Here is a 72,089-nt window from a genome sequence, read left to right as displayed (position 1 = left end):
GCATTATCATTAGTTGCCTTGGACTTGCAGGCACAAACTTGACTTTTTTGTCTGTTTGCTTACTTGGGAAATAGGATTAAAACCAAGTTTATATAAAATTACTTGGTATCTTGAATGTATAAAATTAATATATATATATTATAGTGATAGGAAATTAACAGAAAACAGGCATAATTTTTTTATGTTCAGTTTTAATTATTTATACTTTTAATTCTTCAATTTTAAATCTCATTGTTTGGTGTCCTTAAATTGAACCTAATTTTTCGGGGCCCCAGCTAGAGCCTCGTGCACCTACGTTCGGCAATGGTAGTGAGAAAACGCGTAAGCGTAAAATAGATATACAAACATATCCTACGATGAGTTTTGCAATGCTTAATGATAAATGTAATTATTGTGTGATAATAATATCAATGCCATTGCATGTCTATTCGGGTTATGCTCTCCTCTTGAATGCAGAAGGGTCAGGAAACATTTGTGTCAATTTAGTAAATGCAGATGTCGGCAATATTCTAATTGATAAAACAGAAAGAATTTCAACGTTTGGTTCAAAATGTTAAATACTTATATAATTATTTTAACTGCGATTAAAGCAATGAGAAGTGTCCTGATAAAAATTAAATAAATTCATTCATTCATAAATTAAAATATCATTGTTGTGGTTATTTTACAAATATACTGACGAAGTAACAAGGCAATATTCATATTAATTTGCAAAGACTGCTAATAGTTAGTCTACTCCAAATCAAGAAGCTGTGTGTTGTAGGTCAAGGAAAACGGTGCCCATGACTTGCTACCTCCACTTTACTAATAGAATCACTATCGTCAAGGTCTCGAAGAAACATCTAGAAAGAAAAACTAATCTGTGAAATCCCACATTTGCTTTAAGCGTGGGTTACATTGCCTTTGATGAAAATATGTCTTTCTAGAACGTCAATGAGGTAAAGTGAGGTTATAAATAAATATAAAAAAAAATAAATAAAAACACTCATGCACTTAACTGACAAGAAATCTTGCACCTGAATGTAATATAATGCACGGTAACAATATTAATTAATAGATTTTAAGTACATTTTCTTTAATAAGTAATTACGAACTGGTGATTATTTTCGTAATAAATATGGCAAAAGTTAATTTATGTTTCACTTTTTGTTATATCATTAGTATTATAGAAGAGCTTAGTTTAAGTTAAAATATTTCATTATATCAAATCATTTAATAATAATAATAATAATAATAATAATAATAATAATAATAATAATAAGACGAAATAAGACTCTTCTATTATTAGAGAAGAGTCTTATTTCGTGGTCCAGTTTGATGTTTGTTGGGTATTTTCCCAGCATTAGTAACACGCTGCAAGATTTCTTTCGGCTGGATTGGAATTATATCCGATGCAAGTATGGCTATGAGACCAGTGTATTCATCATCATCATTCATCATCATTAGTCATTTTCTGTCCATTGCTGAAAGAGGGCCTCCCCCAAAATCCTATCTTGAGCTCTTCTATGCCACTGAGTTCCAGCTATCTCTTTAATCTCATCATCCCACCGTCTCTTTGGTCTTCCTGTAGCATTCTTTCAATTTCTGTGATACCATTCGTATATATCCATTTTGAGTGTTACTTCTTTCATTATGACCTACTCATTATCTTTTGGATCTTCTAACACGTTCATTCCCAATCACGCGATATCGCGTGTTGAGACTTCTCACCGGGCGGTCGATCACGCGTTATCGCGTGGACGTCGCGAACTAAATAAAAAATTAAAAAAAATTGGCCACCACACGAAATTCCAATTTTCAGCTTGGCAATGAACGTGTTAATGGCTGTTATAATAATGTCTCTTACCCTAGTTTGAGCTCTCGTCCAAGTATTACGCTTTCTGTCTTGAATGATAGTACCGAGCAATGGTCTTTCCATTTTCTTCTGGGTAGTCCTCAACTTGTGAGCCAATTTTTTATAGTCCACGTTTTGTAATATTGAAAGTCCACGTTTCACTTCCATATGTGTCAAGATCGGAAGTGCACAACTGTCTAATATTCTTTTAAGGCAGATTGGGGTGTCTCCTTTGAATTGTTTTATGATATTCGACAAAAGTTATCCAACCAAGTTGAAATTTCTTCTTCACAGCCTCTCCTACTGTGACCTTTTGTCCTAAGTAAACATACAAGGATGCTACATCAAATTTCCAGTGTTCAGTACTGAACTTTTGGTTATGTACTTATGCATTTTTTTTTGTTTTGTCTGTTTATATTTAATTCATTCTTTTTGCTTTCTTTATTAACTTCATTGATCATTTGTTGAACAATGCAGAGTTTCACAAAAGAATACTGTCATCAGCAAATCGCAGATTAGTTCTCTCTCTCTCTCTCTCTCTCTCTCTCTCTCTCTCTTTCTCATTTACTGCAATTCCTTTATTTTACCAATCCAGATTTTTTGATTTTTAGGGCTTCTAAAATAGCTGACGTTGAGATGGAATCAAATACTTTTTCAAAATCAATAAATGCCAGACCTAAATAATTTTTGGTATTCATTTGTCTTTTCAATGCTTTGTCTTATTACATAATTATAAATATATATATGATCCATATGCTGTAATTTTTTTCCTGGAGGTTTGCAAAAAATGTAACTTGTTTTGTATTCTGTTGCTAATGATTTTTGCAATAAATTTGTATATTGTTGAAAGGAGATTGATAGGGCAGTAATTCTTAATATCCTCTCTGCCTGCTTTAAAAAAAAAAAAAAAAAAACTATAATAAGGATAGCATCATTCCAACTCTTTGGTATTCTCTTCTGTCTTAGGCAAGATGAATAAAATTTCCTTAACACAGTTATAACCGGTTCACCACCTGCGTTCAGAACTTTATCGATATCTCATCTTTGCCTGGTATTATCCCACAACTCATGCTATCTATTACATACTGAACTTCTTTTAAAATATCAGGACATATATCTTCCTCTTCCATTTGGGATATTATATTTTTGTTTTCAAATTAGTTTAAGTCTTGGGAATCATCATATAATTTGGCATAGAATGATTATATTGTTCTTACGATCTGTTCTTTGTCTTTAATTAGAACTCCAGTTTCATCTTTAAGGGCTATTAATTTATTTTGACCTATGGACAACTCTCTTCTCACATCACTAGACTCATATTGTTTTCTATTGTAATTCTGACTTTCCTTGTTCTGAAGTTTTTAATTTCTTGTGTCATCCTTTTTACACAATTCCGAGAATTCCATTCTACTTATGCTGTCGGAACCTCGTTTTATTTCTTTTCTCTTTCTGAGAAGGTTTGGGGTTCTTCTGATAACGTTCTTTCATCGCTCTTTCTGTTAATTCCACTGATCTCTCTAAATAATGCCTAGCATTATTTAATAGGGGTTTCTGTTATTACTTGATTGTTTTTATCCAAGTCTTCATTTATATCAATATTCTAAAACTTTCTTCTATTTTTTTTTTTTTTTGGAAGAACGCCTTTATCCAGATTTGATAAAATAATAGAGAGAGAAAGAGAAAGAGAAAAATCTTTTACTTTTAATCAGTTTCTGTCTTTTCCATCTTTTGTTGATAATAATATTCGATCTTACTAATCTGTGCAATATGAGTAGTATTTAAATACTGTAATTTCTATACTACTCGTGCTGAAAATATTTATTATATCTGCGTCTTGGGCAATATATTTTTTGTTGATTAAAAATAATTTCTTTCATTAAACACTTCGCCATGTTAATTTCCGATTCTTCCCTTTTTTTTTTTTTTAAGAATGTATTCATTACAAAGAGGCATAACAGCAGTGTATTGTATCAGCTAATTGCGTGTATTTTCCTGCCGGTTTGTCTGTTTACTGAAAAAAATCCTGCCACCACCTTATCAGGCCATCTAACTGATCTATACTTTAAAAGTTTTATCAAGTACGGTATGCGAGTCAAAAGGTGAAAATCTCAAAATGTTAGTAAAAGCTTGAGGCATCATTTTTAAGTGGTAGATGAATTTAATTAACCTGCCTGAGAACGCACATTCTTGTTAATTGGAGGCACAAAGTGGCTTAAAAGACTACTATGCTGGATCTCAGGAGGGGGATTTTCTGCATGCTCTCTTGTTATTCAGGAGACTGTAGAAAAATAAATTCTCACCTCCCCACTAGAAAAACAGATAAATAAACAAATAAACAAACAAGGCATCCATTATCATCATAAGATGAGCTAAACATATGCTTCAAGAATGTCTGTATAAACGTTCCTAGAAAAGAACAGAGGAGAAAAATTTGAAATAACTTTTTAGACATTTTAACTAGCAAAACAGACTAACTCTCCACTCAGTAATTCAACTGATCAAGCATTACAAATTTAATATTTTCAGAATAACAAAGCAAAAACATTATTATTATTATTATTATTATTATTATTATTATTATTATTATTATTATTATTATTATTATTATTATTATTATTATTATTATCCACATAATTGATACACAGTCAAAACAAGATATCATTTAAACAACAATTTGACTGGTGATACAGAACAATTCAGATTCTACCCATGAATCTAAGAATAGTCCGTTAGGTAGCGTCATAAAATATGTACTGTTCCAAGTAATGCTGTTTTTTGTAGGTCATATGGCAGGGGTGTTCAACCCGTCGATCGCGGAGCGATTTTTGGTCGATTTCTTGTGTATTCCTCCTTACTTACAAATTTAATTAAAACTGAAAACATAATATTTTATTTATCATTATTTTGTATTATTTTTAATTCGCTTTAAGTGTATTGCTATTGTTTATTTATTTTTCGTTAAAATTGTCAAATCAGTAATTTTCTTATAAGTCCGGGTAAATGAATTAATTTGGATCAGTGGAAGTCAAACAGCGAGCCAAACATTGTTTGTCTCGGTATAGTTTGTATTAGATGTTTTTGTAAATAACTCTTTTGAAGCTAACTGTGTATACTGCTTTAATAAGAATATGTTAGAGTGTTAAAAACAAAAGCAATGTTTTTGTCGGCGAAGCTGTACATGGCGACATTAGAAAGTGGGGTTGTCAAACTTCATGCGAGGTCTCAGAGGAGGTCTAATAAAAAGGGACTGAAGCAAGCAGAAGGGGTCCCGGTTCCAGAATTGCTGTCAGAGAGGAGGCCGCCCTGTCCAGAGTCGCCGTCAGAGGGACTGCTCGGATCCACGTTGCTTGAGAGAGGAGTTTCCCACTTCCAGAAAGGAGCTTCTCGGTTCGAGACGTCGCTAGAGAGAGAGAGAGAGAGACTACTTCTAGGCCGCAGACAAGGTTTTAAATTGCCGAAAGGAAGAGTTCCAATTGCCGGAGAAAAGTTTCCATGCCAGGTTAATGTCAAACATTCACCAGTGTGTTGCGTTTTCATTACAATTTGATGAATCAAACTACTTCACTGATATTGCTCAGTTAATGGTATTTCAAGATTATTCAAGTGAAGAAGAACTTTTGAAAATTATACCATTATTGGGAAGGACTAGGGGAGAAGACATTTTTTCGGCATTTGATGAATTTGTGAAACAACACAAACTTCCGCTTTTTAAACTTGTGTCTATTACTACTGATGGTGCTCCTGCAATGATAGGTAATAAATCAGGCTTCATTTCATTATGTAAAAATGATGACAAATATCCAGATTTTTTAACATACCACTGTATTATTTATCAACAAGTACTGTGTAGTAAAAGATTAAGCACAAAAGATATTTTGGATATTACATTTAAAATTGTAAATTCTGTTCGAGGAAAATCCCTGCAACGGCGGTTATTTAAATTACAGGCAGATGATGATAGGGAACGTCTGTTGTACAATAATGTTCGCTGGCTCAGCAGAAGTCAATTTTTAGAAAGATTTCTTGTATTAATTAACGATATAAAATTTTTCTTGATGATAAAGGAGATATTTATCCACAATTGAGTGATAAAAGATGGTTGTTACACTTATCATTTTTAGTAGATTTCTGTACGAAATTAAGCAATTTAAATTTAGAGTTACAAGGTAGAGATAAAAATTTAATTGACATGTTAAGTTCAATAAAAACTTTCCAACAATACTTACTTTTATTAAAGAAAATATAAATGACAGCGACTTTAGACATCTCCCATATTTATTAAAATATTTTGAACAAAATCAAGAAATGCTTCGCTATGATTTAAAAGAATTTATTCGTGAAATAGAATTAGTTAAGGAAGAAATAAATTCAAGATTTAAAGATTTTAATAAAACTGAAATGATTGTATCTTTTATCAATAATCCATTTCAAGAAAACTTGAACATCACAGAAATTTCAAATAAAATTAGTGGCTGTTTGATATAAACCAAGCTGAAGTAGAACTTGAGATAATAAACATTCAGAATAGTTTACATTTGAAATCAATAAACATTCAGAATAGTTTACATTTGAAATCAATAAACAATGAAGTCATTTGGAAGTATGCACATGAAAAATTCTCAATATTAACTGATATTGCGCGAAAAATTCTGTCGTGTCTCGGATCGACATACTTGTCAGAATCCGCTTTTTCAAATATGACCGTCATAAAAAATCAATTAAGAAACCAAATTACAAATGATCATTTGGATTATTATCTGCGATTGGCCACTTCTTCATATCAACTTGAATATGAAAATATTGCGAGGTCCAAACAATGCCAAATTTCACATTAACTTTTTTTTTTTTTTCATCAACCAGCATTTCATGTAACTTGTAAATTTGTAATCAATCTATTGTTTTTTCTAACTTTGGTTTTCGAAAATAGAGAAATAAATATTTTATTCCAATGTATATATATATATATATATATATATTATTTTTTTGTTGTTGTTGTATTAAAATATTTGTTGTATTAAAATAATTAAAAGTGATAAATAATTTTTTAAATACACAAATAAAGTTTTTAGTTGTGTATTTTTTTTAATTGTTTATTTGTGCGTAATCAGATATCAGGTTGGGGGAACGTGATCTATATAAGAGAGTAGATCGCCGAATAACTTTTTATAGAAAAGTAGCTCGCGTAGTAAAAAAGGTTGAACACCACTGTCATATGGGGTCACTTCCTTGATATTTAATTGCTGTAAATAGTTGGAGAGCTTCTTTGAAATTACACTAAGTTCACCGATAACTATTTGGATGATTTTGGTGTGTTTAAGCCACAGTCGGCCAACTTCGATCGCCAGATCTCGATATTTAATAATTTTTTCCAGTTCTTTGTTGTTAATGTTGTTATCACTGGGTACTGCGATATCAATAATCCAAACCTGTCGATGTTCGATAATTGTGATGTCAGGTCTATTGTGTTCCAAATGCCAATTAGTTTGTATTCTAAAGTCCCACAGAATTTTTGCTGTTTCGTTTTCCAGTACTGTCTCTATTTTATGCTGCTACTAGTGTTTAGTGTTGCAAAATGAAAATTACTAAAAACAGCTATCTTAAAAAAAAGAGCTAAAAAGGAGTTAAAAATAAAAATTTGAAGCTAAAATTTTAAAAGTGGTAGCTGATAATTTTAAGTTACTTTCTTTATTTAAGTTAAAGTGATACTGTATATAAGTGGCTAAATACATCTTCCATGTGGTCTTCTGCTTTTAATTCACCTGCGTTTTCACTTAGGTTTTCAGCTTTATTTTATGGCCAACATTCCAATATTACTCAGTGTAAATGATAGTCTGTACAGCACTTGTTTACGCCTGATGCCATACTTGACTGACAAAATAGCTGTCAGCATTGGCGATTCCATCTTGTTTCTTAATTTAGTTTTAACTACATTCATGGAACTAGATATTCGTTCAATTTCCGCATTAGAATTTGGCAGTATTAATAAATTTATTGCACACTGAGTAATTTCTTTAAATGGATTCATTCCAGATGCATCTTTATATTCTCGTACTTCAGTCCAGAATAGCTCAGTGTTTTCTATATTTGTCTATTTATTTAAGTGTATAGTATTGTACTGGTATTCAGCAGCAGCAACATCTTTTTCTGTTTTCAGCATTATTTCTAAGATGGGAGTAACCGGTTCTTTTATATGTTTTAGGATATTGTCAACAGAAAAAGAAGACATCATCCTTAAAATACTCAAGTTTTCAGGCAACCTTTGCTTAAGCAAAGGTTGCCCGAGACCAAGAAGAAACTGTCTTGCTCTACTTCTAAGATTTCTCTCATCATTTTGCGTTATGTTCTTTGGTATCATCAATTCTGAAATTTTTCTTTCAAATCTACAACCAAGATTTGGATTGGGATCCAAATAGTCATCAATCTCTGACTCTAGAGGGTCGACTGTGGATGATGGTAGCACTAACATATTAGCAATAGAGCGAATCAAACGAGAAAGGTCTTCAAATAATTGCATCTTATCCGCACTGTTAGATTCGAAAATTTTGTTAACTTTCTGAACTTGAACTAGAACAGGATGCAAAAATAAAAGGTGAACACATTCCTTTCATCTTTGTACATCTCCCACAAAATTTGAGCTTTGTAACATTTTTCAGTCATATTCACGACTTCGAAGTGAATTTTTAATTCCAACCGCTGGTTGAAAATTCTGTCTACTGCAGGTTCAATGGAGAGCCACCTTGTTGCACAATTGCTTACAATTTTCAGAGGAGCATCATTTTCGTTGATAGTTTGATACAGCTCATTGTATGCTGCTTGTCTTGAAGAAGAATGTGAAAACCACTTATACGTTTCGGCAACTAAAAATTCTAATTTTCTTGGGAGAGATTCTGCACAAGTGCGAGACATTTCCAGTCGTAATGAATGGCGTACACATCTAATTAAAATTAAGGAGGGAATATATGCCTTCAGTTGTTTATAAACACCATTATTGGCACCAACCATAACAATGGCGTTGTCTGTACCAATTGCAGTGAGATTTTTAATGTCCAGTTTCTTGGTCAAGAGCTTTTTTTTCAGTGCAGCCACAATACCACTAGCGTCACACTTTTCTAGAACCACCATGCTCAGAAATATATGAATAATTTTGTTTGAATTTCTTGCTATAATAAATAATGGCCATTCCTAAAATCTTATTCACTGTGATATCATTCGATTCGTCTATTAGCAAGCTGAAATTTTCATCTCCAATGTCCGCAATTAGATCTTCTTCAAAATGCTCACTTAGAATATTCTTTACAATTGCAGAGCACAGTTCGGTTCATTTTTACCTTTGGCATAATTTGACTGTCTGGGATGATATTTTTGCAAAGATCTGCTAGATGATCGCAACTGTTGAATGATGAGAGTCAACAAAGAAATAATGCTAACCTTCAAACTTCGCGGTCTCATCGGATTTTTTCATAAGCATATTTGTAATAGGAACAGCCTTATATGTAACTGCAGCAAGATGTTTCTTAGTTTCGCTATGCTTTATAAGCTGACAATATTTAGCAGCTATATCACATCTGCAAAACTTACAGCCTTTTTTAGCGTCACCAGGAACTTCACACAATCATTTACTAAACATTCCCATTTGCAACCACTCCCTCCTAAATGTTTGCTTGTAAGCTTTATTTTCCTCTTTGCTCATTTTTAAAGGCGGGTATACGACTCTTTACTGCAATGAATTGCGATCAGTCTTTGAAAATTTCCCACTCGCTATCGTAACTACCAACCAGAACACTGTGCAAAGACTAAATTGTAGTGGTGCTATCAACTTTAAGGCGACAAAATGCCAGAGTGTTGGGCCACGTGACTGACGTCATCATGCGTTTGAAACGTGCACGATGCTCACACCAAACGTACAATACAATTCAATATCAAATGCGAACATAAACTTTTAAAACAATTTCTTTAACAGTAAGTTATAAAAACAACTAAAAAGAGGTGAAACTAGTTCTGAAAGGAGCTAGATTTGGAACTAGATGCCAGATTAAACTTTTTGGAGCTAGAGAATAAAAAAAAAAGAGCTAGATCTAGCTCCAAAAGAGCTAAATTGGCAACACTGGCTGCCACCAGTTATCAGAAGTAGGGAAGCCATATTTTTTGTATACATGCCAATGAATTATTTTGGCCACTTGATCATGGCGGCATTTATAGTCAGTTTGAGCTATTTTGCTGCAGGTACTGATTAGCTGTTCTACAGTCTCATCTTTCTGATAGCATAATCTGCATTTGCTGTTATTATTGATGTTCAAAATTGTTGCTTTTGATTGCATTAGTTTGTAATGCCTGTTCTTGAGCTGCTAGAATAAATCCTTCTGTTTCTTTTTAATGTATCCGTATTATAGACATTGCGACGTCTTGTTCACATCAATTTTGTCTTCAGTATCTCGAAGAAATTGGTCATGAAAGGGTTTATTTTTCCAGAGCACAGATCGGTTATTTTGTTGTTTCTTTTTGTAATCGGATTTGTTTCCTGTTGCTTTTAGAACGCCCTCTTGTGTAATTGCTTGAAGCATTGGCTCAGAGCTGTTGTCGATGTAACTTCTTAAACTAATTTCTTCTTCTTCCACAGCAGCAGATCCGTCCATCTATTCTCCTCGGTAGGTACAACCGGTCAACATCACTTCGTGGATGTAATGCCAGTTTTGCGGTCCAGTTTGTCTAGGTCTTCTTTTATTCAATCTATTATGCCAGTTGTGTATCGGATCACTGGTATAGCCCAAGAAGTCATTGCTCTAATTATGTTTAATCCATTTATTATTTTTTTTTCAGAATATTTCTATCTCTTTTTTAATTTTAATATTTCTAAATTTCTAAATTTTAATATTTCTATCCCTTAACGTACCAATTAAAAATCAGAAAGCGGTCGTTTTTCTGCCAATTTTTTGGGCGAGGGTGATTTGCTGGATCAAATTCATCATTATTTGAAAAATAATGATGAATTTGTGCAAACGCAAACGAAATAGCCGATACACGCCGTTGGCAACTTTTCTCGGATGAAAGGAAATAGGCACAAGATTGTCTAGTGTCTATATTCGGTTGTATTTATATGTGAAACCAAAATTCAAAATCAAATTTGGTGCAATAAACAAAAGACATGTCACAGACGTCTTTGTATGTTAAGGAGTTAATGTATTCTGATGCTGCCTGTTGTTTAATTTTAGAGTGGAGAATATCATTGGCTTCTAATATTCCTTGGTATTCATAGTGTTCATCAGCTGAAATTCCTTTTATATATTTCTCTTGAACAAAATTAAAATTGCTAGGTGTCATTAATTTTTCCTCGTTTAATAGATAAAATTGCGCATTTATCTAAACCAAATTCTATTTTGATGTCCTGACTGAAAATACGAACTGTGTTCAATAAAGAGTCTATTTGCCGGGCCGATTTTCCATATAACTTCAAGTCATCCCTGTACAACAGATGGGAAATTTTAATATTCCATTTAGGAATTTCATATCCAAGTTTTGTTTTCTTCAGAATCATAGGCAAGGGTTTCAAAGAAATGTTGAAGTGCAATGGTGACAAGGAATCACTTTGGAAAATTCGACGTTTAATGCTAATGTATATCCGAATCGTTCATTATTCACTATTAAAGTTGTTTTCCATGATTTCATGGCAGCAGCCAGAAACGAACATATGTTTTTGCTGATTCCAAATATTTTTAGAATTCCAAATGTTAAAGAATCCAATGATAAACGAGACTGTTAACCCGCATCAGAGAATAACTTTAGGTGAATGCAAAGGAATTTGTTGGAATGCATGCAGGTTTGAATTCCCGGCAATTGTGGGAATTCACGCCTTCGTTCAGGTGAAAGTGAGCCTCATCTCCCCACAAAATCATCGATGGCCACGCAGAATACAACTCCACTCGAGCGAGGAATGTTAAAGCGAAACATTAAAGCAAAATCGTCCAGATAAAGATTCCTCCCGTCGCGACGAGAATCGAGCTTAGGCCTGTTCCAATCGAAGGGCGCAATGTACCGTCGTTCTTCCAATTGCGCTACGAAGGAGCTTAAGTGTGAAATCTGGAAGAAGGTACTTTGAAGGCAGTACAAGATGAATATTGATAATAATCGATTACATGAAAAGTATAAGAATAAACCAGGAGAGTGACTCAGTAAGGAAAATAAAAGTGTAGTATGAGCAGACATTGGCAAATCAGTAAAGAAAAGCCTGTTTTTTAGATATGTGGCAAGTAGAAGGCAGAATGATTATGGTAAGATAATGTTAAGGGATGAAAATGGTAGAATGGTAATTGCTACAGAAGACATTGAGGTATTTAGTGATCGATTTATAAGGGTATTTTATTCTGATCAGGGTGGAATCGTGAGGAACTCAAATGTAGAGGACATAGGTAAGGATGGCTTAATTGTGAGTGAGCAGGAAGTATTTGAGGAAATAAATTTGTCGGCCTGGTTGGCCGAGTGGTTAAGGTTTGGCTCTTCAGCCATAAGGGCTGCGAATTCGAATCCTGCTTGGGTATGGATGTTTGTGATTGTCTGTGAAAATACTAGTGGTGGGCGGTAGATGACGTTCGTGTAGATAATGGTAGTTGTGATTCGCTGTAGTTGGTGGACTGGATAGTGGTTACAGAGAGTTGTAGAGTAGGTGCCCTCCCTCACTGAGTCTTGGACTCCCCTGGAGGTGTCATGTAATAATAATAAATAGCTTGATGTCAATAAGGTGATAGAATTTGATGGCATATCACCATGTCTTAAGGGAATATTCCAGGGAATTGGCTGTGTAGCATGCTTGTTAAATAAATCTTGAAGCAGCACAATTCCAAAGGGAGTGAAAGGAGGGTAAAATTGTTCCACTGCATAAAAGTGGTGATTAGACTCAAATTGTAGGCCAATCTGGAGTTGTGAAGATAGTGGAGAGATTGTTGAGAAGTAGGATATAGAAATGGGAAAAGGAAAGTTTTAAACAAAAAGTTTAAAACTTTTCATTTCAAAGAATAACAACTGATACCTACTTCCCAATACATACGGGAACAAAAAGGTGTTAGCTGATTTTTTTTTTACAACTGATATGTAATACAATATAATATACAGCACTTGATGAGATTAATGTGTCTTTTTTAAGAAATAGAGTCAATCATAGTCTTGTTTTTTTGACATAATCCTTAAAAGTTGAGTGGAACTAACAATCTGTATTATTATTTTCCTATCCCCCCATGAAGTCACAAGACTCATCATGGGAGGTCATCATTAAAGACCACAAAGTGTATAGTACCACTACTTAAAATCATTTAGAATCTGCAAGTTCATGGAATTCTAATCACTAAACTGCAGCATATAGGTATGGATATAGTGAGATGGATAGGAGGGTGGTTGATGAAGAGATATCAGAGAATAGTTTATTCAGGAGTAGAGTCCAAAAGATGGCCTATGACAATTGGTGTGTTGCAGATTCCTGTTCTTGGACCACCACTATTTAATTTGTTCATTAAATATCGGAAAGGATCTGAGAGGAATTGTTCATTTGTTTGCTGATGATGCAAAGTTGGGTAGAGCCATAGTGAATGCATGTGATGTCAAAATTTTGCAGGATGATTTGGATAGATTGGAGGACTGGGCTAAGGAAATTGGATGTCAATTTAATCTGGCAAAGTGTAAGGTTATGCATTTTGGGGTGAAAAGATTAGCAGCGGGATACCACATTGGTGGAACTGTACTCCAAGAGATTGACGAGGCCAGGGATTTGGGAGTGTTGCTGGATAGGGAGTTAAAGTTTAGGGGCACATTGCAAAAGTGACTAAATCAGCTCATCAAATCACTTGGTTACTGAAGAATACTTTGAAGAGCAGACAAGCAAGTCATGTTCCTCTGTATCGAGCCTTGATAAGACCCCATTTTGACTACTCTGCCCAGATCTGGGCGCCAGGGTTTCTTCTTGATGGGAAGGTGGAGAGGATTCAGAGGTGAGTGACCATGATGATAGCAGGTCTGTGGAATGAACCTTAGGAAAATAGGTTGAAGATTTGTGGGCTGCAGACATTGGTTGATAGGCAGAAAAGGGGTGATATGATTGAGACATTGAAATTACTGAAGGATTTCTTCAGTAATTTCAAAGGATTCAGATTATTTCAAAGGATATTTTTCAGAACAGGACTGGTGGTGGTGGGAGGACTAGGGGGGGGGCATCGATGGAAACTGGGAAAGAGTGTGGTTAGCAAGGGTATCAGAACTAAGTTTTTTACTTGGAGAGTGGTGAATGATTGGAATAAGCTGCAAGTCTGTTGTGAGTGCCATGACTGTGAATGAGTTCAAGGCAAAGTATGATAGATACTGTGTGAATGTTGAATAGTTGTTCTTGACATGATGTTTAGGGCCTCCCTCGATGAGTCTAAGGACTCCTTGGAATTGTCCGTAATAATTGCACTATTTGTTGAGGAAATATATATTACACAGACTGCTCATACCTTATTCACTGACAGAATTAAAAAGTTTCGCTTATATCTCGCACATGGAAAAACGCTAAAGTACTTGTTTTTCTTGCCTCTGCAGTATAGTGCCTGTTGGGGAGGGTGTGTTGTTTACCACTGCAAGCGAGTTACCGCCAGACGTGAATGTATATATATTTATTTAAGCTTTTTTTTTTCATGTGCGAGGTATGTTCGAAACTTTTTAATTTCTTTTTTCGAAAAGTAAAATCAGGGGGTCGAGTTATATATTCGAGTAAGTATGGTATTTCTACTATAGATAAGTACATTGGTACCTTCTTTAAACGGAAAAATAGCACGGATGACTGATAATACAAAACGAGTTTGTAATGACAGTTTGTGTGTAGTTTCTGAAGAGAAAAGTCTGTAACAAATCGACAGAAATGCAGAATTCCCATTAGATGCAATGCCATAATAATATTAATACGCTGAACGAAATGAAAGATTTGCTGACTTTCTGGACACTCGACCAGTGGATCGCATTCAAAGGTAAATACAATTGGTTATTTTATTATTATTATTAGTTGACACCTCCAGGGAGTCCAAAGACTCATCAAGGGAGGGCACCTACTCTACAACTCTCCATCTCCACCACCCGCAATGAACCACAACTACACCAACGCCATCTACAGCCCACCACTCCCACTAGTACTTTCAGGGACAATCACAAACATCCAAGCCCACGGCGGGATTCGAACCCGCAGCCTTTTCGCCGAAGAGTGGATATGCTAACCACTCGGCCAACCAGGCTCGCTTGTAGGAACATTTCTCTGTTTTGCGACTTTTCTTTCTTTATAATTATGCCTATATTATTGTATTATTATTTAACAATTGTGTACAGTTTTAAATGTATATATAAAGTCAACATCAACAGCCGCCTGGTTATGAACGTGTGATGAAAGGGAGGGGGGAGGTTTGGAGCTTCCCTGGTAATATTCAAAGGTAAATAGCATTCAAAGGTAAATACAATTGGTTACTTTGTACAGGGCCCAGGAAATTATTCGTTTAGAATTTAACCACTGCCTTATTCTAATCTAATATTACGATTCTGTAAGCCAAATCTTGGTAGGTTGTGGAGCTTAATGGTTTGTGGATTATCATCGTTCGTTTTGCAGAATAAATCTTTTTAAGGCATGAATGGTTTGATACTGTATCGTTTCAATTAACAGCTGGCACTTTAATTGGGTTTTGTTCCTAAATGCTGAGACCCTATGTGACTGTCTAACAAAATTATTAAGACTTCCAGCGAGTCAGACTCATTGAGGGAGGCCACATATTAGTTGCACCAGTTATCATACTTATTCTTGAATTCATTCACACTGGTTTCACTCGCAACATCCAGTGGCAATTCATTCCAAGATGCGCACAACCCTATGATAAAAAATCTATCCCTCACTCCCTTCTCAACTTCGAAGGATGGCCTGTCGTCCTTTCCCCACCCTCCATAAATTGAAATTCTGTATGACCCTTTCAGAAGTTTTTTTAAGTCTCAATCATATCACCCCTCCCTCTATTTATTGCAAAGTAGGGATTCACTGTCAACCCATTTCTGAATGCAAACTCTAACCTATTTTTTCAAAATCTTCACCACTACTGAGATATTAATTGGTTGACAGTTGGATACACGTCTTTGCACCACCCTTGTGCAATGGAATTACCATATTCTTTCAATTCCTGCAAGATCTTCCCTTTTCCAAGACTTATTAAACATCGTTATCAAAGGAACAGCACTTTTCCTGGCTCTTTTAGCTCACGTGTTGATATCCCGTCAGTCTTTATAGCTGAATTCTTATTCAGTTTCTGCAACAGTTCTAATACCTTGTCCTCATACAATTGAGTTTCTTCATCCAGTGAAGAGGTAGCAGTGAGCTCAATGTTGCATACACCCAGCTGATAGTTTTAACAGAATGGGCACTCATTATTTGAACAATCTCTTCATCTGTAACCGTCCCACCACTTGCATTTAGAAGTTATTTTTTCATATGCATTCTTTTACTTGCAGCATATCGATAGAATTCTTGTGGGTTGTCTTTAACATACAGAGCCATTTTCTTTTCATACTCAGACTTGGCTTTCTATTGAACAGTTGCGACTATTCCAACCTGCTACTTAAGTTTCATAACTGACATCCTTATGCACAGTATTCGTCACATCCTTTTCTTAACGAATCTCCTGCTTAATATGATTACGCATCCATTTGAATCCTACCCCATTTATTCTTCGATCTCTCGGGACACATTCTGATATGGCATCATTCAAGTATTGTTTAAATGCTTCCCATGCACTGTCGATATTCTTCCCATCCAACAAATGATCCCATTCCACTGTATACTCCTGTTGGTAATAATTTCCTACTTTGTAGTTCAGCATGTAATCTTTTGTTGGAAGTAAGTTTTTTCATTTGGTTATACTATAAATTAAAAATACCAAGAAGTTATATATACTTGGTTTAATCCTTTATTCAAGCGTAAGCAAACAAAGTTTGCACCTGAAGTATTTTCAGGAATGTAAAAATGTATATATATATAGAGGGTGTCCCAAAATTCAGGCAAGAAGTAATTTTGATAGAAAACACAGGTTAATTAAAAATTGTAATTTCTTATTGATTCATAAAGTATACAGTATAGGGTTATGCATGGAATAGCATATCAGGTAAATGGCTTCCACGTATTTGCTGGCACATATACGCACTCTTTTGTCGAAATTTTCCATGACCGTTTTTCATAAATGTGGCTGAATTTCGTTGATACAGCGCTCAATTTCCTCCTTCAAGGCGTGGGCTTGTTGGCATAAACCTTAGACTTCAAAAAAACTCCAAAGAAAAAGGTCCAACGGCGTTAAGTCACATGATCTGGGCAGCCAATTCTGATCACCAAAACGGGAAATTACACCACCAGGAAATGACATGCATAATTCAATTGTTTCTCGGGCTGTATGGCATGTGACACCGTCTTATTGAAACCACATGTCGTCCACATCCATATCTTGCAATTTAGACACAAAAAACTGGATTATATGTCGCGATAGCGAGCACCATTAACTGTTATTACCTTATCAGCCACATTTTCGAAGAATGGACCGATGATGCCTCCAGCCCAAAATCCGCACCAATGACACGCTGTGGATGCATTTGTTTCTCAACAATCACTCGTGGATTTTCTGAACCCCAAATGCGACAATTTTGTCGATTAACGAAGCCATCAAGATGAAAATGAGCCTCATCGCTGAAGATGAGTTTATTCGAAAAATAAGCATCCACCTTCATTATTTTTAAAATATTGCTCAACAATGAAAATGCGTTCTTTCGTGTAGCGCTCCATTTTTAATAACCCTGAATTGTCAGCTGTCACGCTGTCTTTATTTTCTCGTTGGCAACACTTTACCGCACAAATGGCGCTAAATTTAAATCTTGTCTTGCGTGAATTTTGGGACACCCCGTATATGAAAAATATGATTCTGCATTACTTCAACCCTAGTATCACCTCTGGGGGCTAGCTCCCACTCAAGATACCTCAAAGGTTGAAACAGGCCTGGGTAACGACCCTTCCCATAATGCACAGCATTATAGCATCTGCAAGATGTGCTTTGAATTATGGGATAGTAAGGCAAGTGATGTGGTCTTAGATTCCTTATGAGTTTCCCCAGTCCTGAAAATACTTCAGATTTGCTTACACTTGGATAAAGGATTAAACCGAGTACAGGGTGCCCATAAAATAACTTTTTCCTCTTTGGAGGTATCTGTAGCTAAAACCAATAAACGGAAGAGACCAAAATTATTTTGAGACTTTTGAATGTGCAGGGAGATGATTTCCGAGAAAAAAAGTCGCCGATATGGGAAATTTTGGTGCTGGCGGAACCGAAAACAAGCAGATAATTACATTAAAGGTAGATAAAATGGAATAACATTTCGACGGTGTAGGCGATATTTTAATTATTTCATTAAATAATTAAAGAGACAGAAATTAATGTCGTGATTGAACTCAGGAAATGTTTTATTCATCAGAATCCACCCCCACCCTGGACCACATACACGATTTTTCAATGTGGTGACCTTTCTTTTGTACAACAAATTGCATCCGGTGCACGACATGCTCTACAGCTAAGCATAATGAGTCAGATTGGATGATCATAACAGTCGATTTCATGTTCTCTTTCAAGACATGCAAGTTGGGAACGTCACCAACATACACAACGGATTTCAAATATCCCCACAACCAAAAGTCACATGGAGTGATGTCCAGGGAGCGAGGCAGCCATGCAGTCAGAAAGAACTTACTGATAATCCTCTCATTACTGAAATGCTGGCTATCGTTGTAACACGGCACACATCCAGCTGGGATGAGTGACGCAGCTGTTGCTAACACCAACGAAATGTTATTCCATTTGATCTGCTTTTAATGTAATTTATTTATATGGAGTTTTTCCCCCATCCCTTTTGGGGCGATTTGAGCACGCCCTCATGGGGGGATTAAGTATATACGACTGTAGATCTGTGTTCACGGGACCGGTTTGTGGGATGAAAAACCCTGCTGTCCATGCCCAAGATTGGCTAACTCGTCTATGGCAGAGGAAGATCAAGTTAGCGACAGGAATCGAACCCAGGACACTCCTTCACCAATTGCAGACTTTTAACAATTATCTGCTTGTTTTCTGCTCTGACCAGCACAAAAATTCCCCTATCGGCGACTTTTGGTACTAAATCTTTTTTTTCGCGGAAATCATCGCCCCCTGCCTTCAAAAGTCTCAATATATATATAAAATTTGGTCTCATTTCGTTTATTGGTTTTAACTTCAGATGCCTCCAAAGATGGAGTTATTTTATAGCCACCCTGTATATTATTTCTTGGTATCTTTAATTTATAATCATGTAACCTTTTCTGAATGGAACTTTCATAAACTTACTCTTCCCAAGTGAGTACCCCATGATCACTCACCAACTGGAGGCAGAATAGTTACATCTTTAACTGAAACGCCCTCTGACGCTATAATCAAATCAAACGCCCTTTGATCCCTGCTTCCCTCAGTCACATGCTACTTGAAGTTGTCTGGTACGAGATTTTTGTGCTACCCAATCAATATTTCGATTAGTCTCCCAGTATGATTACTCTTTAACACCCGTCTTTTCTATTTGGTGATGCTTTTCTTTATCATTAGCAACGGATTCACCAAGTCTGAACACCCCTCTATGTAATTGATCTTGTTAGATTCCACTTCACACCAGATGGCTTCAAACTCACCACCCCACGAAATTAGTAGTTTTACAATCATAGGTCTCAACTCTAACTGGATTCAAGTCATCCAATATTCGCAGCATGCCCCCTCCTCTCCTATTCTTCCTAAAAATACTGTATACGCTTTACACTCGATAACAGCTGAACTGACTCTTACCTCACGTGTTGATATCCCATCAGTCCCTATTGCTGAATTCTTATTCAGTTTGTGCAACAACTCTAATACCTTGTCCTCATACACTTGAGTTTCTTTATCAAGTGAAGAGGTAACAGTGAGCTCAATGTTGCATACACCAAGTTGATGGTTAACAGAATGGGAACTCATTAACCCATCATATTGACCAAGGCAATATGATGGGTTAATGAGTTCTCTACTCCGTTGATTCTAGCATTCGTGAACAAAAGAGTAGTTTATTGCTTTGGTCAATATGTTCTTTTGTATGCTCTTCTCTGCAAGTGTGCATGACTGCAATTATCAAAAGATAATTCCAATACTGAAATGTTCACATGTAAAGATAAGGATGTCATTTTACCTCTGTAAAAGGCTTTGATAAGACTTCACTTGGACTATTGTGCACAAGTCTGGCCTCCATTGTGATCTGATATAGTGGAGAGTTAAAGATATTAGGACTGTGGAATACTGATTATGAACAGATTGAGAATTTATAGACTGCAGATACTAACAAACAGGAATGATATGATTAATACTTTGAAACTTCTGAAAGGGTCATACAGGATTTCAGTTGATGGAATTTTTCAATTTATGGAGGTTGAGGAAAGGACAAGAGGGCATCCTTGAAAGCTGAGAATGAATGCTGCTAAGAACGGGGGGGCGAGGACTAGATATACACTACACGACACAAAGAGATGATCAAGCTTGGCACAATTAGTTATCAACTGTCTAGGCCACCCATTCATTTCATGACTAACATTTGGCTATAATTATCACAATATTGTTTTGAGGACAATTAAAGAAAATTCTTTAGGTGTAAAAACTGGTTTATGATAAGAACAAGACTGGATCCAATGTTGGATTCATTTAATAATATTTGATGTACAAGTAGATACAAAATGAAGGTTGAACCTAAACAAATTTTGAATATATACCAAATATCAACTGAATATTAAGACATTTGAGTACTCAGGAGGATCTTTTATTTAAAATCAGAGGAATAAACTCATTACAATACACGTATATAAACACATCCCTCTCAGAAATTTCTGAATACAATGGAGAAGTGGGATATATATATATATATATATATATATATATATATATATATATCAGTCCATTTTAAATACCTTTATCCTAAAATGCAGACCACAATTTTACTTGTGATTTAGTATAGGATAATCATACACTATTATGTCTCGGACAAACAAGCATAATATGTACCTACTATTATTCATGCTATTCATGAAATCCATTCCGGCTGGTGATAGATGCTGCCCTCACTCATTCCTGTTATAAAGGTTTAGCTGCCATGAAGGTAACTATTTACTTCAATTAGCAACAATAAATTTTCCCCATCACAGTTCTTATAAATATAGTAAAGGCATGTATGCAGTTTTAGAGAATAGTTGGTGACTGTAAAGTTATGCAATTGTCCACCAAGGAATGTAGATGCATTATGGGAAGTTCATACAAGAACTAGATACTTGAAAGTACCCTAATGAGCAAAAATATAGAGTAAATGTGTTTATAAGATGTGTAAAGTTTTGGATGAAAATTAAAATAACACTGCAGTATTCTGTTTGTTTTAATGTTTTGTGTCTTAGGCTGATCAGATTAAATGTAGCAGTTCAATTTCAAAACAGCACAAATTAGACATAATTAGATCTGGTTATTGACAAATAAGGAATCTCTCATCATATAAACAATTACAGCAAACAAAACATGCTTTGCATACTGAAGGAATAGGTACTGCATTAAAATAATTCATTTCACAAAATCTACTAGGAAATTTCTGAAAGGGAGATGTATAGATGCTAGAATACATTTAGTGATTCAGAAAGATGCTTGTCTTCTTGCCTTCCCAAAAAAAAAATAGAAGTTCAAAATCTACTTTTTTTTTCAGTTACTTAAAAATACAATTAGAGAATTTTAATGAAATTTTAACTTAGCTGAAAAATCAGCTGTTAATAACCAAAGTATTTATTTACAAAATATTTACATATACACAAGCCACTTACTGAAAGCTTCCACAAATTGCAGTATTAAATAAATCAATCATATATGGGATGCATCCTAACATGAAACAAGCTGACCCGTTTCTGGACATTTGCATTTTACAAGTGCTACACCATTCTGATTACAACAAAGTATACAAGAAGTTTAACTACAGCTCTGTAAATGCAGCTACAAGTAAAATGTAGCCATAGCGTTTTTTTATTTTTATTTTATGGTAAACAGTCCCACAGGATTTGTTTTGTTGTTTCTGTAAGGATATCTGGAAACTTTATGTCAAATGTTATAATCAGATCTCCTCTTTTTGATGGTTCCTTTGGATGTGGCAGTCCTTGACCCTGTACCCTCTGAATGGTATTTGGCTTCACAATATCACTTATCCTCAAAGTTTTCTTTTCCCCTGTTATAGTTGGAATCTCTATTTTGGTTCCACATAGTGCCTAAAATAAAGAGGGATGATTTCAATAAATAATACCTACATATATTGCATTCAACACTAGTTATAAATTTGGAAATGTTTTCTTATTGAAAACACAGAAGCACATTTTCCAATAATAAAAACCAGATTAATCATATCAGCAACAAGTGCATGGAAGTGTTCCAGAAGAATTACAACAGCATTTAATCAATTAACAGAAAACAAATGAGTAAATCTGCCCTTATTGTAAATGAGCCAATTTAGTATGTGAAAATTCCACATGCTATTAAGTTTGTTCCACTTTCAAGTACCAAAGAATTAACTGCAAATCCAATTACAAGAAATCGATGCAAGACTACTATTTTATTAAAATAGTAGTCTTGCATTGGTTTCTTGTAAACTTCTTCAGGCCCTGATGAAGTACTGAAAAGTAGTCAGAAAATCTAGAAAGTCAAAATAAAAGACAAAAAACTGAAAAAGCAATATACCACAGAATTGAGGCCTAGTGGTTTGATGTTGGGAGTTTTCCCACTTAGCTATGATATAAATTAAAGATGACAAGAAATTATATTCTAGGTTTAATCCTTTATTCAAGTGTAAACAAAGTTTGCACCTGACGTATTTTCAGAACTGGGCAACTCATATATAGAAGCTAATGACTTCACATCACTTCTTCCCATAATGCACAGCATTATACATGTCCATAAGGATATGTGCTTTGCATTATGGAATACTAAGAGAAGTGATGTGAAGTCTTTATCTTCTGTATATGAGTTGCCCAGTTCTGAAAATACTTCAGGAGCAAACTTTGTTTGCCTACATAGTAATTACATTACTATGCTTATATTAGATAAAGGATTAAACCAAGAATATAATTTCTTAGCATCTTTAATTTAAAATTTCTAGTGGTTTGAAGATTTGATAAGTGTGAAAAATAATATATATATATATATATGAACAAGTGAATGAATAAATTAATCTGTCATGACTTGCAAATACATGCAAGTAAGAGCCATCTGACAACCTTCAGTCACTCAGATTTCTGTTTTCTATTTGATATTCCATGGGAGCTATTACCACTGAACTAACCTCCATTATCAGCTTATTTCTATGCATGCAAAAAAACAAGCAGCTGGTGGTTAATGATATATACAGTTCAGCTTCAAACTTACTATATCAATTTCTCACCCACTTTCATTCCATCTATTTGTTGCTTAGAAAAAATAAGTCTTCCTTGCACTCATTAAACGATAAAAACACACACAAAGCAATAAGAAAGCAAAAAACTGGGAAAACGAGTATCAAATATATGCTGGTTACTATTTGCAAATACCATACAGTTAAAATCAAATATTTGAGAAAGAAATCAAAATCATGTAATTAAAGTTCGATTGAGAAAAAAAAAAGTTAATGAATAGCATTGTGTTTCCATGTTGCACATATGTCTGATGAATTATGACTAATCAGAGAGAGACGTGTCTGCTATTTGTCCACATGGCTCTGTTAAGGAGAGGAGTCTCCTTAACACACTTAAACAACCAACACCCCAGAATCAAGTTCATTCTGGAAAAAGAGGAAAACAACAGCCTCCCTTTCCTAGACACACTAGTCACCTGCCAACCTGACTTGGTTTTCTCAGTTTATAGAAAACCCACCCATACAGGCAGGTACATTCACCAACCCCCCCCTCCACAGAACAATATGGAGTGGTGAAAATACTATACAACAGGGCTAAACTAATCTGTTCAAATGACAAGGCCCTAAACACTGAACTAAATCACATCCTCGACCAATGGCTACACCTCCCATAAAATCCAAAAAATATTGACACCCCCCCCTCACAACAAGGATTACTCTAAATCCATCACCACTCCCTACATCCGAGGCACCTCAGAAAAAATTACCAAAATCTTAAAAAAACATGACTTGACCTCCTGTTACAGACCAAACTGAAAATTGGCATCCCTTATCCGCTCCACTAAAGATCAACCACTTCCCCTAGACCTACCTGGTGTATACCAGGTCCCTTGTAGCTGTAAACTGTCTTACTTTGGCCAAACAGGCAGGACAGCGAAAATCAGAATTTCGGAACACAAGGACTACATCTGGTTTCACAAGTACAGCCACTTGGGTCTTGCAGCCCATGCTATGGATACACACCACAGAATATGGTGGAAGAAAGCTACAACAATACACCGTAGCAAGTTCAAATTCGAAAGACTATTCATGGAATCAGCCTCAGCCCTAAGAAACTCTCCAAACCTCAACAAATTTGGTTGCATGAGAATGCCCCAAATTTGGGAGGCTTACATCAGCAGACCTTCAGCCCAACGGCCAAGAACACCTACATAGCCCGCTAGGGGGCACCATCAGGACTTTTAGGAGAATAGCTTCCTCACTTCATTCTCAGCTACTGTGTTGTAGTGTCTATGTGCACGTGCCTTTTTTGTAAGTTCCTTTTGAAGATGGCATCGTGACGTTGCCGAAATATCTATTAAAGTGTCATTTAATTTATATTCTTATATACGTTGTCAATTCCTTAAGTGATTTAGTAATGCATAACCAACATGTAAGCTTGTCTATGAGAATAAAGTTAATAAAGTTACAAAGTATATGATGTCTGTTATTGCATATGTTCTTGATGGTTCAAAACCCTGCCACGTGCATACAACACTAGCTAACTTGCTACAAGAAAAAGAGAAAAAAAACAACAAAAAAAATTATCAAGAGTTCAGATGTAATCGTCATAACATGCATGTTATGACGATTATCAACTGTTATGAAACTCTCAATGTCATTATGGCAGATCACAACGTGATCTGCCATAATGACATCGAGAATTTCAAATGCAATGAAATAAAGAGTTATTTCATGTAATTGAAAAATTGGACAATAGGTTTTAGTTAGATACTGTGTTTCCGGTGCAACATATGGTTTTGCTTGAGTCTATACAGCATAGTTTCTGTGAGAGGGGACATACGATTCATTAGTTAGCACCATTTTTATTCCAGCTGTCTCTAATTGCATAATTTGTTGAGAAATATATTACACAGACTGCAAAAACCTCTGTATCTAATTCAGGGATACAACAAAACTACTTGTTTTTCTTGCATCTACAGTATAATGGCTGTTGGGGAGGGCGTGCTGTTAACTGAAAGGAGCGAGTTACTATCGTCTCGACGAGAACATATTTAAACATTTTTCGTTTGGGAGGTATATGCAAAACATTTTAATGTCTTTTTCATAAAGTAAAATGAGAGGTGCAAGTTATATTCCAGTAAATACGGTAAGCATTTTGCTGACAAGTTGACATCCTTCTGCTGCTTCCCTTGCTCAGCTGACTTCTATGGCCAGTTACATTGCAAAATATTTTTCTCTGAAGTATCTTCAGGACTGAGGCAACTCGTGGTAAAGGTGGACCAAGCTCTCATCACTCCTTGTCTTAGTATCTCCCATAATGCAAAGCACGTCTCCTTACACACATGAATAATGCTATGTTTGGTCCACCTTTACCACGAGTTGCCTCAGTTCTGAAGATACTTCAGGTGCAAACTTTGTTTGCTTACACTTGGATAAAGGATTAAACTAAATTTATTATGGAGAAACTATTAACAAAAACTTGTATGCTATTTTAAAACTTCTCAAACACATCTATATATCAATTCATCTATATAATCCTTCTATATATCAATGACCTACTTCAGTTGACCTCCAACCCAATAGTTTTGCAGATGACAGCATACTGCACTCCTCCCTTTCATTTAATAAACCTTACTCTACCCATACTCACCTCAACCACCACCACTGCCCTCAATTCTGATCTTCAAACTATCCTCCAATGGGGTTCAGATTAACTCTTCAATTTCAATGCTAGTAAAACCCAGTTCTGTCTTATGTCTCACAAAAAAGAACCATCTTTTCACAGTATTATTTTTGACAATATTCAAAATTTTCAGACAAGATGAGATTTCTCTTCTTGGAATCACCCTGACATTCTCTCCTGAATAAAACACATTACAACCACTGCATCCTCAGCTTCTAAAAAACTAGGATTTCTCTTTCACTCAAGACGTTACTTCACCTCTAAATAGCTGTTAACCTTATCCAAATCACAAATCCACCCAGCTATTGAATATTGCTCTTACATCTGGAGTGGGGCTCCCCTAAGAACTCCCTTGACTTGACGAGAGCAATTAGATTGATTAATGACCCATCTCTTACCAACTCACTCGTCCCACTTTCTCACAGAGACAGTGGGAAGAGTGAGTTTGGTTTTTACAATTTGTGTATTCTATAAATATTTCCATGGCAAATGTTTATGTGAAATAGTATCAATAATTCCCCCACTTAGTACTTGGAACACATGCAGCTTCAGCCCAATATCCCTTCACAGTACACCCACAGAACAAGTTTCTTTTCCTTCTCCTTTATCCCTGCTACTACTGTATTGCAGAACAGTCTTCCCCTTGATGAGTTTCCCAAGGAATGCAATATATAATCTTTTAAATCAAACGTAAACAAGTTTCTCCTTTCCCAACCCACGACCCATACACAGTACTATAGGTTGATCAACCAACCTCTTGTGTATGGGCTCAATATAAAAACATTCACTCATTCACCAAAGAATTTCTCCAAGCACACATGACTCCAAAACCTTCAAGTATAAATCCTTTCACCCATCAGTCATCCCATACATCAATACAGCGCATACTATTTCCTACTGTTTATTTAATCAATTGCAATATGAGCTCTCTTCTGGCATAAAACTATCTCTGCACAGCTATTCTATACGAATTAGTCCAAACACCAATTACTGTAATGGTTGATCACACCGAACCTTTTGTGTATTTTTTAAGTGATGAATTGCTGTGGTCTCAATGGGTTCTGAGAAAGTGAGGAACAACTGTATATACCCTTAAAGAGATTAACAACTGCAGAACTCCTAGTTCTTCGTCCTCTTGGTTTTTTTCCCACTGCCGGATAAATAGCATAAAGCATTTATCTGACTAACCTTTCCCATGTTGTTTAAGTGCTGAATGCTAATCTACCTTAGATTACCATTCAGAAATGTGAGGACAAACCTAATGTCAAGTTCCTTTTTAATATCTTCATGTTTAGTGATCCTATCACTTAAATTTTCTCAGAAAACTCTTGTCTGCGATTTCCAGTCTTCAAGCAATAGTTATTTCTGACCCACATTCAGAATCATAATTTAAAATCATTTTAAATGGTGTTCAGACTGCAAGAATATTACCTGAAGCACCAGGACAATACTATACAAGCAAGGCCTCTTTAGAACAGTCATTAAGATAACAGGAATCTTTGCATGGACTTTTACAACTGAAGGTCAGTTAGCAGATCTCATATTTGATTCCCCTTGCAGAAACTAGGGTTTTTACTTGCAAAACATAACTGGACAGAGAAAATATGCAATTAACAGTTGTTAATGTTACCATGTTTATAAACAGCCTCAAACTGCATGGAGGTGTCACATAATAAAACTTCTATACCTTCATATCTGAGCATTTCTAGTTAAATACCAATCTATTACAGTTTTTTTTAACCTCCAATACTAAAAAGATTCTCATAACTATTTCCTAGGTATTTTCTCTATCACACCACTGTTCTCACTGCTTACTTAACATTTCAAAGTAATTACTACAGAGACATCCTTATCTTCATTGTACAATGAAACCTGTGGAAAATTCATGACTAAACAAACATACGTAATAACCACAATAATAAGTTTTAATAACTAAATATTTCATCCTAAGTATCTTAGGGCATTGTCAGTCTTAGGAGATGTCCTAAGATACTTAGGATGAAATATTTACTTATTAAAACTTATTACTGTAGTTATTACATGTGTATTTGTTTAGTCATCCTTATCTTTGGGTCTTCTTTCTTTTTCCTGGTTCCTTCTTGGTGAGTTTTGATGGATGGTTCGTGAGAGTGAGGAGCATAGGTGCTGCGATGTCGGACAATGTGCCTTTTCCTGGAGATGCCCAAGAGATTCCAAGCGGAGCCGTTCATGAATTATCGGCCTTTGCAGAATCATGTCATCACTGAACGTATCATCGGAAGGATCAGAGAAAGTCCCCTTAGACACGGCAGAAACATGTTCATGTGCGGCAGTAGTTCAAGGATGACGTAGTCACAACGCCAGGCACAGAGACAGCCTAATCGGAAGGTAACTAGAACCAACAGTAGGAATATTTTGAAAATCACACCACCATTAACTGAACAATAAAACCACAACAAATTTTGAAATCATATGAATTTAAACAACTAGACATCTAAGATGTGCCAGAAGTTGCATTTAGTCCAATAGGTTTGCCCTGAGAAACTAACAGTTGTTTCAGCATTTAAGTCAGGGATCAGCGACCTTCTTCTTTTTTTTTTTTTTTTTTTTTTTTAAATGAAGAGCAGTTTTTGATCTAATTAAAAAAGAATCTGAAGAATCACCTCACATCTCAGCTCAAGCTGAGAGAGGGGAAGGAAAGGGAAATAGAGTAGAAAGAAGTTTCATTAAAAAAAAAAAAGAAATATTTATTAATATTGAAAAAACAAACATCTCATTAGTTAAGAATTTATGTGATTTTTGTTGCTAAATTTCTTGAGCAAGTCCATAACACCAGGCAAGTATGCTGCAATTTTCATCTATGAATAATGCAAGTCTCTTAGCATGTTCAAACAGTTAATAATACCAAATCACTTATTTAAAAAGTCAAGTGATTTATAATATGAATTTGCCACCTATCACAAATGCTATGTACACACTGATGTTATTTTTTCTATTTTACCAATTTTATACTTGTCAGTGGCACAAAGTTTATTAACCTTTGACAACTTGCAATACATGTGCACCACTCATAATGCACAGACAAACTGAAAGGTTGCCAATCACTGGTTCAAGTCAGTGTTTTTCAATGAAGGTGCATTTACATTTGCCTAATATTCACTCTTTATTACAGATGTGCAATTTGAAATGCACATGATGCATGTGTCAGCAGACTCATTGAACTGACAACATATTTATCATACCAAATCTTAAAATCCTTAACACTCCTTGCATTAACAACATATTCTGGTAATGTGTTCCACTCTCTGACAATTCTCCATGTAAAAAATCTACTCCTTATACTCCTCTTCACCACTCTTACAAAACTTCCAGAGATGGCATCAGGTTATTCCTCTCTTGCCTTCTACTCTTCTTAAAATCCCTTCTGGTTAATCCGATAAAATCCTCTCACTAAGTTAAATGCCTCTATCATATTACCTCTTTCCCTCCTACCCGCTTAATTCTGCAATCCACATCTCCTCAACCTCTCTCTCTCTCTAGCCAGCATTCCAAAGTTCTGATGCTTATTAGTCATTCATCTCTGGACCCTCTCCAATATTTTCACATCACACTGAAAACCAGATGACCATATCTGAGAACAATAGTCCACATGTGGTCTGACCAATGCTTTTTACAGTGGCACAACCACCTCTTGAACACTTATATTAATCACTGCCTTTGTGAAGTCCTTTGAATTACTTTGAATTCCTCTTCCATTGCATTTCATGTGCTAGAGCATGGATTCTGTGTTCAGTAGAAGTGCATTGTTCTTGGTTTTTGCCATAGTTTCTGCATCACAAAGCAAAGGAGAGGATAAAGAGCAATAACAATGGCAAAAACCAAGAACAATGCACTGTTCTACTGGCACATATCCATGCTCTAGCACATGGAATGCAATGGAAGAGGACTTCAAGTAATTGAACTTTCTTCCTGTGCAAATGGCAGTCATGCTTTCTGTTCCAAAGGAACATCCAATATAACTCCTAATTGCGCTTTCATCTCACTTTCTTCCCCTGCATCATTCTTCTCCCTCCAACTCTTTCAAATTCTTGCACCAAAGCACATCACCTCTTACCATAAATAGTGCACTACATGTCGTCTGCTGTCTTCACAGAAAGACATCAAGAAGCAGGGCTGCATTTATAGTTTTGGAGGACTTAAATTCAACATCATTATGAGACCTCAAAAGATATTTCAATTATTCAAATTCATAAACATTTTTTTTTATTTTAGTTTAGTGGAAATAAAAGTCAACATTTCCATAATAACTCATTTTAATAAAATAAAAATAACATTGATATACATATATTTGCATTTACAAAAAGTATAAAAATAAATCAGTTCAAATTTAAATTAAAAATAATAATAAAGACTCTTATCGTTTTTAAATAAAATTTACTCAACTGGTATCCCCCCCCCCCAATAGAATGGAAAAAAAGTAATTGTGATTCCTATCTTTAAGAAAGGTAATAGAGATGACCCTAAAAACTATAGAGGTATCAGTATACTAAATTCCTGTTATAAAATATATAGCAGAATCTTAAATAACAAACTAATGAAATATTCTGAAAACTTTATTCTAGAGATACAGAATGGATTTAGAAAAGGACGATCATGTATAGACCCAGCCTTTTGCCTAAAATTAATAATAGAGAAAAGAAGAGAATATAATTTAGAAACACATATTGCATTTATTGACTTTGAAAAAGCATTTGACAAAGTTAAAAGAAACATTATTTAACATATTAAAAAAAAGACAAATACCAAATAATATCCTAAAGGCTATCACAAGTATATATGAAATAATCAAATACAAATAAGATTAAATCACGAGCTATCATATACAAGAGAGATAAACCAAGGGGTACGACAGGGATGTCCCCCTCTCAGCAACTCTTTTTAATATCTACTTAAATGAAATAATAATAAAATGGAGTAAAAATTTACATCAAGGAATTAAACTTTCACCTCCAGTTAACTTAAACACTCTCCTCTTTGCAGACGACCAAATAATAATTACAAATTCTGAAGATAACTTGCAGAAAGCTATTTTAAATCTAAATGAGATATCCAAAAGATTATGGTATGATAATATCAACAGAAAAATCAAAAACTATGGCCTTTAAAGGACAAGATCTAGCAAGAACTAAAATAGTAATAGATAACAAGATCTTAGAACAGGTGAATTCATTTAACTACCTAGGATGTATGATCACATATGAAAATGAAAAAGATATAAACGTAAAAATTGCAAAATATTTAAAAATAACAGGTGTAATTAACTCTATATTTAAACCAAACCTAGTTCAAAAACAAACCAAGCTAAAAGTATACAATACATTAGCCTTACCGGTCTTAATGTATGGAAGCGAAATCTGAACAATAAAACAAAAAGACAAAGATTAACAACAGCAGAAAAGAAGTTTATGAGAAAAACTGCAAAGTATACCCTATTTGATCACAAAAGAAACGAAGATATTATGAAAGAATTAAATCAAGAACCAGTAATAGAAAAAATTAAAAAATATAAACATCAATGGATGGAACACGTTCAAAGAATGAAAACAGAAAGATTACCAAAACAAGCCTTAAAATACAAGCCATTAGGAAAAAGAAAACCAGGATGTCCTCTTAAACGATGACCTAAGGCCGGAACAGGCCATGCTAGGCCTAAATCCTTGATACGTATGATGATGATGATTAAATTAAAACAGTTCACTTGTTTTATTTTGGTGCAAGTTGCTTCTTAAATAATTTTTTTATTTGTTTCAACGCTGAAAATGAGCATTTAGCACTTGCATTTCAAATAGGCATCATCAAAAATATTTTAAAAATTATTTCTACATTCGGAAAAGTAGACCTTAACCCATCGTTTATAAATCTGTATATATTTTTAATTGAAGAATTTTCTTCTTTTATCATTATTAAAAATCACTTCACTTCAACAAATTTTTCCAAGTCAATATCAGTCCCATAAGTTTGTAAAATTTTGTTAATACTAATCTTGGTAGTTGTCTTGATGTATATATTTTTTTTCAAAAAAATATCAAACATATCTAATATGTCTAAATAGCTTTTTACTCTTTCATTAATTTCCTGACTTTAAATGTATTAACAATGAAATTTTCTTTCCCATGTAATATAATCTCATCGTTAGATTTCAAAACTTCGTCACAGTTTTTTTTTCCCTTTTTTCATTCTTTCCTTCTCATCTTTAAATTCTGTCTCTTCTGATAATAAATTCGCTTCTTAATTTAAAGCAGCAAAACTATTTCTTATGTCTAAAATAAAACCACTAAAGACTAATAAATATTAGCTAACAACAAATCCATATTGGGATCTTGTAGAGATTTACTAGTAGCATTTATTTATTGTAAAATTTTTTCCCACACAACTGTTTCAAGTTGCTGTTTCTGAATTGTCAAAATGTTCAGCCAATGGTGAGCTCTTTAATTTAGAAATAGGTTTTCATGAGGAGAAATGGACAGTTCAAGTAATGCCTCTGTAATTTGTTTATATCCATGTTTCAAAACCAAAATAGCATCAGTTCTTGCAGACCACCTTGTTTCATTTAGTCTTACCTGGTAAAGATTTTTTTTCCTAAATGTTTAAGGAGTATATCCCATCTTCTTGTTGAAGATCAAAAGTAATTACATGCATTTTGAATAAAACAAAAATACTGCACTGCTTCAAGACATAGTTGCCAGTTAAATTTAAGGAATGACTAAAGCATGGTATATAATGTGCAGAGGGACTGCTTTTTCAGCCTAGCTTGTAAACCTGTACAGCACCTTTCATACTGGCAGTGTTATGATAGCTTTGCCCTCTGCACATTTTTATCTCCAAAGATAATTCTAATTTTTTTTAATAATACCTCTTCTAAACATAAGGAATTATGTTGCGTAATACTGAACCTGATAAATGTTTCTCTGATGTCAGAATTTGCAGTAATGTTACCTAAATATAATAGCTAGTTGGTCATTATGGGCAATGCCTGGCATTGTATCGATAAAAAAAAAAAAAGTTAACGCCTTTTCGTTCCACTATAGGAAGTAGGCGAGGTGATTATTATTTCAAAATAAGCAAATTCCTTAATTACTAATATTAATATTTCTTGTTTCATTAGCTATTAATGCTATGAATTCATCACAAGTGTGGTAAGAAAGATAATTTGATATGCCAGAACCACAGTTGGCATACATTTTCATGTGATATTTTAAAAATCAAATTCACTTAAATAATGTAAACGATAAATAATTTCTGCAAGAAACAGAAAAAATATTTGTATTTGCTATTCTGAATGAGTCAGTGTGTCAATGCAGGGACTCTAGAATGCCCAAGGTGGATGGTAGCAGGGGTGGCCTCTTGTGGGAAAGGGTACTTGGGAGAAGGGGGACAACATCAGGTAATGCTGAGCCCAACAGAGTCTAGAGGAGATAATGCTAGGTATAGAAATAGTGGCATTTTTATGCTTTATACTAATACCAGGAGTACCCAGTATAAAGGAGAGGAATTGGTGGCACTGATAGCATTAACATGGCCAAAGATTATTGGGATCACTGAGACATGGTTGACAGAAGAGGATACAATAACAGGAATAGAAGTAGCTGGGTACAGCATTTTTCGGCAGGATAGGAAGAGAAAGCATGGTGGTGGAGTACTGCTTATGATAAGTGACGACTTATGTCCTCTAAGAGTGGAGGCTTTGGAAGGCAGTGACATTAATGGTTTTGAAATCATATGATGTCAGGTAGAGATAGGCAAGATGGGATATACACAGAGCACAGAGGGTGGGGACCAGGAGATGTTTGGACAGTTGAGCTTGGCAAGTGCAAGAAGAATGATTGTTATGGATTTTAACTACAGCAGTATAAATTGGGGAGAGGAAGATGCACGTAGGAATAAGGGAATGGAATTTCTAGAATTCTTGAGGGACAAATGTCTTAGGCATTTGTGCTATGTAACATGTACCAGAGGGAACAAGAGGTTCAAAAGTTTTGGATTTGGTCACAGCATCAGAAGAGTTGATAATAACTGAGATGACATCTCTCCCATCAGTTGGAGAGAGTGACCATGTGGTTTGACTTGGAAGATGAATAGATATGCAGGAGTATCAAAGAGACAGGAACATATGTGGAATTATAAGGCAGGTGATTATAATAGTCTTAGACATCAACTTGGGGAAGTTTCATCGAGGGAGGAATTAGAAGGCCAGGATATCATTAGTGCTTGGGAAATTGTGAAGGAATATTTGTTAGCAGCAATAGCAAGCCGTATTCCACAAGTGAAGAAGAGGACACAATTTGGTGTAAAGTGGATGACAAACAATATTAAACGGGAACTGCATGTGAAAAAGAGGCTAAGGAAGAGATATAAGGAGACAGGTGAAGAGCAGATCCATGAGGAATATAAGACACACCAAGGAGAGCAACCAGTATGGTAAGGAAGGCAAAACTGAAATATGAGAAGAGATTGGCCATAAGATCCAAAGAAAATCCTAGGGAATTTTTTTTAGCTATGTGGTCAGCAGGAGGAGAAATGATTGTGGAAGAATGACATTGTGGGATAAAAATGGGAATAGAGTGACTGATGCAGAGGACATAGTGGAATTGTTCAATGAACACTTTATTGGTGTATTTCATCCTGGAGGAATAAATTTTAATATTAAAAAGGGATAGGGCAGGTTCGAGGTTTAGAGGTGCAGGAGGAGAATGTGTTTCAAATACTGAGTACTCTGGATGTCAGTAAAGCGGGACTGGATGGTATTTCACCATGAGTTTTGAGATAATGTGGTAAGGAACTGACTGCTCCTTTGACCTGGCTTTTCAATGAAAGTCTGGCTATGGGAAAGGTGCCTAGGGAATGGAAGGTAAGATAGTGCCATTGCATAAGGGCAGTAGCAGACTGGGAGTGTCTAATTATAGGCCAGTTTGTGTGTCATCAGTAGTTGTTAAGATCTTGGAAAAATTAGTTGGGGGACCGTATACAACATTGGGCAGATGAGGGTAACTTTATCTGTGAGAGTGAACATGGATTTATGAAGGAGGGCACTCTTGTTTTAGTAATATGCTAGCCTTTTATTATAAAGTTAAAAGAGCAGTAGATGAGGGAAATGCATACACTGCCATTTTCTTGGATTTAGCGAAGGCATTTGACAGGGTGCAACATGATAAGCTGATATTTAACTTGCAGCACATGGGTTTGGATATCAGGTTGATCAACTGGATTCAGGATTGGCTGTCCGATAGGTATCAGCGTTGTGTATGGTGGGGCAGTTTCAAGGAGGCAAAGAGTTACAAGTGGGGTCCCACAGGCTTCAGTATTGGGACCTATATTGTTTAACCTTTATATCAATGACATTGTCAGTGGATTGCAGGGGGATATTCAGTTGTTTACGGATGTGAAGCTGGGAGGGGTTATTAGTAATAGTGCAGATGTGGTACTCATACAAGAGGATTTGAATAAGCTAAACAGATGGGCAAATGAATGGGGATGTCAGTTTAATGCAGCAGAATGTAAGGTCTTGAGGTTTGGGACATATCGATGGGATGCTGCATACTCTATTGGAGGAGATATACTGGAGGAAGTAGGGTAGACAAGAGATCTGGGGTTTATGATCGACAGAAACCTGAAATTCAAGGGTCATATTGCAAAGGTAGTGAAGTTAACACAGAGGATTGCTGCAATAACGAGAAGGATGCTGACCTGCAGAGATAAAAGAGTTATCATTCTGTTGTATAAAGCCCTGATCAGACCACACTTAGACTACTGTTCCAGATTGGTCCCAAGGATTTGAAGGGGATAAATTAACTGTGGAAAGGGTACAAAAGGCAGATAAAGATAGTTTCAGGACTGTACAATGTCAGTTATGAGGATTGGCTGAGGGAATGTGGACTGCAGAGTTTGGTGGATAGAAGGAGAGGTGATATGATTGAGACTTTTAAACTGTTGGGAGGTGGTTACAGGGTTGACATTGGGGAGTTCTTTCACTTGGTTGAACAGCAGGGAGTGACGACAAGGAGCCATCCCTGGAAATTACAAAAGGAAACTGTGAGCAAGAGGGTGAAGAGTGGTTTCTTTGCATGGAGAGTGGTTAAACTGTGGAATACATTACTTGATAGTGGTGAGAGTGAGAACGGTCTATGAGTTTAAGGAGTGGTATGACAGACTGTGTTTCCTAGGAAAGACCTCCGGCAATGAGTCTTTTGACTCCTTGGAGGCCTAAATAATAACAGTATTGCCTCTAAATGCTAGCCCTAGTTTACTCAGTAACTTAATGGTAGCTATTATTCTTTTAAAACCTCTCTCCAATAATTTTCTTCAGAATGTATTTGTTTCATCAGTTCGACTATTTACAGAACGATTTTCTTTTGCAATATGTGCACATTGCTCATATATGCTCAGTAGTATGCTCGTGATCACATAAGGATTGTGTTATATTTTTCCAGTCATTAAAACCTTTCATTAAGCTATTATTTGACTTGGAAAACAATTTACAAACAAAGCTTTGCTGATTTCTGAAAAAATTTGCCACCCTCGCTTCTCCTTTGTACCATTCAGCTTTTTACAGTAAAAATGAGATTCATTTACATTTCTGACATATTCTATTGCGTTCTGTGTGTTTTTTTTTTTTTTTTTAATTTTTGATTTTATTAACATTCTAAGGTATATTTATTAAAAGATGCTTGATAAATTGTTCATTAATACTAATTGGCCACACTGCTATATCGCGGTAGGATAAGAGATAGCTTGCTTATTGGTAAGTACAGACTGATTGAAAATTTTCTTCAAAACTCTTGATTTTTTTTTCATTTACTCCTTTCCCTCCTATGTTTTCTACATTATTTTGATGTTCTTCATTTTCACTTTTGTCTCCTCCTGATACTGATACCAACATTTCACTTTCATTCTGAGAAATTTAAGGTATAACTTCAGTTCTGTGAAATTCTTCACTTCATTTTCAGAAGAAAGAAAAACAAAAATTGTCCCCTTTTGACTATTTAGCTGTTTTTCCTTTTATCCAAATCGTTTTCTTTTACTAGCTTTGGATTCCAACTTCCTTGGCATCATCATGTGTATTATACTATCAAAAGCGAAATCAATATTAAATCCAAATAAACATAAATAAATAAAATAATTACGTTAAAAGTTAAAACAATACAAAAATAGAAACAGCAGTATTTTGGTTTTGTTAAAATAAACGAGTAACAGTAAAATGAGAATAATAAATTCATTGAAAAACATATTGTTGCCAACTGCGACAACTACTTTAACCATATAATTACGTAAATACACTTGTATACTGCTTTGCAAATACAGTTACACCCCGAGTTATGCAACACGCGACTTAAATAAACTCACAGTTACGTAATAAATCTACTAGAGCATATGAACATGTTTGTGGCTTTGTGCGGGTGCGTCTTTGACAGCCTTATTGCAACAGTAGCAGATGCTGCATGCGGTTAGCTCAGTCACCTGTTATCACTATCACAACGTTGTTTTTTTTTTTTACCCTTAAAATGGAATGCAAACGCAAAACCGGATGTGCTGGTAATAAATGTAAAAAACAAAAAGGTCTGCAATTACTTTAGAAGTTGCTCCACCTTCGCAACGAGTTGCCCTGGTGTTGTACCACCTTATCCCAGTCCTGAAGATACTTTCAGGTGCAAACTTTGTTTGCTCACACTTGGATAAAGGATTCAACTAATTTTATTATACTCTAACCAAGTGAAAAATAAACTTTCAACATCTTTCTCTAAATCCAGAGTAATTTATTAAAAAAGGGTGGCACACCATTTGGCAGCTCCTATAGGTAGAGATGACCTGCAAATGCTTCTGCCTGGTATCTCAGCTTGGGCCTGGCTCCCACTGAAGAGACCTCAATAAAGGTCGAAACTAGTCTGGGTAGTGGCCCTTCCCTTAATGCATAACATTAGACATATCCACAAGGAGATGTGTTTTGCATTATATGAGATACTGAGACAGGAGTGTTGGTAGCTTGCTCCACCTTTGCAACGAGTTGCCCTGGTGTTGTACCACCTTATCCCAGTCCTCAAGATACTTTCAAGTGCAAACTTTGTTTGCTCACACTTGGATAAAGGATTAAACTAATTTTATTATACTTTAGAAGAAAAGTTGAAAATAATTTGTATGTATGAAGGCAGGAAAATTCTATCAACAATAGCTCAGGAAATAAATTGACCTATTTTGACAGTGAATACAATAGTGAAGGATAAGTTTGCATTGTTGGAAGCACGAAAGGTGCGGTAGCATTGAAGGGCACAATTATTACCAAGAAGAGGCTGGGCCAAATATCACAGATGGAGAAATTGTCTCACTAGATCAATGATCTGAGACAGAAGCAGATACCGTTAAGTTTACTGATTATCCAGAAGAAGGTTATGTCCTTATATAAGGATTTAAAAGAGCAGGCCGGCATCACAGATGCAGAGAGTACATTTAAAGCTAGTGTTGGATGGTTCAAACAATTCAAGAAACTTAAACATTTGCATGGGATCAATGTCACGGGTGAGGTAGCAAGTACAGATACAAACATGGCAAGTCAATTTCCAGAACTTCTGGCAGAAATAATTGAGGAGGGAGAATATTTGTCTGAGCAAATATTTAATGTCGATGAAACGACTGTTTTGGAAGAGGATGCCAACATAGACATTTATTGCAAAAGAGGAAAATCTATGCCTGGATTCAAGGTTGCAAAAGATCAGATCACTGTTATGATTGGCAGCAACATTTCAGGGGACTTAAAACTTAAACCACTTAGAGTGTACCATTCCCAGAGAGCGAGCGCCTTCAAGAACATTGACACCAGTATGCTGCCTGTAATCTGGAAATAAAACACCAAGGCTTGGGTTACATGTGTGCTGAGAGACTGGTTCAATAACCACTTTGTTCACCAGGTGAAGGAATATTGTGCCGAGAAAGGAATCCCATTTCAAGTGCTTCTCCTCCTGGACAATGTTCCCGGTCAACATTTAATCATCCCAAAAATGAAAAATATCTGATTAATTGCAAAAAAATTAATGTAAGACAGCAGTATGAGTAGCCATACTGCTGTCTTACATGATATTGTAAGACAGCAGTATGTCTTACATGATATCATGTAAGACAGCAGCTGTCTTACATGATATTTGACCCTTTTTGGCTTCACAATTTATTTATCGTCTCTCTTCCCAAAAATAATCAACCCTAAAACAAATAAAGATCAGTCTTTGCAACGAATCTATTTAGTAATAGTAAATTTGCTGTCTTTTATTCTTTAAATCAGTGCAACGGAACAAGACAATTTTATGTTCTTTCACTTTGTTGACAATATAGAAGAATTTTTTTTTCACGAATTTTCAAACTTATCACCAAATTCTTCATATATACCCTCAGGAGGTGTACAGGATATGACAGTACTACATGAAAAATTTACATCATTACTAATTTCCTATCTACAATTTTCCTCCAAATCAGTCCGTTACTTGTCAAGACTACAATATTATCAGGTCTTACATTTTTGTCTTCTGAGGCACTTTTTACTGTATCAATCCACCTATATCTTGGTCTTCCTCTGGGTCTTTTTCCTGCCAACTTGGCAGAGAACACTTGTTTGCTAATCTTTCCTCTCCCATTCTGCTTAAGTGACCATATCACCTGAGACTGGCTCTGCTAATGAAATCCTGGATGCTGATAATATCAAGTTCTTTCCTAATATCCTCGTTTTTAATATATTGCCATTGATGCCATCTGTTCATGCCACTAATCTTACTCAGGACTCTCATATCTGCGGTCTCTAGTCTTTGATCAAGTGTTTTACTCCTAACCCATAACTTACCATCTTCACTAAAAATCACGCCTAAGTAGATGAAATGTTTCACTTGTTCCACAGGTTCTCTGTTCAAAATGCAGTTGACATTTTCAATGAATCTGCCTATTTCCATTGTCTTTGTCTTTTTATTGCTGATCTTCATACCATATCTAATACAACAGTTATTCAATTTAGTCAGAGAATCTTACAGACTTGTAGTGGATTTATTTAGAAGTATAACATCATCTGCATAAAGCAAAGATCTGAGATTAACATCTCCAATTTTATCTTCCTTCAATTCTAACTGCAGACTTACAACTCAAATAGAGACTAAATATAGCTTGATATAATGCTCCATTAACACCATATAACTATAGCTTCTCTCTTGGCATCTTGTCAAATGCCTTTTCCAGATCTACAAAACTTAAATACGGATCTTTGTTATATTCCCATGATTTCTCAACTATCTGTCATAAAGTGAAAATCTGATCCAGACAGCCTTTATTTGGCCTGAACCAGCTTGTTCTTCACCAAGCTTCTCTTCCACAATCCTTCTCACCCATTTTTCTCAAGTATACTTGCATATATCTTACCAGGTATACACTCAGTAATGAAATGCCTCTGTAATTCTCACATTCAGTTTTATTCCCTATTTATATATAGGTAGTATGAGAGCTCTACTCCAATCATCTGCAATTCGTCCCTCTGTCCAGGCCTTTTGAACTATGCAGTGCAGCTACTGTACGACATTTATACCTCCATACGTGAGCATTTCTGGTCGAATATCACCTACTCCTGCTGTCTTTCCACATTTCAGGCTTTTGATGGCTTTTTCTACTTCAAGTATTATTATTTCGGGCAACTCCAAGGAGTTGACAGACTCTTCGAGGGAGGCCTTAAACATCATGTCAAGAACAACTATTCGACATTCACACAGTATCTATCATACCTCGCCTTGAACTCATTCACGGTCATAGCACCCACAACAGACTCTTGCAGCTTATTCCATTCGTTCACCACTTTCCAAGTAAAAAACCTAGCTCTAACACACCTGCTAACCACATTCTTGCCCGGTTTTGATATAGCCCGTCCTCCCACCACCAGTCCTATTCTCAAAAATATCTTCTGGATTAATCCTATAGAAACCCTTCAGCAATATGAATGTCTCAATCATATTACCCCTTTTATGCATAACAACCAATTTTTGCCCCCACAACTCTTCAATCTGTTCTCATAAGGTTCATTTCACAGACCTGCCACCATCTTGGTCACTCGTCTCTGGATCCTCTCCACCTCCTCCCCATCAAGAAGAAACCCTGGCACCAGTATCTGGGCACAGTAGTCTAGATGGGGTTTTATCAAGGCTCGATATAGTGGAACAATAACTTGTTTGTCTCTGCTTGTTAAAGTATTTTCCAGCAACCAATGATTGGATGAGCTGATTTAGCCACTTTTGCAATGTGCTCCCTAAACTTCAACTCCCTATCCACCAATACTCCCAAATCCCTGGCCTCATCAATCTCCTGGAGTACGGTTCCACCAATGGGAATACTGCTGCTAATCTTTTCACTCCAAAATGCATAACCTTACACTTTGCCACATTAAATTGACATCCACTTTCCCTAGCCTAGTCCTCCAAACTATCCAAATCATCCTGAAAATTTTGACATTCTGTGCACTCACAATTGCTCTACCCAACTTTGCATCATCAGCAAACAAGTCAACACTTCCTCTCAGATCCTTTCCTATATCGTTAATGAACAAATTCAAAAGTAGTGGTCCAAGAACAGAACCCTGCGGCACACCGCTAGTCGTCACAAGCCATCTTTTGGACTCCACTCCTGAATAAACCACTCTCTGGTATCTCTCCTTCAACCACCCTCCTATCCATCTCATGAACCCTATATCCATCCCCATCTGCCCTAGTTTACTGATTAGAGTTCCATGTGTTATCCTGTCAAAGGGCTTGGCAAGGTCCAGTAAAATCACTGTAAACCCATTAACCTTATCGAGTTCAGCCATCACTGTTATAAAACATGAGCAAGTTACTGAGGCATGATCTACCCTTCACAATGTCACCACCTGGAAGATATATTCTTGCAAAGTGCTCGCTCAGTAATTCAACTATATCAACTGATTAGGTTACCTCCCTACCATCGGCATTCTTTAAAATCATTCTGCAATATACATTTTTTCTTTTACTTGTAACATATCAAAAAAACTGTTTAGGATTCTCTTTAGCCTGCATGGCCAATGTTCTTTCGTAATCCTTTTTTGCTTTCCTTACCACACGCGTTACCCTTCAGGCCTGCGCTTCATACCGTTCATGTGCCTGTCGGTCACTTTTCTATTTAAATTCCCTCCATAGTTGTTTCTTTTTTTGCAGCTCAAGCTTAATGGTGTTATTCATCCATTTAACCCCTACTTGATTTATTATTCGGACTCTAGGTATACAGTCATCCACTGCTTCATGCAAACACTTCTTAACTGCCTCCAATGCACTATCAACTTATGGATATGGAGTATGGATATGTATTCCTGACTGCATACCTGGTCAGTGTTATTTTACCACTGTGCTGTCATCATTGCTTGTTTCATTTAGCAGTTTTCCAAAGTAATTACTCCATACTTCAAGGATATCTTTTTCTCCTGTTTTTATGTTACCTTTATCATCTCTAATTCCTTTTACAGCACTTTTTCCTCCATTTCTGAGCTTCAACAACCTCCAGAATATCTTGCCACCTTCTTGATATTTATTTTCTATGTTCATGCCAAAGTCCTCCCATGATTTTTGTTTAGGCAGTTTTACACAGTGTTTAGCTTTCTTACATGTCTCTGTATTCTCTAAGAGCACAAGCCGATTTATTTGCCAGGAACATTTGATATGCTTTCTTCTTTTCCTTCACTGCTTCTTTAACTTCCTGTGTTCACCATGGAGTTCTGATTTTTCTATCCTTGCACACAACCTTACCACATGCCTCTCTGGCTGAATCAATCAGTGTTTTCTTCAGGGTTTGCCACTGAATCTCCAAGGTTTGGTTCCTGTTAAACTCTTTTCATTTTTTCTTGAATAATATTTGTGTATTTTAGTCTACATTTCACATTTGAGAGCTGCTCAACTTTCATTCGCTTTAAAAAACTTTCTTACATGTTCTTTTCAATATGAAATTCACTTTTATCCTGCTCAAAAGTCTAAATGGTGATCACTTCCAATTTCGAATCCTCTGCATACTCTGGTGTCCTGCACCAGGGAGAAAAGATCACTATCAACAATAATATAGTCAATGAGACTCTTCTTATTGCTTGCCTCTTCTCTCCATGTGAATTTGTGCACATTTTTATGTTGGAACATTGTGTTAGTAATAACCAGTCTATGTCCTGAGCAGAAATAAAACAGGTATTTGCCATTATTGGTTTTGCTCTTTTCTCCAAATTTTCCAAAATTATTTTTGTATATGTGACGATCATTTCCTACTCTGCTATTTAGATCTCTAACAAGGACCAACTTTTCCTTTTTCATTGTATCAGTTGCTTTCTCTAAAGCCTCCTCAAAAAATTCCTCCACTTCTACCTTAGTAGAACCTTCTGTGGGACCATAGGCACAAATAAATCTCATTGTCCAGTTCTCCATTCTCATATTTGCCCACATCACTCTACTTGAGACTGCCTGCCATTCAAGAAGATTAGCCTTGTATTTAGTGTTGAATACTATGGCTACTACTTCTTTTCCTTGATTGTCATTGCCTGAATATAACATTTTGTATTTATTGCTCAGAAAGATCTCACCAGTTTCTGTCTTTTTTTTTTTGTTTGTTTCAGTCACCCCTATCTGGTACCTATTTCTTTGCCATTCAGGCTTCTTATGTTGACAGTACCGATCTTGAAATCTGGTGATGTTGAGTTCGGGTAAGTTTTAGGATTTGTTCCGGTAGCTGACTTTTCGCTGTTTGCCCTGGCAAAAACAATGGGAACCTTGTTTAACCAGGCGATGCCCCAGCTGTCATGAAATTCTGTCATGTTGTACCATCATTTGAAATTTTGGTTTAAGCCAATAAGAATACAATTTGGTCGGCTAAATCCCAAATTGCCAGCCCATCCTCGTCCGTTCAGTATCCAGGTAGATACCTAACAGGGTGCACCATGAAAAGGTGAGGATTAGACATTAGGTCAAAAGCCCTGGTCGGTTCTCCACATTCCTTTGAAGGCTATGTGGAGGTCTCCTCTCAGTTATATAGCTTTAACCCTTAAGCACTCCATTTTCAAACTTAAGGTTTTAAGATGTGGCCCCATAAAGAGAGAAGCCCCAGCTTGTGCCTAATGCACCTTATGGTAAATGTGGTCATGATCAGAAGAATCTTAACTATGATACCAAAAATCTTCTAGTCCTAATGGTACCACAATGCTACTGAAATGTGCTCTTGAAATCACCAATCTATCTCTTCACTCAGCTGTCTGTGCAACAACACACAATCAAGCCTGCATTTAATACGTTCGAATCATGGAAGTTAAGTGTCAACTTCTGAACTACCTGAAGAATTTCCAGCGTGGATTATGTATGGAACCAAGCACACAGCCAATCTCCTGATTTTCATTACTCACGTGTGGACACCATAGAAAGATTGAGATATGGATGCTATCACTATGTTTTTTGGGTTTTTTTTGTTTGTTTAAATGAGTAGCCAGTTTTCTCTTTGTTCAATGCATGAATGTCCCCAGACTGTTCTATTGCCAATCCTTTTTTTACTATACATAAAATGACCTTTCAATGATCAATAATCCTATCCAAAGTTTTGCTGATGACAGTAACTCCATTCCTTTAAGCATTTCTGCAGTACAAAAACACCCACCTTCATGATCTGTAATCAGTGCCTTAAAGCCTTCATGCCATTTTTCAATTACCAGAATAACCTAGAGATTTCAATGCTATCAAAATAAAGCCCTGCTTTTTTATAAAAAAATATAATACAGACAGGATCAAATCCCTTTATCTCTAGCATTTTCAGGAATAAAAAACTAAAAGCTTAGCATCTTTTACAATTAAGACTACTTTTTCCTTTATCCTGCTTTTAACTCTTTACAAATCCATTCAAACCTAGAACCCTCCCAAAAAATTCCTAATGTTGCTCAGACTCATTTATGTCTGAACGATAATCCTTTCATGGCCTCGCTATCTCAAAAACTATTTCAGCCTTACATCTCTAAAAGTATTTCCATTGGTGTTCCAGTGAACTAGTATCCATCACTCCCATGACTAAGCCTGTCAAAATACAAGCAGTAGCTGATGACAACCTTTTACAGTCTCACTGAAACTACTTCCCTTCCTTTCATTCTACCTGCCTTCAAGAAGTGTTCAACAATTACAAGTCAGGTTAAGAAAAATAGCAATAAGTTCCGTTCTTTAACTCTTGCCTTCACATGGGTACTGTTGTACTGTAACTTCATGTTCCAAGCAGTCCTTGTGAGACTAATTTAGCAAGCCTAGCATTTGTGAAATTACTGAAAATGTCTACAGAAGTCCTGTGTTTTGAAATACAGTACAGAGCAGCCTGCATTTATTTATATTTTTGAATCATGGTGATATTATCAAATCTCTTCAATACCAACAAGTTTTGAAAAAAAAAAAAAGTGCAGACTATAGAAATTATGAATAAATAAATCAGAACAGTTAGACCATTTTATGATAATTTTATGCAAGACCCAAATGAGATTCGATAGTGATCAATTAATTCAGGGGGTAATGATAATGCATCTGTTTTTGCATGCCACATTTCAGATTTGCTCCCAAACAGGTATCTTAAGCACACAGATTCATCAAAATATATATATATATATATATATATATATATATATAAAATCAGCCAATGCCTTTTTATTCTCGTATATGGGGAGTAGGCGAGGCCATTTAGCCCTATCTAACTTTCGGAGACTGAGTGGGCAGTTCAATCTCCACTGGTACCAATCACAGATAGATGGCTCAAGGCTATCACTAATTAAGCGGTATACAGAGAAGAGAGACGGCTCAAATGTGCAGCCATCTCGTGATCCCTAACCCTAACACAATATATTTAATGTCTGAAATAATGTGGGTTCTACAGTCGATTTTCTTGAGTTTACGGGAGGAAAAACCCGCTTACCCATGCCAGAGATCGACTAACTCGAGAGCTGGTCGAAAAAAGGCTTAGAAAAATTCTCTAGTCACCGACTAGACTGGAAACCAAGTCTTCCTTCGTGCGGCCAAGCGCCGTGGTGTGCAAACGCCACATCCACTGAGCTACACAGGCTCATATAAAACTACTAATTAATTTTCCAAAACTTGAAAAATTAATCATTCCAGACTTGTCCAATGCCTCCTCTCTGAAAGCAATTTAATCCTGCTAGTTTCACTTTGTATTTACTACAATAATGATTTATTATTATTATTCTTGTTCCGGGCAACTCCAAGGAGTCGACAGACTCAGAGGGAGGTCCTAACATCATGTCAAGAACAACTATTCGACATTGACACAGTATCTATCATACCTTGCCTTGAACTCATTCACGGTCGTAGCACCCACAAAAGACTCTTGCAGCTTATTCCATTCATTCACCACTCTCCAAGTAAAAAACCTAGCTCTAACACCCTTGTCAACACGCTCTTTCCCAGCTTCCATGTATGGCCCCTAGTCCTCCCACCACCAGTCATATTTTCAAAAATACCTTCTGGATCAATCCTGTATAAACCCTTCAGTAATTTGAATGTCTCAATCATATCACCCCTCCTTCGCCTATCGTCCAATCTCTGCAACCCACAAATCTTCAATCTATTCTCATAAGGTTCATTCCACAGACCTTCTATCATCTTAGTCACTTGTCTCTGGATCCTCTCCACTTCCTCCCCATCACGAAGAAACCCTGGTGCCCATAACTGGGCACAGTAGTCCAGATGGGGTCTTATCAAGGCTCGATACAGAGGAACAACAACTTGTTTGTCTCTGCATGTTAAAGTATTTTTCAGAAGCCAAGTGATTTGATGAGCTGATTTAGTCACTTTTGCAATGTGCCCCCTAAACTTCAATTCCCTATCCACCAACACTCCCCAATCCCTGGCCTCAATCTCCTGGAGTACAGTTCCACCAATGCGATATACTGCTGCTATTCTTTTTCACCCCAAAGTGCATAACCTTACACTTTGCCACATTAAATTGCCATCCATTTTTCCTAGTTCAGTCCTCCAAACTATCCAAATCATCCTGTAACATTTTGACATCCTGTGCACTCACAATTGCTCTACCCAACTTTGCATCATCAGCAAACAAGTGAACACTTCCTCTCAAATCCTTTCCTATATCATTCATGAACAAATTGAAAAGCAGTGGTCCAAGAACAGAGCCCTGCGGCACACCACTAGTCACAAGCCATCTTTTACACTCCACTCCTGAATAAACCACTCTCTGGTATCTCTCCTTCAACCACCCTCCTATCCATCTCACCAACCCTGTATCTATCCCCATCTGCTCCAGTTTACTGATTAGGGTTCCATGTGGTATCCTGTCAAAGGCCTTGGCAAGGTCCAGTAGTATCACTGTAAACCCATTAACCCTATCCAGTTAAGCCGTCACTGTGTTATAAAACGTGAGCAAGTTACTGAGGCACGATCTACCCTTCACAAAACCATGTTGTCCCCCATACAATATCCCATTTTCATCTATCCAATCCTGTATTCTTTTCTTGAATAATTTCTCTAAGACCTTGACAATGATTCCTGATATGCTAATCGGTCGGTAATTTACAACAGCAGTCTTGGAACCACCTTTATTCAGTGGAACTATTTTCCCCTCTTTCCACCCCCTCGGGACTAACCCAGACCCGAGACTCAAATTAAACAAAATGGTCAAGGATACTGACAATTCTTTAGCTGCTTCTCATACGACACGAGCTGGTATACCATCCAATCCTACAGATGTATTGACATTGAAGTTATGCAATAGACTACTCACCTCCACTTCATTTATCACAATTCCTGTATAATCTACTGGTTTATTCGTTTCTGCAATGTCACCACCTGGTTGATATATACTTGCAAAGTGCTCACTCAGTAACTCAACTATATCAACTGATTCAGTTACCTCCCTACCATCGGCATTCTTTAAAATCATTCTGCCATGTACATTTTTCCTTTTACTTGCTACATATCTAAAAAAGCTGTTTAGGATTCTCTTTAGCCTGCATGGCCAATGTTCTTTCGTAATCCTTTTTTGCTTTTCTTACCACTCGTTACCCTTCTGGCCTGCGCTTTATACCGTTCATGTGTCTGCAGGTCACCTTTCTCCTTAAATTCCCTCCATAGTTGTTTCTTTTTTTAGCTTAATGGTGTTATTCATCCATTTAACCCCTACTTGATTTCTTATTCGGACTCTAGGTATACAGTCAGCCATTGCTGCATGCAAACACTTCTTAACTGCCTCCCATACACTATCAACTTCCAGTGCTTGCAGTTGTACATGCCATGGCACTGAACCAATCAACTTCCTAAGCTTGTCATACTTTCCAGCCTGATAATTCCACATGTACCCTGTCTTAATTGAAAATTCCACACCTTTAGCCACCTCCCAAGTCAAGACCCTATGATCACTCTCACCAATTGGTGAGAATGTGGTCATATTTGTTACAGACAAATCCTCAGATGTAATTACTAGGCCAAGCACTCTCTGACCCCTAGTATTTTCCATTACATGCTGTCGTAGATAGTTATCCCTTAATAACCGCATAAAATCCAATTCCTTCCTCCCGTGTGTCCTCTCCTCACTCCAATCAATGCGACCATAGTTGAAATCTCCCATAATAATTACCCTCCTTCTACTCATTTCTTCTATTTGCTTGTGCATGCTGTCACCACCATCTTTTCCATCACCTGGTCAATAGCAGCACCCAATTGTATATTTAGTTCTGCTAGCCACAATCTCACACCAAATGGCTTCAAATGTGCTCTTTTCTCTATCCTGCAATTCAATTTCTATTCTCCTTGGCTGCAGCTCATCAGCTATCATCAACAATACTCCTCCCCCCATTTTATTCTCCCTGTCATTCCTGAACACACTATATCCATCACATTCAATCCCACTAGCTATATCATCTACAGTCAGCCATGTTTCACTAATACCAATAACCTGTGGTCTGGAAGTGCCAACCATGGCCAAAAACTCTTCCTTCTTGTTCCTAATACTCCTAGCATTAGTGTACATGAATTTAAGACTCCCCCATTAGCCCCAACCCTACCTTGATGCCTTATATTAACTATCCCACTCTGATTTGTTGTCCTTATTCGCTCGGGCACATTATATTCATTCATACATTCAACTGCCTCCCTAAGGACTGTATATCTACTCCCCCCTTAATAAATCTAGTTTCCCTGAATTTGCACATCCACTACATTCAGTAACACTTTCTCAAGTCTCCTTACACCGTAACCATTCAAATGCAAGCCATCCATCTTATATAGATCCTTTTGCCCATCAAACTCACTCCACACATCCACAAATTCCACACTACTCGTCATACATAACTCACGCATAAAGTCATTCGCAATTATGGCCCTCCTTTTAAACATTTCACTGTCATACCGTGGCAAAAAGACTAATCATTCTAACTCTCTCACTCTTTTCTTTTGCTACCTCAAACAATTCATTCAGGTCTTCTATCATTTCCATTTTATCTTCTTTCAAATCATTCGTACCTGCCACAACAATCATTTCTTTCACCCTTTCCTTTTGCTGTCTAATAGACTCAGTTACATCCTTTATGGTCGCACCAGGTTGGTACGATTTAGTCAAGTCCTCTGCTAACACACCTCGTACTAACGAATCTCCATACAGCACTCTATCCTTCATTTTGTGCATGTTCACACTCATACGCCTATTTTTCCTGTCATACTTTTTATCACTGGCTGGTTCAATCAGTCGACTTTTGCTCATATGCTCTAGCTGCTGTTTTGCCCTTTGTATCGCACCTTTCAACAATGCGATCTCACTCACTGCATCCATCTCATCTTTTTTATTCTCGGTAAAACTATTAATACTATCATTCACACGCTCACGATTCTCTGGTACAACCTCGCCGTTTCTAGTCATATCCCTATTTTCTTCATTCTGAAGTTTGACAAAAATATCACACTCACGATCCGAAATACACTTCAATTCCTCATTCTACCTACATTTTCAACACACATTCACTCCTTTATTATCATCCAACTACACTCTGACCGCACTCCAAAAGCGTACATTTCACAGATAGTACACTGAATCATCTCCTTTACATTACCGTTCTTGAAAGAAGATGGCGAACCATCATTACTGGCCGCCATTTTTCTTCGTACTGGAGCCATACTTACTAGTAACGTATTTTATCAAATTATAAATTATAAACACCAAAAACTCACAAACAGACGCACTGAGATACGTAAGGCAAACAAAACTATGCAATATTAAAGTAAATTTATCAACGATAACTGAAAATAACGCTTATCTTATCAGGAGCTTTCACGAACGCTACACTACGAATCCCTCTAGCAGCGACTTCCCAACAAATTATGTTATAAAACACTTTAGCACACTAACTGCACTAATAAAACTACAATAATATACTAAAATTGCACAATTAAATCTAACAAAATATTTAATAAATCAACAAAAATCACAAATCTTTCAGGAGCTCTCCGACAGTACATCTCTTCACCAGCTGGCCTTGACACCAGAATCAAATGTCAATTGTCATTTCAGTTAACATATTCATAAGGACGGCTAGGAATAAACTGATAGTTATTTTAAACTATATCCATTATTTTATATGGAGATTTTCTTCAAAAAATTCCTGTTAATCAAAAGTATAGTATTTACTACACTCAACCATTAGTTAATCATTTGCTGTCAGTATTAAAAGCAGTGATGTACATACTTTATATTTATATTGAAAGATGTTGAAAAGGATTAAACTAAATTTATTTATATTTATAGTTGAGTACCATAAATTTATTAATCTACAGCAAGCATTTTTCAAAGTGCATGATGTCCACTAGAAAATTCAAACATTTATTACTGTAGTATTCCCCCCCCCCCTTATCTGCAGTTTCAGTTTCCCCACAGTCAACACCATACTGAAAATATTAAATGGAAAACTCCAGAAAAAAAAAAAAAAAAAAAATTCAAAAGTTTTACGTGAATCATCCCTTTGTCCAGCATACCCACACTGTACTGTATATGCTACCAGTACATTAGTCACTTAGTAGCCATTTCAGTTATTAGCTTGTGTTCAAGTAACCCTTATTTTACTTAATGGCCCAAAGCAGTGATACTGACAATTCAGATATGTCAAAGCAAGTTCGTAAAGAGCTTCCTTTAAGTGAAAGATGAAAGTGCTAGACTTCATAAAAAAAAGGAAAAAAAAAAAAAAATATAGTAAGATTGCATTCAGATTACCTTTCTTACAGTATGTTGTTATAATTGTTCTATTTTATTATTAGTTATTATTGTTAATCTCTTACTGCATTCCACATTTCAGATTTATAATAATAGGTATGTAACTATAGGGTCAAAAAAAAAAAATAAAAATAAAAAAAAATAAAAAAAAAATTATATATATATATATATATATATATAGGATTCGGTACTATCTGTGGTTTCAGGTATCCACTGAGAGTATTGGAATGTATCCCCTGCAGATAAGGAGAACTACTCTATTATTGTACAGGCACCTTCATGGAGTCCAAAGATATCGCAGGAGACCCAAAATTATCCACACAATCTACTATACCTCTTCTTGAACCCATTAACAAACTAAGCACTCAAAACTCCGGCAACCCATTCCACCTCAACAAACAACTCTCCAAGCAAAAAATCTAGTCCTCGCACCCCTACTAACCACATCTTTATTCAATTGTTCTGGTCTCTCTAGCCAAGTGCTGAAACAGTTCTACTGCATCTATCCTATAAAACTCTTTAAGCAACTTAGATGTTTCTATCATATCCCCTCTTTTTCTCCAATCAACCAACTTATGCAATCTATCCTCAGAGAATATTCCATAGGCCACTCACTTCTGAATCCTCTCCACTGCTTCATCCCAAAGAAACTCAGGTGGACCAGACTTGAACACAGTAATACATGCATATGTATCAAGGCATCAACCCATTCCACCTCAACAAACAACTCTCCAAGCAAAAAATCTAGTCCTCGCACCCCTACTAACCACATCTTTATTCAATTGTTCTGGTCTCTCTAGCCAAGTGCTGAAACAGTTCTACTGCATCTATCCTATAAAACTCTTTAAGCAACTTAGATGTTTCTATCATATCCCCTCTTTTTCTCCAATCAACCAACTTATGCAATCTATCCTCAGAGAATATTCCATAGGCCACTCACTTCTGAATCCTCTCCACTGCTTCATCCCAAAGAAACTCAGGTGGACCAGACTTGAACACAGTAATACATGCATATGTATCAAGGCCTTATAAAGAGGAATAACAACTTCCTTATCTCTACTTGTTAATGCATTCTTCAATAGCCAAGTAATTTTATGGGCTAGCTTAGCAAAATTAGCAATATATCCTGTAAGCTTTAACACTACCCCTAAATCTTTAGCTTTCACTATTTCATGGAGTACAATGCCATTAATGTGATACACAGTCTGTAATCTGTTTATCCCAAAATGCATAACTATACATTTCTCCTCACTGAACTGACCCAATTACCTTTTGCCCATACTAAATGTCTATTTAAATCATCCTGCAAGCTCTCCCCAATAACTTCACTAACTCTACCTAATTTTGCATCACAAACCGCTCAATATTTCCTTTCAGGTTATTTCCTATATCATTTATGTACAAAAAACAGCAATGGTCCCAGCACTGAACCTTATGGCACACCACTAGTCTCCTGTTTTCACCTAGATTCTGCTCTTCCATAAACCACTTTTTTGATATCTGTCTAGCAGCCATCCTCTTATCCACTTAACCAGTGTTATATTCATCCCCATTTGTTCTAATTTGTGTAAGAGTTCGATGTGGTATTCTGTCAAATGGCTTTGCAAAATCCAGCAGAATCACCAGGGATGAAACCATGGTCCTTTATTATGATCACCTTTCATAAAGGGAATCCATGGAGTGGGGCAAACCAGGCGAAACACCACCGAGAAAAGCTAAGGTCACTCAGTACACCAAGAGGATCATGGCAACAATCTTTTGGGATTGCCAGGGAATTCTCTTGATTGATTTCACACAAACTGTGTGATGCTATAAAGGAGAAGACACGAGGAATATAGAGTCATGGTGCTCGCCTGCTTCATGACAATGCTCCAGTCCATACAGCTATTGTTGCAAAGACTGCAGTGAAGGACTGTAGCTTCCAGGAGATTGAACATCTGCCCTACAGCCCAGATCTAGAACCCAGTGACTACCACCTCTTCTCAAAACTGAAGAAAGACCTTTTTGCAGACAAACGTACAGACTATTTTTTCAAGGGCATAGAAATGTTAATTCAAAGATGTGAAAAGTGTGTTGAAATAAATGGAGATTATGTTGAAAAGTGACAATTGTTTTCTTTCTATCACCTCTGAAAAGTTAGTGATAGAAAGAACCACCATCATACATAATCATGTTTTTGTCAGACAGGACTAAAGAAATTTCAATTGAAGTAGAAAAACTTGGTGTTGTCTAGAAATAAAAAAAGGTATGAGAAAGTGAATTAATTTTTTTTTTTTTTTTTTTTGCACAAAACTCTTTTAGTAGCACCGTATACTCAACCCACTGAAAAAACATGGAGATCAATGCTAAATTTAGGCACCAAAAAGCTTGGAATGAGTAAGAGTGGAGCAAATTATCAGAAAAACTATGAATAGTGGTTGAGATCAGCAAGAGGTTTTTTTATTATTATTATGTGACACCTCCAGGGAGTCCAAAGACTCATTGAGGGTAAGTGTGCCAAAAGCATCGAATGATTATCAAATAATATTCCTTGGAATGTTATTCAAGTTATAGTAAAGCCATGTTATGCACATCATGTAAAAGGGATGTAAAATATAAAGTTACCTTACCTCTCTGAGTGTTATTTTAGCCGTATATTTAATATCAGCACCTTCTCTTTTAAAGAGAGGATGTGGTTTATCTCTGATAATGAACACAATATCTGCTGGTATTGTATTGGGCCCTTGATCTCCTTCTTTCTGAAAGGTGATTTTAGTTCCTGCTTTCCATCCAGGTTTAATGGTTATGTTAAGAACTTTTTCTTCTCTTCTTGTACTTTTTCCATCAGCATTTAAAACTTTCCTACTGATTTTCATTTTCTTAATGCACCCTATCAAAATATCTTCCAAAGAAACATACAAATCATACTCAACTGGTGGATCTTGTTGTTTTGGCTTTGCACGTGCAATATTTGGGCTACCAGCAGTAAAGCTCTGAGAGCGAAATGGATTTGTCCTTCCACCAAAGTGAGAAACAAAAGGGTCATTGTCAACATCCATTTCATCATCCATGAAAAACATATTTGAACTTGGACCATGTGGTCCGATACCTCCCATCTGGAAGAAAGTTTCGAATGGATTATCTGTTCCAAAAAACTGAGCAAATGTGGCACGTGGATCACCATGAAAACTATAACTAAACTGAGGTCCGCTTCCACTTCCCGGAACACTACCTTTTAGACCTTCTTCACCATACTGATCATAAACTTCTCTTTTCTTTTTATCACTGAGGACTTCATAAGCCTCGGCAATTTCTTTAAACCTCTCCTCAGCTTCTTTGGATTTGTTTTTATCTGGATGAAATTTGAGCGCTAACTTCCTATAAGCTTTTTTAATTTCTTCATCTGAGGCACCTCGGCTTAAGCCCAATATCTTGTAATAATCTTTTCCCATCATAGAGTAGAATCAAGCACACACTTTAGTACCTAAGAAAGAAATGTTTTAAATTTAACAGCTTAACAAATTTGGTAATAGAATACAGAGTAAACATTGTATTAATTTCCAAATAATGGATGATTTTATTGAAATATTTTTAACTTAATGAATAATGATGAATACTGACTCTCTTCTTGCTGATTTATTTCAATATAAGCTCATAATAAAATAGAGCTTATTAGTTTATTAGCTCCTATATATTTCTTCCTTATTACAAGGCAATGTGTGCATGTGAGAGAGAGAGAAAAAATGAAAGATCAGTTAACATTCAAAATTGACATGTCACATAGTATGTGTTTACTACAAGTGTCACAGGTCTCAGCTGACCACACAAGAAAAGCACACTAGAGTTCAACAGTAACAATTATTAGTTTTATAATTCAATGCAGGATTATATGAAGCATTAAAAAGTTCTTTTAAGATATGGGAACCTTAACATGAAGATGCATGTCCTCTTTTATACAGCTGTGGGTCAACAGGAAAGCCAATTTTTATACCCTTCCTGTAGTAAAAAAAAATATTTTTTTCCCCCAATGTGTTTAACATTATTAATTTCATAATGGTGTCTACATGTTCCCTTAAAATGTCTAGTTACCAACAGCAAAGAATACTGGAAAGCTATCAGAACATTTGGTGTTATCTGAAAAGATAGTTTATGAAACAGGCTCCAGTTCCTTTGGTGCTGTCACAATGCTGATGTTATTCCTTACTGTAAAAACCAAGGAGAACATCAAATCCACCACTTGGTACAGGATTTATCAAAAAAGAAATGAGGTTTTAGTAAAATAAAAAAAGTTGCATTAACCAAGAAACAGTTTAAACATGAACTTGAAAACACATTCACAAACTGTTGACCAGGAACATTTCTGAAGTGATTAGTCTAATTTCAGTACTAAGCCAGACAATTCCACTTTAAATGCAAGTATAGATTAACTGGGAAATGTGAATTATCAGAGCAAAGAAGCCACAAAACAAATGCTAAGCCATTACCCATCTCCACTCTTAACAAGTGGGTTATAAATTTAACAAATTGACCATTTCCAGAAATAAATTAGATGTCATATGAAAAGGTCTCAATTTTGCTTTAACCTCTCAACAGATACTCTACTTAGAAATTATTGCAGGTACAGAAAAAGGCATCTGAGAATAGGTAGAGATGAAACAAATTAAAGTTTGAAGTTGCCCAAGTTTTATAGAAAACAAGACCTTTATAAATATACCTCTCCCAGAACAACAAGCTCTTCATTGTTTGCACAACAATATCACTAAAGCTGATAAAGGTAATGCCACTGTTCTAATGAATACTACAGAGTATAACCATAAACTTCATATTTACTCAGGACAAGTCTACCTATAGTGTAATTAGCAGGGTTCCAACTCAGAGCCAATGCAACCATTTAAATTGTTGGACTGACTACAATCTTCAGATACAATGACTATTAATAAATATGCAAATTCATCATGGTTGTCTTCCATTTATCTACAGTCTTATCAAGATGTACAAACATTATCCATTATGTCCTATAGCTGAGTGTATTCACGTTCCCATGTACAATTTTGCTAAATATATAACTACTCTCCTTCAACACTTTACTGGCCATTAATTCTTACATTAATGGAAGCACTGATTTCAAATATCAAATTAATGCCATTTTACTTGACAACAAAATTTCTTTAGATGAAGTTTACCTATTCAGCAACATACCACAAGAAACAAATTTTTACAAGCCCCCTGAGGATACTGTTAGCTCATAAATTTCACCATTAACATAGGCATCTCACCTGGCAAAGTAAGTTATACAAGAAAATTGAGGGAACAGCTATTGACAGTCCTATCTCACCAGCTTTGGCAGATTTGTGAAATGTGGAAATCGAATTTTTCGGTAGCATGCCATCTTCACAGTTTAGTGAAGATGGCATGCTACCGAATCAGACTGAATTACAATTTCTAAACTATGTACTCTTGTATTAAGTTCACTGATGCATGTGTACCCAACAACAAGCCATCCCTTTCTAGACACCTCTAAAGGAATATTCAGTTTTAGTCAAAAACTTTCCTTTACTGAGGAAAAGCTTTTGATACACATCCATCATACTGTCCATCACAAAAGAAAAGACAAAACCAACACAAACTCACTGCACCTGTTCTATTGATTTCCTTCTGTTTGAAGAATAAAAACGAAATAAAAATCCCATGACCACTAACGAATATCACCAGGCCTTCATCCAGAGAATTACTGATATCAGACTGCAGTTAACACAATATTAAGAGTTACCACATCCTAACTTAAAAATTAAAACCTAGGCTTAAATGTGTCATCTTTAAACCATTTTGGAAAATGCCCTTTTTTATTACCACCTCTTTCCTTGACTGGTGTTTATCAAGTGCCTTGTTTCTGCAGACTTCTTTTGGACAGAATGAATATTATGCTCAGACTAGAATCCAATAACACAACCACAAAATTCTTGTAAAGTAATAAGTTTGGCATTACTTATGCTAATGACACTAGTCACATAATTAGCTATCTCAAATTGCACCAAATTAATCAATTTTCATTGTCCTGATTTGCACGCCTAAGTTTTGGAAAATATTCACAATTAAATTGAATGCTTTATGTAACCCCAGAAACGTTTGTATTCCTCCCTCCCCAGTAGTGTGTTCTGTTTATTCAGCTGTGATACGAGTAGTAAAATATTAGTAGCAAAACATGTGAGTTTTGAATATTGCAAAGTGATCTTTTATTCTATCTGATGATGATGTCCTTGTAAAATAAAAATTGATTTCATATACATATATCCTGAGCCTTCATCAGTTGGTTTAGACAAGCCCTTTGGTTGGAAAGACATGGCTTTCAATACTGTCTATGCACGAGGAACCTTTATCAAATGAATTAGCCAGTCTCATATGGAGGTGGAGGTTTTTTCTCCTGGAAACTCAGGTTTTTTGCCCCCACAAAACAAACCAGCCACATGAACAATACCCACATATACAAGCATAAGACACTCCTGGAATAAGGATTAACCAACTTATTCCCTCCAGATTTTGGTTTCAAATGCCTGCATGATGAAGTGTGGGTCTACTATGCACAAGCATAAATTAGGATACACACACACACATGGCTTAGAAAGAAGTCAATGGACATCCCCAAGGGCAAGGTGCATCATACCATGTAGCAAGTCACATTTGTAGCTGGTATAAATTGGAAGAACATAATGCTCCCAAGTAAGTGCACTGAACATTCCAGGTGAAATGGCTGCAAGAACAGAACTGACTGAGTTTGAAAGAGGTATAGTGATAGGATGTGTTGCAGACCTATCTGTTTGGCAAATTGTTGATAAATTGGGCCATCACAAGTAATTAACTGCAACTATCTGGAGTAGACGACCCACCACACTCACAAAATGTGACCATACAGATATGCAAAACCACCATTCACTGGCTGATACATCGAATGCATGGCTCTGGGCATAGACTAGAACACGAATCTGCAATCTCCCACATTACCCAAAACCAACATGCAGCATCGTCTTCAGTGGGACATAGAAGCTTGGAAAGCTGTGTTATGGAAAAACGAATGATACTATACCCTCTACCAATGGACAGGTGTGGCAGATACAGGGTGCATAATCCCAATTATGAAATTCAGAGGTAAGTAACAGTGTAATTTTATGGTCCTGTTTTTCCTGGTTTGGCCTATGCCCTTTGTGGTGCTATGAACACTGAACTGCAAGAGATATCTGAACATTCTGGACAATGTTTCCTACTTTGTGTCATTTCTACAGAACTGACCATCGTCTCTTTCAGCAAAGACAATGCAATGCATCATAAGGCAGTTGCTGTAAATGTGTGGCTTGAGATCACCACACTTGACTGGCCTCCATAGAGCCCAATCTCAACCCTACTGACTGAACAACTGTGGGATGAATGGGAGTGCTGGGTGAGGTCAAATGACATCCACCGCCCCTCAATAGTACAGGATGTGACTGCATGCCTACAGGAAAATTCCCATTGATTGCTATCATATGCCCTGTAGGATTGCTGCAGCCATCACAGCGAAAGAAGGTCCTACATCTTAAGGTAGATGCCAAGGCTGTTTGTTCCTCATACTATGGTGTCCATTGACTTCTTTCCAAGAAGACAGAAAGTTTGTATTCATTCCCCCCCGCCTCCCAAGTGTTAACTATTATTAATTTCATAACAATAAGAACCTAAGGGTAATAAAGGATCCTTATTAGGTGCATTTCACAAATGTGAAAGTATCAGTGGGATATTCGTTTTTGCCAATTCACATGCAATGTTATTCAAATCAAGCTGGCTGGATTTCTAGAATAACTAATCTAGATTTCTAGATGAGTGTTATGAATTCTTACAAAATCTATGCCATAATGTTTCAACTGGAGGTATGTGCATGGGCAAAACAATCACACTTATGTCTTTTCATAACTCTGCTTTAGCTGGTTGGAATTTAATAAGATTCGGATTTTGTTTCAATTGGATGTTATTCATGAGAAAATGATTCAAAGTGATAACTTCACATTGAAAAAATGGAATTAAACATTTTTCTATTATGGTTACAAACAGGACTACTTGTAGTGATATAATATCATGCATATTATTATATCACTACACCATCACTACGTCGCCATCAGTTTTTAGGAAAAGAAATGGGAAATAATGATGATCAAATATTCAATGCTGAATAAATTTTAAATTGCACTATATGTGACTGGACTGTTGTTACTGGCATCAATTCAAAATATTTTTTCCCTTTTTTTATTATCTGATACAAATGAAATTTGTTCTTTCTTTATTTTGGCCAAATGATAATCTCCTTAATGGAATTTAATGAAATTTAGTACATTTACAAATCATAATTCAAAATTTCTCATTTCAACTGGACCTTTTAATTTTTATGGCAAATTAGGGAGAAAGAGAGAGGTTACACCTAGTGTGCAGAAAATGGTTCTAGGCTCAAATGCTATAATAAACAAATAGTATTACTATAAAAGAATGTTAGTGCTTGCTTAATTTCCTTATTCATCAACATATTGCATCTCTTAGAGAAAAAGCTCCCTGGAAAGAGGGACACTCAAAATACCATAATGCTTTTCATACTGTATTGATATTGTACAAGCACTTTTTGATTTTGAATGGGTTTGTACAAAGATTGCTATTGACAGTCCTCATACTCAGGGATTACACTCCAAATGCCCAACCCCACTAAGCAAAACCAAAAAAATCATACCCCTCTTATCACACCTTTATTCAATGTTCAGGCGCGCTTTCATTTCCTTCTGCAGTTTGAAAAGTCTTTCATAGTATAGGTGGGTTAAGGATTTAAAAATAATCTTGGAATCATATGTTTCCAGATTTTTAAATATAACATACGGTTCTGAAAAGAAATTTTCAGAACACCTCTGTAGTGCAATTGAAGAACGACAGTACATTGCACCTTTCGATTGGAAAAGGCCAAAGTTGGATTCTCGTCATGACAAGAAGAATATATATGTTTTTTTTTTTTTTCAATTGAAGGTGAGTTAGCTGATCTCACAGAGAGGCAGCAGGGTTTTTCCCACCCAGAAACTCAGGTTTTCCATCCTGCATACAGACAAATTGGCGTCAAGTACGCACGCAATTTAAAGGCAAAAAATACTAGTGGTGGCGGGAAGCAGATGCCATTGGTGTAGGTGAGGATGGTAGTGGCAGTTCACTGTAGTTGGATAATTAGGTGGTGGAGACAGTAGGTTTCCTCTCTCAACAAGTCTGGACTCCTTGGAGGCATGTAATAATGTTGGTTCTGAAAATTTCATGTCATATCCAATTTCTACAAAAATTTCTCTCATTTACATGTGCTGTGAATATATGATTTTATTTTAAAAAATTATTTAAAATTCTAAAATTTCAAACTTTAATATTTAAGTGAAAACTATCACTACATTTCTACATATGTATACACAGTGTTACAACGACTAAAAAGTATTGTTGTAAGACAATAAAAGAAAATGGACATTCTTTTCCAACCCTCACCAAACTGGCCTCAAGTGCGTGTTATTTTATTATTATTATTTATTATTTTTTTGTGTGTGTATTACAGCATTCTCTTAGCCAATTTGTTTGTAATGGGAATGAAAAATCCGAGTTTCTAGGAGAAAAAAACCCTGCTACCTCCCATGAGACTGGTTAACTCATCTTCAATTGAAAAGATATGAAGATGCCTCTCATCATGACAAGAACTGAATTCAGGTCTTTTCCAATTGAAGGGTACAATGTCAGAATTGCTCTTCCAATTGTGCTATGATACATGTATATATACACATGTGGGAGGCATGTGTATCTAGATTCTACGAATATTCCATGTTATGGAATTTAACAGCACAATTATCTTAGGCCCAGCTATACAAAAAAGCAAGTTATAAATTAAAGATGCCAAGAAATTATATCCTTAGTTTAATCCTTAATTAAAATATAAGCAAATAAAGTTTATACGTGAAGTATCTTCATGACTTCACTACTTGTATATGGAGGCTAATGACTTCACGTTAATTGCCTTAGCATCCAATAATCAATAATTCAAGAAACGCATCCTTTTGGGTGTACAGTGTTATGCATTGTGGGAAGGGCCACTACCCAGACATCTGTTTGGACCTCTACTAAGGTCTCATCAGTGGGAGACAGACCCAGAAGGGAAACCAAGGTTGAAGTAATGCAGAAGTCATACAAATAATGAAAAAGAAGGAAAATAAACAGGAATATCTGGAATGCTGCTACTTGTAATGTCAGGAGTATCCATCACAAATATCAAGATCTAGACAAAACCCTAATAGAAAGAAATATCAAAGTAGCAGTAATAACAGAAACAAAGAAAAAACAGATGTTCAGATGAAAACAATTACATCTATATCCACAGTGGAGTCAAAAAGGAAGAGCAAAAGCAGGAATAATGATTTTTATTAACAAATCAATTAAAAAAAATATTACGCATTTCAAACACTGGAGCAAAAGAATTCTAGAACTAAGATTACAAATAAGCGGTGGCCTCCTGGCTATTGTTGATGTCTATGCCAAGAGGAAGATACCACCTTTTATTCAGATTTCCAAAAACAAAGAAAATAAACCCAAATGATTATCTTTTAATAATAAGAGATTGCAATGCAAGAGTAGGGAACATTCCACTAGGTACAAATATAGAAACAAACAGTGAAACAATATGCAATAGAAATGGACACAGATTTTTCCACATGACTTAAAATTTGCTAATACTTTTTTCAAGCATAAAGATTGCCATAAATTATATAAAATTTGTTTAATCTTTTATCCAAGTGTAAGCATAAGCAATAAAGATTGCCATATAATTATATGGCAATCTTTATATAATTATCGTAATTGACATCATCCTTATACATGATATCAATTACGATAATTATCCTTACACATCATTTTCTTATGAATTTCTTGCTTAATTAGATTACATATCCATTTCACTCCTACTAAACTATTCTTCGAACACATTCTGATACCGCATCATTTAAGTATTTTTTAAACACATCCCACACACTGTCATATTCTTCCCATCCAATAACTGATACCATGGCACAGAACCCATCAAGTGGTCATAATTTCCTGCTTTGTAGTTCAGCATGTAACCTTTGATGAATGGAACATTCATAAACTTAGCCACTTCCCAAGTGAATAAAGTATGATCACTGTCACCAAATGGAGGCAGAATAGTTGCATCTTTATCTGAAACCCCCTCTGACATAATAATCAGATCTAACACTCTTTCACCTCAAGTTTCTTCTGTCACATGCCGCTTGAGGAAGTTGTCTCGCAACAGCTCAATAAATTCAATTTCATTCTTCGCATGCGATTTCATACTACCCAATCAACGTTCTGATAATTAAAGTCACCCGTTATGATTACTCTTTTTGCACCCATCGTATTTATTTAATGCATTTCTACGTCAATAGCAACCAAACCACCAGGTCTGTAACAACATCCCACTGTGTTTAATGATTAGACTCCTCCTTCACACCAGATGGCTTAAACTCACTGCCACATGATAAACTGTTACTAGTATTGCAGTCAGAGGTCTCAACTAACTGTATTTAAGAAATTCGATGTCATTAGCAGCACCCCCCCCCTTCTCTCCTATCCTGTATCCTTCCTAAAAATACCGTACTCTTTGCACTCAATACAGTTAACATCTGCTTCTGATAGCCAAGTCTTACTAATGCCTACATGAGGTTGCAATTTATAACCAAGGCAACAAACTACTCCTTTGTTTCTGATACACCTAGCATTTATGTACAGACATAATAAATTACCTGCATGTTATTTTACATACATTTGTCTGTGGACTGCATGACACAGTTCGACAACTTGCAGATCTCTGTTCCCATCATTAACACAGTTATCTAACATAGTCGCTCTACACACAAATTCTTACAATTCCTCCCATCAGAATTCTGTTTCCCTAACTTTCTGTGTTAGGTCTTATATTAATTTTTCAAGGCTCTTGATAGCAAATGCATTCAAGTAAGTATTCAAGTTAAAGTACAAGCCATTAGGAAAAAGAAAACCAGGACGTCCTCTTAAACGATGACTTCTAAGGCCGGAACAGGCCATACCAGCCTAAATCCTTGATATGTGTGATGATGATGATTCAGGTATAACAAATAATTTAAAAAATATATTAATAAATGCAGCAACAGAATGCCTCAGAACAAAAAGTAAATGGAAAAGGAGAAAGGGAATAAGAAACTGGGATAAAAATTTGAAGCAATAATCAAAAGGCAAGAAAACATATAAACAATGGATAAAGACAAAATCACTAGAAGCAAAAATTGATTATAAATACAAAAGAGATCTTAGTGAAGAGTCCAAATATATACAAAATTCTAAGGAATATGAATAAGGAGGTAAAAGTCAAACTTCAAATAATAATAAATGAGAAAACCTTGCTGGACTTTTTTCCAAAGCTTAAGGCAAGTTAGTAATGAATCTAAAACTGAAATAATGCTAACTATTAGCTATATAGTGGAAGAAATAACATTACAAGAAATCCAACAAGCAATACAGGAAAATCCCCTGTAGAAGATGGAATAAATATAAAGCTTATAAAATATGCAGGCAGCCTATTCATCAAATGACTTAAAATTATTTAACAATATCTCGCAGCAAAGATATGGAGTTATATGGTTTTAATTTGTTAGTGATTTCCACAGGCCAAGAAGTGACCTTCTTAAGGAGCCTGTGGAGTTTTCTAATTTGTGAGTTGGTGGGATTGTACTCGATAGGGAGGTAAGTGGTCCGATCTAACAATAGAGATTTCAGCTTACCTGTGTAATCTTTTTGGTTAAGCAATACTGTGGCATTCCCTTAGTCAGCTTTGGTGATTATTATTTTCTTGTTTTTCTTTAATTATAATAGAGATTTAATTTCTTTACTGGGCATGTTGGTTTTAGGTAGTTTAGCTTTGGTCAGAACACAAGCTACATCCAGTCTAATATCGTTGGCGACGTGGCTTGGAAGGTGCCGAATCCGCGTTCAATTCGTATCATGATATCCTCAGCAGATATTCTTCTGGACACAATGGCGAAGTTGTGGCCACGTGCGAGGGCGTCGAGCGCTTCAGGTTTCACACTAAGTGACGACAGGTTAACTACCGTTTTGGTAGGAAGTTGCGGTTTCGAGATCACTTTTTTAAATTTTCAAATTTTTTTTTTTGATGTGTCATTCTCGTACTATTTTAAATTCTTTTTAAGCTGCAGTGCAGGAGATGTCGTATAAAATCAACCAAATTTTGTAGTTTAAGGTGCTTGAAAGGTCATCTTCGAGTACCTGTATAGCTGAGTTAGCTTCACTCAGGAAACGGCGAGTAGCGGCAATTTGTTGTCTGGCAATTTGAAGGCTTGGCTGGCACGGTTATAAACACGAAGTGCCTTTTGCGAAGAGAAACGGTGCTTGAATTTCACACAGTTAGGGATTACCTGGTTATCCTGGCAGCGCTTCAGGAAGGCGAGATGATTCAGTTGTCTTGATAGCTTCAACGTACCATAATGGCGTGCTTTACGTGCGATAACATCTCCGTGGATAATCTTAATTCTCATGGAAAGGCTTAGATGTTGGTTATGCATTTTCACTATACCAGGTCCCTTGCAGCTGTAAGGTGTCCTACAGCTGTCCTCCTTGGCCAAACAGGCAGGACAGCAAATATCAGAATTTCAGAACACAAGGACTACATCCATTTTCACCAATACAGCCACTCTGGTCTTGCTGACCATGCGCTGGATACCTGCCATAGAATACGGTGGAAGAAAGCTAGGATAATACACCATAGCAAATACAGATATGAAAGGCTTTTCATGGAATCAGCTTCAGCCCTAAGAAACGATCCAAACCTCAACAAATTTGGCTGCATGAGACTTCCTCAAATTTGGGAAGCCTACATCAGAAGACCTTCAGCCCAATCGCCCAAGAATACCAACATTGCCCGCTAGAGGGCACAATCAGGACTTTAGGAGAAATAATAGCTTCCTACTTCTTCATCACTTACTGTTTTGTTGTGCCTACATGCATGTGTCTTGTACTTAAGTTCTTGAAAATGGCAACGTGACATTGCCGAAATATTGAAATATATTAAAATTTATTTTAATGTATATCCTAGTACGTTGTAATTTCCTTAAATTATATAGTGAAAAAAAAAAAAAAAAAAAGATGACATCAAAATTTCAAAAGCTAACAGGAATAATCTAATATTTTCAAACCTAACCACCTTCAAAAGCATACAAGAATAAGAGTTTATGAAGTTTTCGCAAGACCTTCTCTATTGTCTCTAATGGTCTACTATACGGAAATGAAGTATGGACCATAAAAACTGCAGAGAAAAAAGAATAAAAACAGGAGAAATGAAAAAGACAGCAGCTATACTCTCTAGGACAAAAAAAAAAAAAATAAATAAAATAAATACAGCACAGAAATTATGTAAAGAACGAAAAATAGACTCAGTGTTGGACAAAATATATGAATACTGAAAGAAGTGGATTGAACATATCAAAAGAATGGACAATTCAAGACTAAAAAAAAAAAATAAAAAAAAAATACCACCCAGTTGGAGGATATAGAAGCCAGAGACAACCAAGGAAAAGATAGAATGAGACCAGAGCAGGCTAGTGGTCGTAAATCCCTGAAATAATAAAATAGTGAAAAGGCGTATCACCTTATTATACAAATAGCCCAGTGAAGATACATCACATGCAAACTTTGTTTGCTTACACTTGGATAAAGAATCAAACTAAGAATATAATTTCTTAATATCCTGAATTTATGGTATAACCAAGTGAAAAAAAGCTTGCAACAAAAAGCAAATTAATGGTGGTGGTCAGTACTCATGAAAATACCTATAGGCATAATGAAGAAAGAGTATCTATGAGAAAGAGAGAGGGTTCATCTATTAAGCACATTGCAAAAGTGGAAGTTTTTGGTCCTCACCCCCCTGGCCTGCCTTAGAATATTTGCTGAAGAAATAAGATTAGATAATGGTCAGGGACTTGAGACAGAATGGAGAAGGCCTTCATGTCCATCAGAATTATTTCTGCTGTTCAGTGGTCAGGTGTTTAAGATAATGAAAGCAGTAAATCAAACCACTGAAACAAACACACAAATCAAAGCACTGGGAAAAAGTCACTGCTAATGGCCAAGTCTTTGCTGTTATCAGTGACATAACAGTCTCATCTACCAACAAGAATACCAGATAATCTTTTTCATACTGTGACCTTTTCTTTTTCATCACGCCAGATATACTGTAGATGTCTGTTTTCCTTTTAACAACTTAATTGTAACCCTACCCAAGTTTCCATTAGTATAGAACATCCAGTCATTCTCAACCTCATTCCTTTCAGCATTATGATAACTGGTATGGCTTCTGTGATTCCAATGAAGATGACTGCTGATATCTGCGATTTCAGAAGCCATACCATTTGTTATTATAATGCTGAAAGGAATGAGGCTGAGAATGATTGGTCCATAATAATGGAAACTTCAGTAGGGTTACAATTAAGTTGTCAATTTAGGAAAACAGACAACTACAGTATATCTGGTGTGACGGAAAAAGAAAAGGTCAAGAGTGTTGGCAGGATGAAAAGATTATCTGGTATTCTTCTTGGTAGATGCAACTGTTATGTCACTGATAACAGCAAAGACTTGGCCATTAGCAGTGATTTTTCTCACATTCCTACCAATGCCACCAGCAGAATGCAAGAAAGGAATTCATTTTAAGTTGTGAACAGTGATGTCTCCAACAAAGATGACCGCTGATATCTGGAGTACAGAAAATCAAGCTTTAGGAATAGATAATCAAAGAAGTCAGAGTGATTAATCAGAATGAAGAAAATGATAGACAGCAATTGTGTCAAGTGTAGTTTGGACAATTCAAGTAACCAGTTAAGGTGTGTCATTAAGAATACCACATCTGGTTTCGATAAAAATAAGTAGTAGAACATTGTTTATATTACTGGTTATGCTATGCTATGAATATTACTACTGAAGTCATAGTATTATTTTGTATCATTATTATTAGTATTCTGTGGTATGGGTTGCACTGATCAAATATGCAGGAAAATCATTTCTGCACACCAGCCAGACATGGCTGCATGTTTAGACAGATGTTTTTTAAAAACATACATGAAGCATTAAATTATACACTGAAAGGTTTCTAGAAATTTTTACCTATTTTATCTACTCTTCCTATATAATGACATTATCATCTGTACTATTTTACTAATGATATTGCTGGATGCAGGTATCACATTTAAAAAGGCATAGTCTCACTAATGAATAAAATCTGTCCACTAAAGGGATATATGTACTACAAAATGAAAACAGTTCTGAAAACTTCGCTTTGGTTGATGTATAACAGTGCTTTATTTCTCAACTTTAATTCAGGTACAGCCATAATGCATAGCTAACTGGTTTTAGCCTTTGCTAAATATAGATGAATAATGACTCACCAAGTGACAAAAGGAAATACAAGTATTTCAAACGACGGTATAACATTATACCAACGTGATATATAAAAAGATATTCGTCATATTGAGAGAAAGAAATTCATAAACAAAGTTTAACTAGGACGGATAAAAAGTGATATACCACAAGTTGCGAATAAGTCATAACGGTTATTTGATTAAATCAAAGTAACTTTCCACTACCTTCTCTTACTTGTTATTACACCCTTATTGTTTCTAAGATACATGATCAATGAAATGTAGTCATTTCCCAAATGATTTGTTACAAAAGCAATGCACTGTGATTATTCAAAAACAAAATAATCGTTTTTTTAAGTCTCTCCAAACGTTCGACGTGCTTCGTTGAAAGCATCTTTTTTAAAGCAAACGTCACGAACAGAATATCAGAAACAAATGCTTCCGTGAAGGTTGGGTACGATACACCTTTCAGGAAAGGGCAAAATAAATATCTAAAAAAACTTCGATCGGAATTTTCAGGGAAATCAACCCAATTCAAGTGTTCATTCCTCATCAAAGCAAAACCTAACAAAACGTTTCACAAAATATAACAAATAATCAGATTTGAAACCCAGTATAGCAAACGTGTTGCAATTACAATTATTGTTAGGGGGAAAAATCACTTATTCGCGCCATATACATATATTATAGAGATTACAGATTATATCATTCTAACAAAACGCGTGGTATAAATAACGGGAGGTGCCAAATCGGGTGAAGGAAAAAGGAATTACACAAATCATGAAACTCTCAGAGCGTATTCCTTGTGAATATACTGTGTAATAATATATTAAAAGTTCGACATATAAGATGCAATATACACATATGCATAAAACAGCTTACCTTAGCTTTTTAAACACTAAATGGTATTAAAAACAACCACACAAAAATAAAAATAAATTCAGGTACCTAAAAAGAAGTGCTTTACACCACGTTTATAAACGTAGTAGGAAAGAAAGTTCAAGAAGCTTCTGCAATAATCGACAAGTGACGTTACCGTGCGTCACACAACTCGCTATAGTTTGGACTGCCATCTAACGATGAAGTGCATGAAAACTTATATAAAGTGTTATACTGAATGACTAGTTTATTAAATGATAAGAGTTACAGTGAAAAAATACCAGAGAAAGAGACACCTGGAAGACTGTCGGAGAAGCATGTGACGTGCAGTGCAAAAAGGCTGCTGAGGACCTACCATACGAAAAACTTGCCTGAAGCATTTTTGTCTTTAAGAAAAGTTGAGAGAAACCGCTGCGCGACTAAATTTACCATGCCTGATTATTTTTCAGTTAGTGAATTTCAGATATAGATGTTTTATAATAATACTCGCGAAGTACCAGTTAAGGATGTCAACCAAAGGGTCTCAGAAGACATCATGTACTTAACAATAACATTAATGCTTTTCATTTAAATACTTACACAAACTAAAGTTAGTATTATTCATATGTGTTAATATGTAAAATCGTTATTATTATTATTATGGTTTTTATTATTTATCCATTGTCATCGAGATAAGCCACAATCGACTCACAAGCTGTTCCACACTGCTTTTTCTAAAATAGAGAAATATAGAGTGGGGATGGCACAGCTGCAACCGCGTGTAATTACTCTTGGATAATCAAATAACAGAAATAGAGTTAAAAAGGAATATCATAAAAGAATAAGGATCACGTGACAGAACATTTAATGCAACTGTTCATGGAATTTGATGCAATTCTGGAATAATGCTAGGATAGAGAAAAAAATCGAGAAACATATTGCAATATCGTATAAAATACATTAATATATAATGAAGCAAGCTAGGCGAAATGAACTTTTCCAGCTGACAAACAAAACAAACAGGCATTTTTTCCCCCAAGAAACTTAACTGAGAAAGAATTAAAGCTTAATACTAGAAATTACACTTTTCAAGATAAGGCAGACGAAATGAACTTTTACAGCTGACAAATAAAACAAACAAGCATTTTTTTTTTCAAGACACTAAACTGAGAAAGAATTCAAGCCCTAATACTAGAAATTGTAATTTTCAAGATAAGACATACCAACAGATCAAAAATCACTTGTGTGCATTTTAAAATAAATAAAATAAATCAGCTAACTCCTTTTATTTCCTAATAGGGAGTAGGCGGGGCCTTTATACCCTACCTAGCTTTTGGAGACTGAGTGGGAGGTTCAACCACCAGTAGCCAATCAGAGATAGCTGACCCATGGCTATCACTAATTATAGGCAGCTGCTGATGAAGAGAGCAGAAAACAAATGCTGTGATCTCCTGGTACCTAACCTAACAGGATATGTTATTGTCTGAAATAATGTGGGTACTACGGTCGATTTCTTGAGTTCACTGGACGAAAAACCCGAGTTTCCAGTAGTAGAAACCTGCTTGCCCATGCCGGAGATCGCCTAACGCGGGAACCGTTCGAAGATAGGCTTAGAAAAAGTACATCCAGTCGGCCACTAGACTTGAACCTAGGTCTAACTTCGTTTTAAAAATCTATTAGGGATAACTGAAACAAATTTAATTCTCTATGTGAATTACTATACTGTATATAGTTGCTAGCTACAGTATGTACAGGAAGCCAACACATTGGTCTAATTCCTAGGGTAGCAAACATATTCGGAATACTACAACTGCTACATCGTTCGACCAGGATGAGAAAGTATCTGAAATACTGGATGCAATTAACAGTAATACTAAACAATCAACCATAGTTAATCTAAAAACAAATAAAATCAACAGTGGCGAAAGCCATCGGAAGACAGAAAACTGTGATTGTTCAGAAACGATATTCCACATATAATGGAGAGGTGTGTAACATCAAAGGATATCGAAAAAATTTATCAGTTACAAAATAAACTACAACCTGCAATAAAGGAAAGGAATGGGGAAAATATTAAACATAACTATAATGAAATTCAAAAAGACTTCGATCAACAATACAAGAACAAAGCGATATTTTAAAAAAAAATCTCTGGAAAATACAATATGGCAGTTCATTAGAATAAAATTTAATTAACTTAATGGAGATATATGCGTATCCTAGTGATAACTTTCATGATATTTGCAGAAGATATACTTATAAATTCCAATCTTGTTACTTACTAATGAAACAGTTTCTCTGCTATTTTTCGGCCCCATTTCTGAATTATGCAATATTTGAAACTTGGTCACAAAGATAATACAAGAATAGTTGGATAAAAATATGATACTCTCTGAGCAGTAACATGATTTTAGGAAGGGGTAGTCATGCCTTAGTAATTAACATGAACTACATGGAACTCTCTTATGCAAATTAGAACAAATGAGGATGGATATTACACTGGTTATGTGGATAATAGGATGGCTGATAGACAGGTATCAAAAAGTGGTTTATGGAGAGACAGAATCAAGGCGAAAACGGGTGACTTATGCTGTGTCATAGCGTTCAGTCATGGGAACATTGCGGTTTAATTTATACATAAATAACATAATAAAAACCTGAAAGGAAATATTCAGTTCTTTGTTGACGATGCGAAAGTAGGTAGAATAATATTTAGTCAAGGTAATGTGGAGAACTTCCAGGACAATTTAAATAGGCTGTCAGTATGGGCAAAAGATAATGAGTATTGATTTAATGTGAAGAAATGTCAAGTTATGCATTTTAGGATAAATAGAATACAAGCTTTTTACCACTTCGAAGGAACTGTACTACAGGAAATATATGAAGCTAGAGATTTAGGCCAAAACAAACATATGTTTCTGTTTTCTTCGGTGGTAGACACAGAGTTATCTTTTAAAGGAAATGTTTCTAATGTAGCCCATAAGCTTATTTGGCCATTGAAGTAGAGATTAACAAGTAGAGACAAGGAAGTTGTCCTTGTCTCTACTTGTGATGCAGCCATATCTGGATTACTGTGCTCTATTCTGGTCTCCTGGGTTTCTTGGAGATCACAAAGTGGTGGAAAAGATACAGAGGTGACATATGAAGATGGTACATGGTCTGTGGAATGTTCTCTCTGAAAATAGATTGAAGGTGTGTGGATTGCAGAAGTTGTTTTTTAGAAGAAAAATAGTAGATATCATAGAAAAATTTATTGGTCAAATTGTTTTAAGGGATTGATGCAAAGCAATGTTTCAGCTGTTAGCTGGATTGGCCACAACAAGGGGTTTTCCCTGGAAATTGGATAAAGGTGTGGTAAGTAGAGTGTGAGTTCCAGATTTTTTGCTTGGAGACTTGTGAATATGTGGAATAGTTTGCCAAAGTTAGTTCTGGGTGTTTTATCTGTTGTTTTATCTGGGTGTTTTATCCAAACAAACTATCATAACTCACCTTCACGGTTGAAGGTGAGTTA

The 72,089-nt window shown here is 35.8% G+C and overlaps 1 protein-coding gene across 2 annotated transcripts; it reads right to left on the bottom strand.

The window, feature by feature from the left end:
* Nucleotides 1-20,581: 20,581 nt before the first annotated feature.
* LOC150108662 (dnaJ homolog subfamily B member 4-like) lies at nucleotides 20,582-68,784 on the bottom strand. 2 transcript variants are annotated; one of them, XM_090390916.1, is made up of 3 exons: nucleotides 68,669-68,784; nucleotides 53,876-54,729; nucleotides 20,582-22,187 (listed from the first exon to the last, which is right to left on the bottom strand). In XM_090390916.1, exons 2-3 carry the CDS (start codon nucleotides 54,698-54,700, stop codon nucleotides 21,960-21,962), a joined length of 1,053 nt encoding a protein of 350 aa, XP_090247042.1. In that variant the 5' UTR covers nucleotides 54,701-54,729; nucleotides 68,669-68,784; the 3' UTR covers nucleotides 20,582-21,959. The 2 variants fall into 2 exon arrangements, with proteins under 2 accessions (XP_090247042.1, XP_090247041.1); XM_090390915.1 differs by having other exon boundaries at nucleotides 68,603-68,744.
* Between the last annotated feature and the right edge of the window lie 3,305 nt (nucleotides 68,785-72,089).

The sequence above is a fragment of the Typopeltis vanoorti genome, chromosome 3 (assembly GCF_054136105.1).
Source record: "Typopeltis vanoorti isolate ZY-2024b chromosome 3, IOZ_Tvanoo_1.0, whole genome shotgun sequence".
Lineage (NCBI taxonomy): Eukaryota > Metazoa > Arthropoda > Arachnida > Uropygi > Thelyphonidae > Typopeltis > Typopeltis vanoorti.
Note: the sequence above shows the minus strand (reverse complement) of the source record. Positions and strands in the feature narration are given on the sequence as shown.

Excerpts from the sequence above, each read along its gene's own strand:
- LOC150108662 (XM_090390916.1), bottom strand. The coding sequence starts at position 54,700 with ATGATGGGAAAAGATTATTACAAGATATTGGGCTTAAGCCGAGGTGCC. Across the intron at positions 22,188-53,875 it reads CTAAAATAACACTCAGAGAG|GCACTATGTGGAACCAAAAT; the intron begins GTAAGGTAACTT and ends TCTTTATTTTAG.